The 72,089-nt window shown below is 41.8% G+C and overlaps 1 protein-coding gene across 1 annotated transcript; it reads left to right on the forward strand.

Moving 5' to 3' along the window:
• Positions 1–42,168: 42,168 nt before the first annotated feature.
• LOC127104279 (uncharacterized) lies at positions 42,169–43,314 on the forward strand. Its single transcript, XM_051041468.1, has one exon. The coding sequence runs from the start codon at positions 42,169–42,171 to the stop codon at positions 43,312–43,314; it is 1,146 nt and encodes a 381-aa protein (XP_050897425.1).
• Positions 43,315–72,089: the final 28,775 nt, after the last annotated feature.

A 72,089-nucleotide genomic window follows, 5' to 3' on the forward strand; every position in this document is an offset into this window, starting at 1 on the left:
TGTCTAGTCAAATGTTGACTTTGTGTGACACATGTTCCCATTTCATTTGTGAAATTCTCATACTTTATTAGATGGACATGAAATTTTACATGAGATAACTAGACATCCTCATCTTTTCCATGGCTTTGATCCCATTCATTTATCGTACACCATTCTTGACTTATGATTTTTCTAAGTTGATGCATGTTTGGTTGACTTCTTTGAGCATGTTCAAAATGGCTTTGACTTTCTGATTTTCATTGACTGCCTTCCACTTGTCCAAATGGGATGAAATTTTACATGCTTACCATGCTATGTGTTAGGATTGATCATGATTTATTTGGTGATTTTTGGAAGTGTTTGAGTTTGCTTTTAATTCAAGTCTTGCTGTTGACTTCTATGAGCTTCTGTTTGCTATACCTTGACCTAAATTGTTCATGAAATGATGATGATGATTGATATGAATGTGAAACCAATTGGGTTTGTTTCTTAAATGTTTGAACTTGACTTTGGTTGGATATCCTTTGCTGTTTTGACTTTCTCATCCATTTTTGACCCTAGGCTTGCCCTAGTGGTCCTGTTACTCACCTTTGAGCTTGTGTTTTCAGGTTGACCATCAAGTGGCCATTAAGACCAATTCTTTTTGATTGAGCTCACTCAAATATCATTGACTAACTTGTGTGTTTTGTAGGTGGCTTGGCTCACATGCCTTAAGCCTTGTGCCTTGCACATCCATGTGCCTCTAATTGACTGTTGGTGTCTGTTTCTGTTTATGTTGTTTGAAGTTGCATACTAACATCTGCTTGACTGTTTCAGGTACTTTAGTTGCTTTTAGTTCCTTGTGAACTTTTGCTTTGCTTTGCTTGTATAAGCAATTTGCATTGAGGTATGTCTCTTTGTCTTCATGTAGTCTGGAAGACCTGGCCTGTTACTTGGCCAGGCAACTGTCTGAAGTCCTCCTTAAGAGGCAATGTTTGTGATTGTTTAATTTTGTCCTCGCATAGAGTCAAAGACCTCCTAAGTGAAGAGGCAATTGGTGGAAGGTAGGGATATGCAATCTATCCCCCACTATTCAGTGTGTCATCTGCTTTGCTCACACCACTGTGTTGATGCATTGCAGATACCAACCCAAGATCTTGTACAATTGTACAGTTGAGTCAGTTTTAAATGTGTAGAAGGGTTCCTACTTTCTGAACCCACACATTCTTGTCTTAAGCTCTCCCAGGCCAGGGATAGGAGCTGTGAAGTCTCATCTTCACTCACCTTTCATCTGCTTCACCTTAGTCTCTCAATGGCAAGGTTAAGAGCACATTCACCCAGTTCCAGAGGTTTGTTTGTCGAGGTTGATATGACCCCTCGACTAAAACCTAACCCTTGTTTGAGCCACTTGCTTGTGTATAGTGTGTGCTATCTGTGCAAGTTAGGATTGTTTGACTTGCTTCCTGTGCAAGTTAGGATTGTTTGACTTGCTTCCTGTGCAAGTTAGGATTAGTTTAGACTTGCTTCCTGTGCAAGTTAGGTTTTGCTTGGCTTGCTTCCTGTGCAAGTTAAGTATGTGTGTGGTTTGCTTCCTGTGCAAGTCATAACTAGGATAGGTTGGCTCCCTGTGCCAGTTAGCTAGAAACCTTAACTTAGGGATGAATTTGCATGATAACATCTAGGCTCGAGTCGTAGTCTCCCTAGTTGTGTCTCCCTCTGTTATCTGGTTAGGCTAGTCCTTTATCCCTCCGTAGGGGAACTACATCGCCCTGATCTTCATACCAGATGAAGTATGTAGGCAGGAGATTGAGCTGATCTCTCCGGGCGCCCTTTTCTTTTTTGTGTGTGTTGTCTGACCTTTGCTAGGCTCGAGTCTGTGACTCCTTAGCATTTGTTGTCCGCCCTTTTTCTTTTTGAGTGTGTGCTTGACAGTTATAGGCTCGAGTCCCCGACTCCCTATCAACCTGTTGTGTTGTTGTGTGCTTGGAAGCCGATGTAAGTCCATCGAGTGGCATTTGGGTTCCAGTGTGCGTGTGTCTAGGTTTGGATGTCAATGTAAGTCCAGTGATTGGCATTTGGGCTCCACGTTTGCCTCTTTGCGTGTGTTTTGGTTCGGATGCTGATATAAGTCCAGTGATTGGCAGTCGGGCTCCACGTTTGCCTGTGTCTTGTTTTGTTTGTGTGCGTGTCAGCCGAGCTACGAATGCTCTGATTCTTCTCTCGTCCGAGAAGATACGTATGCATAGGATGCGATATCCTAGCGAGCATGTGTCGTTTCCCCAGTCCGAACTACTTCGACTCTGATGTCTATGCCTGATAGACTAAGTAGGCCCAGGATGCGACATCCTGCCGAGTCAGTTTCAGTCTGTTTTCTTGTGTCTCTTGCAGCCAGTGTGTGTGAGTTTGAGCAGTGTTTAGCAACCAATATTCCTTCCTTTTGTGCGTGGATCCCGTAGAGTACTACGGATGCGTAGGGGTGCTAATACCTTCCCTTCGCATAACCGACTCCCGAACCCATTCTCTTTGGTCGCGAGACCATGTTCTTTCCCAGGTTTACTCTGAGCGTTTCCTTTCCCTCTTTTGGGATAAATAACGCACGGTGGCGGCTCTGTTGTGTCTTGATTCCCGCCGGTTTTACGCGCGATGCGACAGTCACCAATTATCCGCCTTGGGTCGCGAACATTGTGCCGGTGCCGAAGAAAGATGGGAAGGTGAGGATGTGTGTGGACTACCAGGATTTGAACAGAGCTAGCCTGAAGGATGATTTCCTGTTACCTCACATTGACGTGTTGATAGACAATACAACTCAATTCTCGATGTTTTCCTTCATGGATGGCTTTTCTGGCTATAATCAAATCAAAATGTCGCCAGATGATATGGAGAAAACAACGTTCATCACACCGTGGGGCACTTTCTGCTATAAGGTGATGCCATTTGGTCTCAAGAATGCCGGTGCTACCTATCAGAGGGCTATGGTGACTTTGTTTCATGATATGATTCATCATGAAATCGAATGCTATGTTGATGACATGATAGCAAAGTCCCAAACAGAAGAGGGGCATTTGGTAGATCTGGCCAAGTTGTTTGACCGGTTGAGACAATTCAGGCTGAGGTTGAATCCGAATAAGTGCACTTTCGGAGTGCGGTCCGGTAAATTGCTGGGGTTTATTGTGAGCGAAAGAGGAATCGAGGTTGATCCTGCTAAAGTAAAAGCAATACAAGAAATGCCTGAACCGAGAACAGAAAAAGAGGTTCGTGGTTTCTTAGGTAGATTGAACTACATTTCACGGTTCATATCTCATCTAACAGCCACGTGTGAACCCATATTCAAGTTGTTGAGAAAAGATCAGACGGTCAGGTGGAATAATGATTGCCAAGCGGCATTTGAAAAGATAAAAGAATATTTGCAGGAGCCTCCGATTTTGATGCCTCCTGTGGAGGGACGAACGTTAATTCTGTACTTGACAGTACTCGAGGGGTCTATGGGGTGTGTATTGGGGCAGCATGACGAGTCTGGTCGAAAAGAGCATGCCATATACTACCTTAGCAAAAAGTTTACCGACTGTGAAACAAGATATTCACTACTCGAGAAAACTTGTTGTGCTTTGGCCTGGGATGCTCGCCGACTGAGACAGTATATGCTGGTTCATACCACTTTGTTGATTTCCAAGATGGATCCAATCAAGTATATTTTTGAGAAGCCAACATTGATCGGACGGGTTGCGAGATGGCAAATGATTTTGACTGAATATGATATTCAGTATACCTCTCAGAAAGCAATCAAGGGGAGTGTATTGTCTGATTACCTCGCCCAGCAACCCATTGAGGATTATCAACCGATGAAGTTTGAATTCCCTGATGAGGACATCATGTTTCTCAAATCGAAAGATTGTGAGGAACCGATCCCGGAGGAGGGGCCTGACCCTGAATTCGAATGGATTCTGATGTTTGATGGGGCCGTTAACGTGAATGGTATTGGAGTTGGTGCTGTTTTGGTTACGCCGAAAGGATCCCACATTCTTTTTGCTGCCCAGCTAACATTTGAGTGCACCAACAACGTGGCGGAATACGAAGCTTGCATCTTGGGGATTGAAGAGGCGATTGATTTGCGGATTAAAAACCTTGTTATATATGGAGATTCAGCTTTGGTCGTGAACCAGGTTAACGGGAAATGGTATACGCATCAATCTCATTTAATTCCATATCGGGATTATACGAGGAGATTGTTGACGTTTTTCACTAAGAGAATTCGTTGGCAGATGATTTGGCTACTCTGGCTGCCTTGATTAAGTTGTAGTGGTGGAATCAGTTCCCTAGCGTTGAGGTGGGACGTCTGGATAGACCGGCTTATGTGTTTGCTGTTGAGGCAACGCCTGATGATGAGAAGCCGTGGTATTTTGATATCAAACGCTATCTGGAAACCCAAGAGTATCCTGAGGGAGCATCCAAGAAGGACCGAAAGACTCTGAGGAGGTTGTCCATGGTGTTCTATCTGAGTAAGGATGGGGTTTTGTACAAGAGGAATTTCGAATGGGTTTTGCTCAGATGTGTCAATGATAAAGAAGCAAGCCAATTGATGAAAGAGGTTCACGGGGGATCGTTTGGTACCCATGCCAGTGGAAATGCAATGGTGAAGAAGCTGTTAAGAGCTGGGTATTATTGGATGACGATGGAGGCCCAATGTTTCAACTTCGTGTGAAAATGTCATAAATGCCAGATTTATGCTGACAAGGTGCACATGCCTCGTAATCCGTTGAGCTTAATGTCGTCTCCGTGGCCGTTTGCTATGTGGGGCATTGATATGATCGGAAAGATCGAGCCTACGGCTTCGAATGGGCACCGGTTCATATTAGTGGCTATCGATTACTTCACCAAGTGGGTGGAAACAGCCTCTTATGCGAATGTGACGAAGCAGGTCGTGGCCCGATTCCTCAAGAGAGACATCATTTGCAGATATGGGGTTCCCGAGAGAATCATTACTGATAATGATTCTAATCTCAATAACAAAATGATGGCAGAACTGTGCCGGGAATTCAAGATTGAGCATCACAATTCTTCTCCTTATCGTCCGAAGATGAATGGGGTGGTTGAGGCAGCTAACAAGAATATTAAGAAGATTGTGCAGAAGATGGTCGTAACCTATAAGGATTGGCACGAGATGTTGTCGTTTGCATTGCATGGGTATCGAACCTCGGTGCGTACATCTACTGGGGCAACGCCTTTCTCGCTCGTGTATGGGATGGAAGCCGTGCTACCAGTTGAAGTTCAGATTCCGTATTTACGGGTCCTGATGGACGTAAAATTGCAAGAGGCTGAATGGGTAAGGACTCGGTATGAGGAGTTAAGCCTGATTGAGGAAAAGAGGCTGGCCGCCATTTGTCATGGGCAGTTGTACCAACAGCGGATGAAACGCGCTTTTGACCGGAAGGTACGACCTCGTGTGTATCACGTAGGAGATCTGGTGTTGAAAAGGATCCTTCCTCCTCATAACGATCGTCAGGGCAAATGGACACCCAATTATGAAGGTCCATTTGTGGTCAAGAAGGTTTTCTCTAGCGGAGCCTTGCTGTTGACGGCCATGGATGGTGAGGATTTTCCATCCCCTGTGAATGCGGACGCAGTTAAAAAATACTTTGTATAAAAGACCCGCTGGACGAAAAGAATAAAAGAGTCCAGGCAAAAAAGGGCATCCCGGCGAACCGAAAAAAAAATTGAAAGGTTCGGGAAAAAATTAGGGATAAAAAGAAAAAACTGTACACCCGGCAAGTCGAAAACCCCACAAGGGCGGCTTGGGCAAAAAAGGGTATCCTGGTGGACTGAGAACCCGAAAGGGCGGTCCAGGCAAAAGAGGGATTGAAACGAACAACTGCGTCTACATGATCGTTTGTACTTTGGTTAAGACACCTGGAGGATCCCCGGCAGGGATCGGTCTGAAGCGTCTTGTTCAGAAGGCAGAAAGCAAGGAGAGTCTTGAGGACATATGGGGTGTAATCGAGTTGGAACTCGATGAGATCACGGTTTCTCATTGCCAGTAGGATAGATTTTTCCTTTTGTGCGCAATTACCTCTTTTCAGGAATTGCTTCCTTTTGTATTGCTCATTCACGATCCACCTTTTTCAATCAATAAAATGCATTTTCAGTCAAATAATTTTGTTTTTGTTTTCATTACCGCTTTGATTGCAAAAACATCAGTTTATTTTGATAAAGAATCTTTGCATTTTGAGAACATACGGGTCCCTTCCAATGCATGTTCGTAAGATTGAAAACTTGAAATCTTATTCAGAAGGTTGAGTGACTCAGGTGTTGAAACCTTGGCATGCCTGGGGCACGTTTTTATCTAACGATCTTTTTTGCAGGTGCTGTTAGATATTTTCCCTCACTTGCAGGTTGTGATGTGAAGATTTTGACAAAAGATTCCCGTGGAGTCCGATCAGGGACAATGAGTTGAGGATGGTGAAAAGACGATGAAAGACGTACGACAATCCTTGAGGATTAATCAAGAAGACTCTTCAAAGTCTGAAAAATGGAAAATTGACACTGTGGTTAGATGGTGAATACCCGAGTTCGACGAGTCGACAGGTGTTCCGTGCCAGATATTCCGTACCTCCCCAGCGGGTTCGAGATCGATATTTCCTCGGCAGTCAGACCTGAAGGTTGTTGTTTCCCCTGGCAGGGTAGCGGTTGTCATTTCCCAGCAAGTCGAAGATTGTTGTTTTCCCCGCAGAGTGCGTTGGTGGTTTCTTCCCTAGCGAGGTCCCCAAGCGGATCAAGTTTAGTGGAGGTCTTCCCTGGTGAGGGTTGTCCTTTCCCCAGCAGCAGTGCTATTCTCCAGCAGGGTGGAGGTTGGAATGTTGTCGAGTTCCTCAGCAGAGTGCCTCGAGCTCCCCAGAAGAGTCCCTTGAGGGGGATATTTTTTATGCATTCATCATGTAGATAAGCATAGCATATTGCATACCTAATTGCGTAGCATTTTCATGGTTATGGAGCATTACACTGAAAAAAATCATGCATCATCATTGCAAGCATAAGCTAGTCTCAAGCCGTGGTTACCGTTTGAGATTTGGTTTCGCCAATTGATGAAGATACTACTCAAGTCGTGGTTACCGTTTGAGAAGTGGTTTCGCTGGTTGGGAAATCGTCATGCATCAGCATTGCAAGCATCAGTTAAGTCTCGAGCCGTGGTTACCGTTTGAGATTTGGTTTCGCCGGATGTTGAAGATATTACTCTGAGGAGTTTAGCATCATGACGTTGGATCAACGCAACTCAAGCCGTGGTTACCGTTTGAGTTTGGTTTCGCCGGATGGTGAAGATGTTACTCTGAGGAGTTTAGCATCGTGTTGTTAAATCAAAAATATTCCCTAGTAGTGCGATACTGGAGGAGATTTCTGTCGTGCGAGATGGAAGTTAGAAGGTGTTACTCTAAGGAGTTTGGCATCATGATGTTGGAGCAACAATGTTCCCCAGTAGTGCGATATTGGAGGAAAATTTTCCATCGGGCGGAGATGGAAATGAAGATCAGAGAACGTTACGCGATCAGCGCGAAAATCGAAGAATGGAGAGAAGGAAGTGTCGCGGCATTTTCTAGAGAACGGGGTTCAAATGGAGATTGGAGTTGAAGATTATATCCGGGATGAGGTCCTCAGGATTGTCTTCTGATCATGTGTCCCCTTAGACTTTGGCGAGGCCAACAGAAGTCATTATGGGTATCTTCGGAGGAAGAAATGCACATGATTACCTTCCTGTTGAGGATGTGTACTCTCTGATATGTTGCCGTCGGAGTGGTGTTTTGGTGTTATTTCCGGCGTTGCTAGCGGAATTATCACAAGAAAATGGAGAACGGAGTTCAAATGGAGAGAAGGAAGTGTTGGGCATTTTCTGAAGAATGGGGTTCAAATGGAGAGAAGGAAGTGCTGGACATTTTCTGGAGAATGGGTTCAAATGGAGAAAGGGAGACACGGGGTGTTTTCTGTAGAACGGGGTTCACATTGACGATCGCGAGTTATTGTCAGGCGACTGGGGTTCGAATGGAGAGTGGGGTTCATTGTTTGGCAAACGGGAGTGATATGAAGTTGTGAAGGTTCAAATGCGGTGATCCGGGATCATCCGTGCGAAAGAATATTTGTTCGGGGTTCAAGAAAAGCAAAAAAAAAAAAAGAAGAGCAAAAAAAAAAATCAATCAAAAAGTTTCGGGGTTCAAGAAAAACAAGAAAAGAGAAGGAGGGCAAATTGTTCGTCTGTTCTTGGTATTCAATCACTCTTCACCCTGATCATATGAAAGTCGAGGCTGTTCATATCGACAGGTTCACAGTGGATTGAATAGGGGCAGCTGTAACACCTCAAAATTTGCCCTCCTCTCCTTGGGGCTAGCTTAGCATATTGCATTTCATATTTAGGGCATTAGGCATTGCATATTTCATATCATGTGGAAATAACAAGTCATCCTCTAAGGTCTTGTCAGAGATGGAGAAGTTGTATGGTTCAAGCCTGAGGGTCTTATTGAATTGATCACCAACCATCTGAGGGTTTGTGCTCAATTTGGGGTTTTCTTGGTTCTTCAAGGAGGTTGAGCATTATCTTGTTTGCAAGGTTATATCACTATCATCATGTTTATGTCATCCTCAAGGGCTTCATGATTCATGCTCAGGTTCCTCTGGATTAGGGTTTTGACCACTGGTCAACCCTAATCAATTGCATTCTTCCAGCCAGGGTTTTTCAAGGAGAAGAGGTATTCTATTGAGATGGAGATCACATGAGTCTTGTATTGAGCTTATATGAGCTAGGGCTTCATTTCCGAGCCATTTCCTCAAGTGGTGGAGGCTCAAGCTGATCAGAGCATTTCTAGATCATCTGTCAACCAGAAAGTCAACTGAAAGTCAACTGAGGGCTAAGAGGTGGAGAAATGGTTCGAGACACTTCATTCATGTCCAAAAGGGGCCTATTCATCATTACAAGCATATATCTTGAAGAATTTGAGGTCATGGCAAAAGTTTCCAAAAATGGAAAGTGACCTGTAATTTCAAGTTTCCAAAAATGGCAAGTTTTTGGATCAAGTTCAACTTGACTTTCCAACATCAAAGAAGCTTCAAATGAAAATTTGTCCAACATTAAAGTTGAAGATCTTTCTCTACCATTTCCAAAATGTCCTATTTCATGAATTTATGATGAATGGTTGAGGAGTTATGCTCAAATGATCACCAAGTGTGCTTGAAACTTCAAAATGCCATAACTTTTGTTTCAAAGCTCCAAATGAAGCCACTCTTTTTGCATATTGCTTCTTTTGACCTATGCTTTCCAAATCCATCATTGCATTTCATGAAATTTCATCATATGATCATTTTCCCATGCATGCTCATTTTGGAGGGAAAATGGGAAATTTGAATTTGGTGCATCATATGAACAAAATACCATTGCCATTGTGTTCATTGGAAGATTTTGAGTGAGTTTACACCCCCACATGTTACTGTTCACGTGTAGATTTGCCATGCACCTCACATTTTCCATTTTTGGTCATGCACCTTATTCTCACTAATTACAATTAACGATTGCTTAATTAATTTTTCAGAGTGATTAACATGGCATATAAATAGTAAATCATAACAGAATTTTCAGTTTACACAAGTTCTAGATCTAGATCTCATTTTCCCTCCAAATTTTTCTCTCAATCCAAATTCAAAAATTCTTCACATAACAGTTGAATTTTATTGCATATTCTTGTTCCTTGATCATCATTTGGTAGAGATCAAGCATTGATTTGAAGAAATTGGTGAAGAATCAAGCAAATCCATACATGAACATGAACATGGAGCTTTGAGTTTCAGCAAGATCCAAGCAAATTGAAGTATCAAATTGTGTTCTAGACTTCATAGCAAGGTTGAGGAAGGAGAACTGGAGCTGGAAGAAGCTTGAATCTACTGTTTTGGTCACTGCAAGTTCAGGTTGGTCCAATTTCGAATCTCTTAATTCTTCAAACCATTGCCATGTTTAGGTAGATCTCATCATGCTGAGAATTCTGATGGTTATAGAATTGAATTTGGTTGAGTATTGATTGAGATATCTTGAATTAAAGTTTGAATGTACAAAATGTTTTTGTTCGATTTGGTTGATGCATGAAGTTTTAGCTGTTTTTGATATGAGATTCATGTTCCTTATGGAAGTAGCTTTCGATCCGTATAATTTTCATGAAAATCTGGAAAATTTTTGGTTGGCATGCACTGTAGCGCCACCGTCTTCACGAAGAAGACGGTGGAAACCACCGCTTGCGCCACTGTTTGGTGAATCCTAGGGTTTGCTGTGTCATCCGCCATGCATGCATCTACGTGTGTCTTGTTGTCCATTTGTTTGGTTGTTGTTTCGTTGACCAATTCCACATGTACTTGGACTGATGATGTGGACGCCACTTCAATTAATGAAGTGATGCGTTTTGGTTCCATACTCCCTTCGATTCCTGGCCAATGCATTTTGGCATTTATTTGTTCTCATGCGCTTCTATTTTTTATGCACGCAGTTCGATTCCCACTGGTTCCATTATTTCAAATTAAATCAGCCTTTTCTATTTCCCTCCAACTTAACATGTGATTTCTTCATTTATTTCAAATATTTTCTCCAACTTCCAAAAATCATAATAAATTGAAATTTAATCCAAATCACTTCCAATTTTTTGCTACATGTTCATATGGACATATATTATTTTTTGGTTATGATTTAATGATTTTATCATTTCTGGATTTTAATTGTGTTGGCTTCTTTGGACATGTATGCAAATGTGACATGCTTCATTCATTCTATTGTGAAATGCTCATACATTGGCCAATTGATTTGAAATTTTATATGCTAATTCTCAACATGTTACATGATTTGTGAGACTTTGTTTGGCATTTTTAGCATTTTTCATCTCTTTTTTAGGCATGTGATGTTTGGTGTGACAATGTATGTCACACAATTTGATGTTGATCTTATTCATTTTCATATCCATGTCAATTGAGCTTTTCTGTTTCCAATTTTTTGCATGATGCTGTTGTTTGACATGTGGTATGCTCATAAAAAATTTCATGATTGTTTGAGTCATTTCTGTTTTAATATGGAATTTTGATTCTTGATGTTCAATTGTATGCTTTGAAATTGCCTTTGCCATTTTTTGCTCATGAGATGACTTTGTTTGATGCTTTTGACTTGGTCCTTTTTAGGACATGTTCTTACTTGAATAAATATGCTTCATGTTGAATATTGGTTGCTGTTTTGATTTTTTGCTTTGTCTTTGACCCTAGCCTTGGTGCTAGTGGTTTGTACTCATCTTTTGAGTTTTGCATTTCAGGTTCAAGCTTATAGTCCTAATGGTTGATGTTGATCTCATGCCTTGAGATGCAAATTCTTTGTCCACTAACCTTTGTTGTATGTAGGATCATTGGTAATGAACTCCCTTGAGTTGCATTTGATGGGCCTTGTGTATATATTGGTTGTAACACTGTTGTGTTTGTTGATTTGTCTGAATGTGAATATTGACTGGTTTGACTTTCTTACAGGTACGTTAGCCGCTTTAACTCATTGCTTGAGTTGCTTTGCTTGTGGTTGGCATACCACCTAGGTAAACATTCTTGTACTCCATGTAGTCTGGAAGCCCTATCGTTTATGTTTGGCAGGCGTTTGGCTGAAGTCCTCCTTAAGAGGCAATGACTGTGTTTGTTTATATTTGTGCCATGTACTTCAAGTCCTCCTAAGTGAAGAGGCAATTGGCAGATAGAAGGGGCTAGTAGCCAATCCCCTGCTAATCGTTTGAGTCGTTCATTATGCTCGCACTACGTGCTGAGGCTCTTGAACCTAACCCAATATCCCACGTTTTCATTGATTCAAGCTCACCCAGGCCAGGGTTAAGAGATATGAGGTCTTACCCTCATTACCTTTTCATCTTCTCACCCTGACGGTCAATGTTAGTGGTTAAGAGCCCTCAGACACCCCTTTCATTGTTGGCTTGTTTGTCGAGGTTTATATGACCCCTTGACTAAAGCCCAGCCTTGTATGAGCCGCTTGTTTGCATATAGTGTGTCATATCTGTGCTTGTGCTTGTTTACTTGCTGTTTAGGCTAGCTTGCTTCCTGTGCGAGTTAGGTTCTGTTTAGATACCTCAACATAGGACCATTGTGGATTGCGTGACAACTATTAGGCTCGAGTCAGTCTCCCTTTTAGTTTGTTATTCCCTGGTCTCTGGTTAGGAGAAAGTTTCTCCCTTGTTAAGGGGAACTACGTCGCCCTGATCCTCATACCAGATGAGGTACGTAGGCAGGAGATCGTGCGAGATCTCTTCGGGCACTTTCTTCTCTTTTTTGCTTGTGTTTGCTTGACAGCTTTCAGGTCCGAGTTCCCGACTCCCTTTTAGCTTGTTTCTTTTCAACCTTTTGTTTTTGGTGTGTGTTTGCTTGACAGCCAGCAGGCTCGAGTTCTAGACTCCCTGTTAGCTTGTTTGTCCCACCTTTGTGTTTCTTTTGACAACTCAGCGTCCGGTTAGCGTTTATTTGCTTGGAGTCGGATGTAAGACCAACCATTGGCATTCCGTTTCCTCGTTGTAGCACCTCAAATTTGCACCTAGCATTGTACATATCATTTCAAGTTAGGTCATAGCATAACATAATCCATTGCATAACATTTGCATTGTCCTCAGTTGCCTCAAGTGCAAGCAAGCAAGGTCAAACTGATCAGGAGATCAGTCAACTAATCAAGCAAAGGTGTTTTTCAAGGAGCAAAGGTCCTAGGGTTTGCCCTACAAGTTCACATGTCTTGGAGTATCATTTGAAATGTTCAAGTCAAGGGTTGAAGGCTCAGATGTCAGCAGCCAATGCACAGGCAAGCAGAAAACCCTAGACAATCAACAGTCAAATCATAGCAGTGGATGGTGGCCATTCTTGTGGAATTTGGGCACCATGGTCAATAATCAAGAGTTCATATGTCTTGGGACATCATTTGAAGTCAAAGTCTCAAGGAATCAGGGTTTGGAATTCATCAGAAGTGCTCAGTCAAGTCCAAAACTCTAGAAAGTCAAAGTTGGTCAACTGTGTTTGATTCTATGGTTTTGATGGATAGAAATGGTTTGAAGGAGTTTATTCATGTCCTAATAGGCCTCTTGTGTCATAGCAATCAACATCATGGAAGAATTTGAAGCAAATCAGAAGATTTCCCAAAATAGCAACTGAACCTGTAATTTCAACTGCCAAAAATGGAAACTTCTTGATCCTCAACTTGCATCATGATACAAGCTTCAAATGAATTTTTGTCCAACATGAAAGTTGAAGATCTTGTTCTCCCATTTTCAAAAAGTCCAAGAACTCTCAAATCCCATGTATGGTTGTCAAGATATGACCCAATCATTTTCATCAATTTGTGAACTTCAACTGAGCATATCTCCCAAACCATAAGGCCAAATTTGGTGGGGTTTTTTCCTACAAACCACATTTTTCATCCTCTTTCCAAAAATATAAACTTCATGACCTAAAACCTTGCCAATCAAAATGGCATTTTTGGACCTCTTTCATTTAAATTCAAAGTTTGACCAAACTTTGACTTTTTGAGTTTTTGACTTTTTCTTGATTTGGCCAATTGGGAAATGTTCCATGTTACATTTGTGACTTGTCTCAAACCTTAAATCATAACCATATCACCATTACACCACCATTTGGGATTAAAATGCAAAATTTGGAAATATGCAAATAACCCCATTTGAGCAAATCAAGTACAGCAGGTCTGCAGCACACAAAACAGCATTTGGCAGGGTCATTTACTGCCTGTCTTAAGGCCCAGCTCGACTAAGTTTACACCCTCCATCATTCACTTGTCCATAATTAGCAAAATGGCAAATGTCTCATTTTAAGCAAAACTAACTTAGCATATGATTAAGCAATAAAAAACAGAAGTATAAAAGGGCATTTCTCTGACATTTGAAAACCCTAGGGATTGCAGCCACAGGCAAAATACTCTCACCTTCACATCTTGCATTTTTGCACAAAGAGATTTTTCAGCACAAACCACCAAAGACCTTTGAACAATCTTCTTTATTCCTTCACTTGGACATGATTTGGAAGCATTTTTGGACTTCATTTCCTAACTGAAATCACAGTATCAAACTCTGTTCTTCCAAGATACCAGCCATGACAGTTTGTGATTTACTCGTGTCCAAGCATGCTTGAGCTTAAAAAGCTTCATCATCCATCAACATAAAGCATAAGGAAGGGCTGTATCAGGCTGCAACACCAAAACCAGCACTGCATCTCCAATTTCTCCAAATCCAAGTAAACTCTCCAATCCCTTATTTCCATAAATGATGATATGTGTATTGTAAATCTCATTATGCTGGTTGGATTTATGTTGCTTAATGTTGATTAATGACACTAGCATGAGTGGTAGGGATTCCTGGACACTTTGAAATTTCATGTTGAATGATGAACATACATGCTGCTGTTGCTGTTTAGCTATCTTAATATGCCCAGAACAATCTCATGATTTATGCTTATGTTGTTGTATGTTTGGTTGAATCATGTTGTTTGATGTTGTTGATGCTTGCTTGAAGACACCATAAACCCTACTGATAAACCCTGCTGATAAACCCTGTTACTTTTTTTTCAGAAATCCAGCTCATGTTGTTGTTTTGCTGTTTGCTATATGAGCATCATGAATGTGTGTTGCCATTTGGTTTCCATATTTTTGTTTGGTTTGACATTGATGAAGTTGAATGATGAGTGCCATAGCCATGAACAAATGTTGCATATGCCATGCTGTTGTAATGGTTTAATAGAAGCTGGTTTATTTGATGTTGTTTGCATGAACCTTGGCTGTTTGAAACCCGACATCTTTTCCAAAATTTTTCCATAATGATGTTTGTTTTGATGTTAGCCGATGCTGCTTAATGTTGATGTTCCATGGCCACATTTGTTTGTTGATGTTATTGCTTATGGTTTGATGATAAATGAATGCTGTTGCTGCTTAAATATAACCCTGTCCAAAAATTTGCCATGCTCGTGCTTATTAGTTGCTGAATGATATTACCTGAACCAATACCATGTTGATTGTGTGCTGATCGAATTTTGTTTGGATGTTGAAAATACTGAAACCATGCTGTTACTGCCCTGCTGCAGATTTGAAACATGTTGTATGCTGTTGTTTGGTTGCATTGTGAGCATTACCAATTGCCATGTCAGTTGTGTATTGTTGGAATTTCAATTGCCATGACCTCAATGTTGATTACATGAACCATGCTAGTTAAACCCTGCTGTTGTGACTGCTTGCTCAAATCTTATGTTATGATGTTGATGATATCATGCTGCTGTTTCCCAAAACCTTCCCTGTCCAGGATTTTCTCATAATCTGTTTTGTTTTGTTGTTAGTTAATGTGACATTATGATGTTGTTCAACTGTCATGTGGTTTGCCATGTTAGAACTTCGATTGACAATGCTTGATGAACACATGAATGCTATGCTGATTGTCCATGCTGTAGACTGAGGATGAATTTATGCTGTCGATTCAAACCTTTCCTGCCCAGAATTTCGAATGCCTTTGGTTTTTGCTTTTCTGCATGATATTGTAGGGATTACTGCTTGCTATGCCATGCTGTCTATATGCTGTTGTTTGTTCTGTTGGCTTGATGATGATGAATGTTATAGCTATGCTGCTAAACTTTAATACTTTCCAGTTAAAACAGGAGCTGTTCACATGCCCGTGTGCTGTTTGTTGTTGTTGTGTTTGTTGCGTGATATCATTATTTTCATTATCATGCTGCTGATGCATTCCATTTGGATTTTGGTTGATGTTAATGGTTGCCTAAAATTGAACATGCCTGCTGTTAGAAACCTTAGGGGTTTGTTGTATGAAAAAAACCAAAACATGAAGCCCCATTGGCCGTGTACTGTTCCATTGGGAACTGGCCAATCACAACATTTCGTTGTGTAGGCCAAAACTGTGTCGTTTTGAGTAAGTGAGTCCCAAATTACGCTTATGCCATTCCTTTGACTTATGTTTGACCATATGCCATGCCTTGTATTCATACTTCATTCAATATTTCACCCAACTTCAATAATTAATTTCCAATTCATTTTTCATCCAAAAATTATGATTCTTTTTCCATGGTGTTCACAATTGAGTCTAGTATTTAAATGTGAATTTTAATTATTTTTCCATTGGTTGGTTTTTTAATTGGTAATTATTTTCTCAACATATGTGCATAAATGATACATCTCACCATTTCAATTGTGAAATATTCATGTTATATCCAATGCCTTTGAGATTTTTTGTGTTGAAAATAGACTCCTTGACCTTCATTTCCATATAGACTTTGTGCATTTATCATTGGTGGATTGAGAGTTATGAATTTTCTGAAGTTATGTGTTGCATTTGGTGCTATACCATGATCATGTATTTTCCCAATTTTTGTTCACATGCTTCCTCTTATCCAAATCACTTGAAATTTTGCATGAACCATCCTCCACATGTCTAGTTTGTGTATGAATTTTCTTGGAATTAATCATGCTGTTTTCCATTTGATTGAGAATTTTCTTCTATATGTGGTCATTTGTTGACTTTTTGTGCTATGCCTTGCCAAATCTTTTGTGAAATTCTCACATCTTATTGTATGACCATGAAATTCCATATGTGATAACTAGATATCTCAAGCTTTGCATTGGTGTTAATTTCATTCATTTCTCTTCTGTTTTCAATTTGATATGATTTTTTGAAGTTGACCCATGCTTGTTGACTTTCATTGTGCTTACTTAAAATTGGTTTGACTTCATGATTTTACTTGCCTGCCTTCCTCTCATCCAAATGCCATGAAATTTTACATGTATACCATGTTAGATGTTAGGATTGAGTGTGATTTATTTCATAATTTTTGAGAATGTTTGAGTAGACTTTTGAATGAAGTCTTTGCTGTTGACTTTTGTATGCTTCTCTTGCCATGCTTTGCATCCTTTTGCATATGAAATGACCATGATGCATGATATAATTATGAATCCAATTGAGAATGCTTCTTGAATGTTTAAACTTGGTTTGGGTTGACTTTTTTCCTTGCTGCCTTGACTTTTTCTTTCATCTTTGACCCTAGGCTAGTCCTAGTGGTCTTCTAAGCTTATGTTGAGTTCATCTGTTTCAGGTTAAGCACAATGCTTCAAAGATCACTCAAACTTGTTTGAATTTGATTTGTTTATCCCATGCTAACCTTTGTTTTGCAGATGGTTTAACTCATAACTTGAGTCTTATGCTTTGCTCAGTTGACCCCCTGTGTTGACTGTTTGCCATTTCTTTTGATTTAAACTTTTGACTTGTTTACTAATAAGTTTGACTTTTTCAGGTACTTTAGTTGCTTAAGTTCTCTGAACTTGCTTGCTTTGCTATTTTAGCATTTGCTTTTGAGGTATAAACCTTTCTTTCTTCATGTAGTCTGGAGACCCGGTCTGTTATTTGACCGGGCAAACTGTCTGAAGTCCTCCTTAAGAGGCAATGCCTGTGTTTGTTTAAAATTGTCCCAAGCAGGAAAAGTCCTCATTTGAGGCAATTGGTGGAAGGTAGGGATAAGCAATCTATCCCCCACTATTCAGTGTGTCCTCTCTCTGCTCCCATTACATGGTTGAAGCATCGAGATAAAAACCCAAGATCTATCGAGTCAATAATGGGGAAAGAGTTCCATCTTTCTGAACTCCCCCACTTTCTATTATTTGATGCTCTCCCTGATTAGGGATAGAAGCAATGAGGCACACCCCCCATCTCCTTTCATCTGCTTCACCTTAGCCTCTCAATGGCAAGGTTAAGAGCAACACTTACCCCATTCCAGTTGGCCCTAGTGCCTAACCTTTGATGTTTGAGCCCCCTTGTTGGTGTGTTTATTCTTATGCTGTATGTGTTTGTGATTGCCTTGTTTGCTTCCTTAGGCTTTAGTTTGTGCTTGCCCTTGTGCAATAGCTTTGTGCTTGACTTGCTTCCTGTGCAAGTCAAGTCTGTGTGGCTTAACCCTTGTGTGAGCCATGTTTAGGGTTGTTTGGCCGAACTACGGCAACTCTGATTCTCACGTTCAGGTGAGATACGTAGGCACGAGACGCGATGTCTTGCCGAGTTTGACTAACAGCTAATCCTTGCTTGCTTTCGCCCTCGTTGCGATCCTTTCTCTCGCCCTCGTTGCGATCCTTTCTCTCGCCCTCGTTGCGATCGAGCCTTTTTTCCCTGCCGGCCGAACTACGGCAACTCTGATTCTCACGTTCAGGTGAGATACGTAGGCACGAGACGCGATGTCTTGCCGAGTTTGACTAACAACTAACACTAATTCTCTTCTCTCACCCCTGTTGTGATTGAGATCTCCCCTTTCTCTTGCCCTAGTTGCAATCGAGACTTTGCTTTTTCCTGTGTCTGTTCAGGATAGGTTGGCCCTTGTGCCATTTAGCTAGAAACCTTAACTTAGGGTTGATTTTGCATGACAACATCTAGGCTCGAGTCGTAGTCTCCCTAGTGTTGTGTCTCCCTCTGTTATCTGGTTAGGCTAGTTTCTTTTTCCCTGCGTAGGGGAACTACATCGCCCTGATCTTCACACCAGATGAAGTATGTAGGCAGGAGATTGAGCTGATCTCTCCGGGCGCCCTTTTTCTTTTTGTGTGTGTTGTTTGACCTTTGCTAGGCTCGAGTCCCCGTACTCCTTAGCATTTGCTGTCTGTTTGTTTGTGTTTGACAGTTGTAGGCTGAGTCCCAGACTCCCTATCTGTCTGTTGTGTGCGTTTAGGTTCGGATGTCAATGTAAGTCCAGTGATTGGCATTTGGGCTCCATGTTTGCCTCTTTGTGTGTGTTTTAGGTTCGGATGCTGATGTAAGTCCAACGATTGGCATTCAGGCTCCACGTTTGCCTTTGCCTGTGTTTGTTTGTGTGCGTGTCAGCCGAGCTACGAATGCTCTGATTCTTCTCCCGTCCGAGAAGATACGTATGCATAGGATGCGATATCCTAGCGAGCATGTGTCGTCTCCCCAGTCCGAACTACTTCGACTCTGATGTCTATGCTTGATAGACTAAGTAGGCCCAGGATGCGATATCCTGCCGAGTCAGTTTCAGTCAGTCTCTCTCGTTTCTTTCAGCCAGTGTGTGTGTGTTTGAGCAGTGTTCAGCAACCCATTTTCCTTCCTTTTGTGTGTGGATCCCGTAGAGTACTACGGATGCGTAGGGTGCCTAACACCTTCCCTTCGCATAACCGACTCCCGAACCCATTCTCTTTGGTCGCGAGACCATGTTCTTTCCTAGGTTTACTTCGAGCGTTTCCTTTCCCTCTTTTGGGATAAATAACGCACGGTGGCGGCTCTGTTGTTCTTTCTTTTCCCGCCGGTTTTTCGCGCGATGCGACAGCTGGCGACTCTGCTGGGGAAATAGAGAAGTTGACCTATGCTGGTCCATCTTCCCTAAGCGAGTCTCTCCTAGCGCTCTCTAGGTTAGGGTTTTGGTTGCTTTTTGCTGTGTTTATTTATTGCATTCATTATTTACTGTTTGCATTCATTGTCTATTGTTTGCATTTATGTTTGTAATTATGTTTGCATTCATTCATATTCATCTGCTGGTTGCCTGTTTGTTGGGATGGGATATTTTGTGAGAAATAAGCCCACTACCCAGGCTTGAGTGCACACATAGGTGTTAGAGTGGATAGTCATGAGGCTTGCGTGGCATGTTGCTACGTTAAGTCGTTCATGAGACCCACATTCCAGACGAGGTTTCTGTTGGATATATTTTGTCCTATGGATGTTCCATAACGACAAATATTCCTTTAGAAATCGTCGACTCTGGTGACCATTTCCCGAGAACCCAGTCGAGGCCTCTCCTCCGAGATGTGATTATGTTAGCTCTGGTGGGCGCATTCTCGCTGCTCAATCCGAGGACCCCGAGACTGGGAACTTGCTATAGGATATCCTGTTGAGGGGAGTCAGCAGAGGTCTTTCGTCCCGTAATAATACCAAACCTTCAGTGGTAAACGTATTATTCTCGACTGAAGGGCTGAAACTGACAAACTTCTGTTCTTAGAACCTACAAGTGAGGGGCGGGCTAAATTCAGGAAACCTTAACTTCCAACCAACCCGGTTTTCTGGAGCATAGTTGTGGTCTTGTATTTTATTCTTCAGTGGGTTTTTCTTCAGACAGTGCAACCCGGCAGATGTTTAAGCAGATCCAGCGGTCCTGGTTTCCATATCATTGCATTGCATCACATCATTTTGCATTCATATCATCTAACACATGTTTATCCATTTCTAGGGGTTTACATCTTCTTCTTGATTCCGGTCGGGGTTTCCTGGTTCTCCTGAGATGGATATTGGCAGAAAGAGACATGTCGCTTACAAGTTTCCAGTGGTTTGTTTGGAGCCTATTCAACAGCTGATGAAGTCAATGGATCACGTTTCTCTAGAAGGATTCCGGAAGGATTATGGTTTGATTCTAAGCTTCGTCACAGTTCTCTCCAAAGATCAACACGATGCTCTCTTTACACTGCTGCAGTTCTATGACCCTCCATTGAGGTGTTTCACATTCCCGGATTATATTTTGGTCCCTACTTTGGAGGAGATTTCCAGTTTTCTCAGAGTTCCTATTAAGTCACAATTGTTATTCTACAGATCTGAGCTTCTACCCGATCTCAGCGTGGTTGCTTCGGCCACATATTTGGGGAAATCGGTCTTGAAGGATAATATATGTCAGAAGGGAGGAGTCAGTGGCTTTCATTTGAGTTTCTTGTTGGGAGAGGCAAAGAAGAAGCTTGAAGATGGTGACCAGAGGGGTTTCAATGCTGTGTTGGCTCTCTGTGTGTATGGGATTGTCCTGTTCCCTAATGTTGCAAAATTTGTGGACATAGACGCAATACGCCTCTTCGTGTTGGGAAATCCAGTGCCGACCTTGTTGGGAGATTTCTTTCATTCGGTGCACCACAGGAATGAGAATAGAAAAGGAGGATTGGTGAATTGTTGTGCGCCTTTGTTTTATAAGTGGTTTAGTTCTCACCTGCCCAAATCAGGAGCGTTCGTTGATGTCGAGGACTCGTTGAGTTGGTCGAAGAGATTGATGGGGTTGAGAGCTAAAGATATTTCTTGGTGGTCTGACCGGAGCTTGCTTCGGGCGGATATTATTCACAGTTGTGGGAGCTTCCCAAATGTACCGTTGGTGGGAAGAAGAGGAGGAATCAACTATAACCCTTCTCTGGCAGTCAGGCAGTTTGGGTATGCTTTAAGGACTCCGCCTTTGGAAATGAATGTGGAAGAATCTCTGTTTTTCCATTCTGCGCCTGATTTGACTGTATCTCGTAAAGCAGCTGAGGCTTGGCTCAAGATGATCAAGCGAGGAGGAGTTGTACTTGGAAAAGGAGATTGTAGGACTTATCCTCTGTATGAAGAGTGGCTTCAAGGAAGAGTTAAAGAGTTTGGTCTGCCGTTTCCTATGGAAGAACCTTTGTATCCGCCGAATCCTGCACAGTCAACAGTGGTGAGCCGGGAGGAATATGACAGATTGAAGAAAGCCATGGAGAAGCTTCAATTCGAAAACTCGGAGCTAAACGTGAAATTGCAAGACTATATGCATCAATTCCATGAGGCAGAATATCAGAAGGCGGAAGCTGTCAGACTGCGAGAGGAAGCAGAGGGAAAATTAGCTGTGGAGGTGGACTTCTTCAGGAAGACGGACAAGGCCTTGGGATCATCCAGCTCCGAGTTGAGGCGAGTCAAACAACAATTAATGGATGCTCAGGGTAAATTAGCCGGGTGGCAAGAACGATGGGATGCATTTTCAATTTCCCGGAAGGCAAAGGAGGAGGAGATGGTGACCGAACTGACTGGTCAGATGGAGAAGTTGAAGACTTTGTTGAAAGAGAAGAACCATGAGCTTTTGTGTGCCCGTTCTACCAATGGTTACATCACCGATCAACTCAATGAGGCTCGGGGACAGATTGAAGAACTTAAGGAGTTGGCAGGTTTGAAGAAATCCAGACTTGTGGAGGTATTCGGAGAGGATGATGAGAATTACTACAGAGAGCACATCAACAAGATGGATGAAGTCATTTACCAGAGGAATCTGCTTATCCGGCGTTTGACAGAATCCCCAGGTCATCCCGACACGTTAGCATTACTGGAAGAAGTGAGGAGCAGTCCTCATGGTTTGTACACGGGAAGCTGAGTCCTGTTTTTTGCTTTTTACTTAATTGCTTTGTTGTTATACAGTGACGATCCACAGGCTTGTTGTGGAGGTCATCTTTTGATGTACTATTGGCTAAGACCTTTCTTTTTAAATTTATCTGTATGAAGACCTTTTCTTTATTGTATCTTAATCTCTGAATTTTATCTATGGCTCGATTTTCTCGTGAGACTGGAATCAAGGATGTAGAATACTCTTTTGAAGTGATAAACATGTCATTGCATTAACATTTCATTTTTGCATATTCTCGCATTACAGGTGTTCTCAGGCCATCTTCTTACCTTGATTCCTGTGTCCAGACAGGATAGCTGACCAAAGGCCGCACCGCTACTCAACAAGGCTCAACCATCAACGCAACATGGATCAGGTTCAGGCCGAGTTGGCAGAAATGAGGGCAAGCATGGCCCAGTTCATTCATATGATGCAAGGGGTTGCACAAGGCCAGGAAGAACTCCGAGCAATGGTCCAGAGGCAAGAAGCTACATTGCCACCGCCCAACCAGCCTCTGCAAGAAGGAAATCCAGTTCCTGAGGTCCCTGCCGTTGCTATTCCCGTCAACGACTATGCTGTAGGTGAAGAATTGAGGGGTATCCGAGTCAACGGTCAACCGATTGCTCCAGATGCTGTTAGTCCCAGAGTCATCCATGCTCCGGTCCGTAACAGGATTCCAATTGTTGACAGACAAGAGGATTTGTTTACTATGCTCAGTGAAGACGACAACATGTTGGGTAGAAATGATGCGAGAGATCGCAAAGTAGAGGCCCTAGCTGAGAAGATCCGGGCAATGGAATGTCAAAACTCCCTCGGTTTTGACGTTACAAACATGGGTTTAGTTGAAGGACTTAGAATCCCGCATAAATTCAAGGCGCCGTCATTCGACAAATACAACGGTACCTCTTGCCCTCGCACCCATGTGCAGGCGTACTATAGAAAGATATCCGCATATACAGCCGATGAGAAGATGTGGATGTATTTCTTCCAGGATAGTCTATCTGGGGCATCCTTGGATTGGTACATGGAATTGAAGCGGGATTCAATTCGGTGCTGGAGAGACCTGGGTGAGGCTTTCCTCAGGCAGTACAAGCACAATATGGACATGGCTCCAACCAGAACTCAGTTACAGAGCTTATGTCAGAAAAACAACGAAAGTTTCAAAGAGTACGCCCAGAGATGGCGCGAACTAGCTGCTAGAGTTCAACCCCCTATGCTGGAAAGGGAGTTGACTGACATGTTCATCAGTACTCTGCAAGGTGTTTACATGGACCGGATGGGAAGTTGCCCATTCGGAAGCTTTTCTGACGTCGTTATCTGCGGCGAAAGAACTGAGAGCCTGATCAAGGCTGGGAGGATCCATGATGCTGGTTCCTCATCTTCTTCGAAGAAACCCTTCTCTGGGGCACCTCGCCGTAGAGAAGGAGAAACCAATGCTGTACAGCACAGAGGGAGTGCTTACAGAGCCAACAACAGGGACCAGTATCGTCCAATAGCTGCAGTGACCATTCCTGCACCACAACCACGTCCACAACAACAACAAAGAGTTCAACAACAACCACAACAACCGCAACGACCTCAACAACAGCAGCAACAGCAGCAACGTCCTTTTCAGCAGAGACAGAGGTTGAATCCTGATAGAAGATTTGATCCTTTGCCTATGTCGTACGCAGAGCTACTACCCGAACTACTCCGGTTAGGGTTTGTAGAGTTGCGTACGATGGCAACTCCTACCGTACTGCCACCCGGTTACGATGCAAATGTAAGATGTGACTTTCACTCTGGGGCACCAGGCCACCATACTGAAAGATGTCGGGCGTTTCAGCACAAGGTTCAGGATCTGATTGATTCCAAGACAATCAACTTCTCTCCGGTTCCGAATGTGGTAAACAATCCTATGCCACAACATGGAGGGCATAGGGTTAATAACATTGAAGATGGGGAAGCTGGAGATTTGGTTGTCAGTGTGGAAGATGTTCAGACGTCTCTGTTGGTCGTCAAGGGCCGATTGCTGAAGGGGGGTGTTGACCCAGGTTGTTCAGAAGTTTGTTTGGGCTGTTCAGAGGCCATGAATGGTTGTGACCAGTTGAAGGCTGGTATTCAGAGGTTAATAGATGAGGGCTGTTTGCAGTTCAGCCGGGCTACCAGAGATAATGGGGCAGTGTCTACTGTCACCATTTTTTATAAGCCGGCTGAAGGAAGAGGACGTGGGGCTGTCAGTACACCCACCACCAGCAATACTCCGGTTACCATTTCTGCTCCGGTAACCATCAGAGCACCTGCTACTATTGTTGCGCCTGGCAGAAGGCAGAATGAAAATAGTAGGGCTGTGCCCTGGAGTTATGACAACGCCTATCGCCGGGATAGGAGGGCTGGTAATCAGACAAGGCCAATTGTTCAAACACCAGTTACGATCAGTGCTCCTGTGAGGATCCCTGCTGTTACAAGTCCTGTGGTGGACAATGTTGGAGGACAGGGAGGTTTCACAAGGAGTGGACGACTGTTTGCTCCTCAGCCTGTGAGAGATGCTGCTGCTGAGTCATCTGCAAGGGCTAAGGGCAAGCAAACAATGGTTGATGAAGAACCGGCTCAGAAGGAGGCTGAGGGTTCTTTCCAGAAAGATGTCGAGGAGTTTATGAAGATCATTAAGAAGAGTGACTACAAGATTGTTGATCAACTCAACCAGACTCCGTCGAAGATCTCGATACTCTCTTTGCTGATGTGTTCTGAGGCACATCGGGACGCCTTGCTGAAAATGTTGAATATGGCATATGTCCCGCAAGAGATATCAGTCAACCAGCTAGAGGGTGTTCTAGCAAATGTGAGTACCAGGCACGGTGTAGGTTTCACTGACCTAGACTTGACACCTGAGGGTCGTAATCACAACAAAGCCTTGCACATCACTATGGAGTGCAAAGGTGTAGTATTATCACATGTGCTAGTGGACACCGGGTCGTCCCTGAATGTCCTTCCGAAGCAAATATTGAAGAAAATCGACGTTGAGGGAGTCGTGCTCACTCCCAGTGACCTGATCGTGCGTGCATTCGACGGATCCAAACGATCTGTGTTTGGTGAAGTCACTTTGCCGGTGAAGATAGGTCCAGAAGTCTTCGACATCGTGTTCTATGTGATGGACATTCAGCCTGCTTACAGCTGTTTGTTGGGGCGTCCTTGGATTCACGCCGCTGGAGCAGTCTCGTCAACTCTCCATCAGAAACTCAAGTATGTCTGGAACGGTCAGATCGTGACCGTCTGTGGTGAAGAGGAGATTCTGGTGAGTCATCTCTCCTCATTCAAATATGTTGAGGTGGATGGCGAGATCCACGAAACCCTGTGCCAGGCATTCGAGACTGTGGCATTAGAAGGTGTAGCTTGTGCAGAGCAGAGGAAGCCAGGTGCTTCAATATCATCGTACAAGCAAGCCAAAGAGGTTGTTGACTCCGGTAAGGCTGAAGGCTGGGGCAAGATGGTTGACTTGCCTGTAAAAGAAGACAAATTCGGCATTGGGTACGAGCCTCTCGCAGCAGAGCAGCATGTACAAGCAGGTCCGAGCACCTTCACCAGCGCTGGGCTGATGAACCATGGAGACGTCTTTGCTACTGATGGTGAAGATAGTGGTTGTGATTTGGATGTCTGGGTCCGCCCTTGTGCACCAGGCGAGGTCATCACCAATTGGACGACAAAAGATGTAGTCCAAGTTACTCTACTGACAGAGTAATTTTCTTTTGTTTTTATCATTTTGCATGAAAACCCTACGTTCTGCCCAAGGCATAGTGGTTCATTGTAGGGCCACATCATGTTCAATGTTTATAAATAAAGGACGTTTTTTCAATCAAATTTTGAGATCTTTGTCTTTCTATTTTCGGTTTTCCACTTTTTCAAAAAATAAAATGGCAATGTTTTTGTTTTTTGTGACTTTATTGAAATCTTTTTCTAAAAAAAACAAAACATTAAACATGCAGAAGTGATCTTTTGGCACCCACTGTGAACGACTCTGTTATGGCTCAGTATGATTTCAACAATCCCATCTACCAAGCTGAAGAGGAGAGTGAGGAAGACTGTGAACTCCCTGCAGAATTGGTCAGACTACTGAAGCAAGAGGAAAGGGTCATCCAACCTCACCAGGAAGAGTTGGAAGTCGTCAATCTGGGTACTGAGGACGCCAGAAAAGAGATCAAGATTGGGGCTGCTTTAGAAGACTCTGTCAAGAGGAGGCTAATCGAGATGCTGAGAGAATATGTGGAAATATTCGCCTGGTCATACCAAGATATGCCGGGTCTGGATACAGACATCGTGGTGCATCGGTTACCTCTCCGAGAAGAGTGTCCGTCGGTCAAGCAGAAGCTTCGCAGAACTAGTCCTGATATGGCTGTCAAGATCAAAGAAGAGGTTCAAAAGCAGTGGGACGCAGGTTTCCTGGCTGTTACCAGTTACCCACCGTGGGTTGCCAACATCGTTCCAGTGCCAAAGAAGGATGGCAAAGTCAGAATGTGTGTCGATTACCGGGATCTGAACAGGGCGAGTCCGAAAGATGATTTCCCATTACCTCACATCGATGTATTGGTGGATAATACGGCTCAGTCCTCGGTATTCTCTTTCATGGACGGTTTCTCAGGCTACAACCAGATCAAGATGGCGCCAGAGGACATGGAAAAGACGACATTCATTACACCTTGGGGCACGTTCTGCTATAAGGTTATGCCATTTGGGCTGAAGAATGCCGGTGCTACCTATCAGAGGGCAATGACGACTCTCTTTCATGACATGATGCACAACGAAATCGAAGTGTACGTGGATGATATGATTGCGAAGTCGCAGACGGAAGAGGAGCACCTGGTAAATCTGCAGAAGTTGTTTGACAGACTGGTCAAGTTCAAACTGAGGCTGAATCCGAACAAGTGTACGTTTGGGGTAAGATCTGGGAAGCTCTTAGGCTTCATTGTCAGTGAGAAAGGGATTGAGGTAGATCCAGCTAAAGTCAAAGCTATTCAAGAGATGCCTGAACCGAAGACGGAAAAGCAAGTCCGTGGGTTTTTAGGGAGATTGAACTACATTGCAAGGTTCATATCTCATCTAACTGCTACATGTGAACCAATTTTCAAACTACTCAGAAAGAATCAGGCGATCAAATGGAATGATGACTGTCAGGAAGCTTTTGACAAAATCAAAGAATACTTGCAAAACCCTCCAATCCTTATCCCTCCAGTTCCAGGGAGACCACTGATCATGTACCTATCAGTCACCGAGACTTCGATGGGGTGTGTATTGGGTCAGCATGACGAGTCTGGTCGAAAAGAGCATGCCATATACTACCTAAGCAAAAAGTTTACCGACTGTGAAACAAGATATTCACTGCTCGAGAAAACTTGCTGTGCTTTGGCCTGGGCTGCTCGCCGACTAAGGCAGTATATGTTGAACCATACCACTCTGTTGATTTCTAGGATGGATCCTGTGAAATACATCTTTGAGAAGCCAGCTCTCACCGGACGTGTTGCCCGTTGGCAAATGATCTTAACAGAGTACGACATTCAGTACACGTCGCAGAAGGCCATCAAAGGTAGTATTCTGTCAGACTATCTTGCCGAACAACCGATCGACGATTATCAGCCTATGATGTTTGAATTCCCTGATGAAGACATCATGTATCTAAAGATGAAAGACTGTGAAGAGCCGCTTGTTGAGGAAGGACCTGATCCTGATGACAAGTGGACATTGATGTTTGATGGGGCTGTGAATATGAACGGTAATGGTGTCGGGGCAGTGTTGATCAATCCCAAAGGTGCTCATATACCTTTCTCTGCCAGATTGACATTCGACGTCACCAACAATGAAGCTGAGTACGAGGCTTGTATCATGGGAATAGAAGAAGCCATTGATCTGAGGATCAAAACACTTGATATATTTGGAGATTCAGCTCTAGTGATCAATCAGGTCAATGGAGATTGGAATACAAACCAGCCACATCTGATTCCGTATAGAGACTACACCAGAAGAATACTGACGTTCTTCAAGAAGGTGAAGTTGTATCACGTCCCCCGAGACGAAAATCAGATGGCTGATGCCTTGGCTACTTTATCCTCTATGATAAAGGTTCAGTGGTGGAATCATGTGCCACATGTTGCTGTGAATCGACTCGAGAGGCCTGCATATGTGTTTGCAGCCGAGTCTGTTAATGCTATTGATGATAAGCCGTGGTATTATGACATCAAGAACTTCCTCAAGACTCAAGAGTATCCTGAGGGTGCGTCGAAGAATGATAAGAAGACCCTGAGAAGGCTGGCTGGAAGCTTTTATCTGAATCAGGATGATGTGCTATACAAGAGAAACTTTGACATGGTCTTGCTCAGATGCGTGGATAGACACGAAGCAGACATGTTAATGCAAGAAGTGCACGAGGGTTCGTTTGGTACCCACGCCGGTGGTCATGCAATGTCGAAGAAATTGCTGAGAGCCGGATATTATTGGATGACTATGGAATCCGATTGCTTCAAATATGCTCGGAAATGCCATAAGTGTCAAATCTATGCCGACAAAGTGCATGTACCACCAAGCCCGTTGAATGTCATGAACTCGCCTTGGCCGTTCGCCATGTGGGGCATTGACATGATCGGGAGGATAGAGCCAACTGCTTCTAATGGACATCGTTTCATCCTGGTTGCGATCGATTACTTCACCAAGTGGGTGGAAGCAGCTTCTTATGCCAACGTCACCAAACAAGTGGTTGCCCGGTTCATCAAGAAAGAAATCATCTGTCGTTATGGAGTTCCCGAGAGAATCATCACTGACAATGGTTCGAATCTCAATAACAAAATGATGAAAGACTTATGCAGAGATTTCAAGATTGAACATCACAATTCTTCTCCCTACAGACCAAAGATGAACGGTGCTGTAGAGGCGGCTAACAAAAACATCAAGAAGATTGTGCAGAAAATGGTCGTTACGTACAAAGATTGGCATGAGATGTTGCCTTTCGCTTTGCATGGGTACCGTACCTCAGTACGTACGTCGACCGGGGCAACCCCCTACTCCCTTGTGTATGGTATGGAAGCAGTCCTACCAGTTGAGGTGGAGATCCCTTCTCTGAGGGTATTATTGGATGTCAAGCTGGACGAAGCCGAATGGATTCGTACAAGGTTTAACGAGTTAAGCCTGATTGAAGAAAGACGTTTAGCAGCTGTTTGCCATGGGCAGTTATATCAGAGGAGGATGAAGCGAGCCTTTGATCAGAAAGTGCGTCCTCGGACATTTCAAACTGGCGATCTAGTTTTGAAGAGGATCCTTCCTCCCGGTGCAGATAACAGGGGCAAGTGGACTCCTAACTATGAAGGTCCATATGTTGTGAAGAAGGTCTTCTCCGGTGGAGCCTTGATGCTTACAACTATGGACGGTGAAGATTTTCCTTCCCCTGTCAACTCAGACGTAGTCAAAAAATACTTCGCGTAAATTGACCCGCTGGACAAAAAGAACAAAATAGTCCAGGCAAAAATGGGCATCCCGGCGAACCAAAAAACAGAAAGAAAAGGTTCGGGCAAAAGTTAGGGATAAAAATGGAAAAATTGTACACCCGGTAAGTCGAAAACCCGCAAGGGCGGCTTAGGCAAAAATGGGTATCCCGGTGGATTGAAAACCCGAAAGGGCGATCCAGGCAAAAGAGGGATTAAAAGCGAAGACTACAGTCTGAGTCATCTGTACCTCGTCATGCTTCGTCAGCTAACATCTCGACAGATGCGATCGGTCCAGTCATTCTTCTCAGAAAGCAAGGAATTGGGAGGAAACTGATGATCTACGAATTATAACAGAGTTGGGAAACAGTGGATGCCGTGTTCACATTGCCATTAGGATAGTTTATTTTCCTTTTGTGCGCAATTACCTCTTTCTAGGAATTGCTTCCCAATGTACTCGCCTTTTCAGGCGCACTTCCAATCAATAAAAGTCGTTATTCAGATAAATTGCTCTTTTGTTTTTATTTTTATTGTTTTGTTTACAAAAACGTCCGATTTTTGATAAACATTGCATATAAAAACATGAAGGCTATACAATGACGTGCACAAAGATTAAAACATTTGAAAATCATTTTTGAATGTCGAGGACACTTGAGCGTATCTTGTCCATATACCCCCTGGGGCATCTGTTGTTCTGATTTGCGGGTCGTCACCTGTGAATATTTTCCCCAGTAAGGTCGTCGCCTGTGAGCATTCTCCAGCAGTGCTTTCCCCAGACAGAATCATTATCCTGATCTATGTTTTGTTTAAGTCTTCCCCAGCGAAGCAGTTACCTCTCCAGCAGAGTTTATCCTACCAGAGGATTGGGTGAGTTATCGTGGCAGATCGATATCCGCATCCCCAGCTGAGTTGTTTTTACTCGTGAATTATGTGGGTCGTCCCCAGCGAAGTAACAAGTTATTCCCCAAAGCAGAGTTTATTGTATCTGAGGTTTGTGTGGGCCTTATCCCCAGAGAGTCTCTTAGTTTATCTCCCCCAGCGGAATAGTGATTTCCTCAGCAGAGCGGTTATTTCCCCAAGCGGAAGTTTTTGTGGATTCGTTGGACTCTCTTCGGCAGACTACCTGTATTTCTCCCTAGCAGAGTTGATTCATTTCTCCCCAGCAAGTTGCCTTGTCTCCCCCAGTGGATTTATACTGTCGGCTCCCCAGCAGTCGTGTTGCTCCCCCAGCAGATCTATCTTGAAGATTCCTCAGCACAGTCGTCCTGTGTATCTCTCCCCGCAGAATTCTCATCATATTGCATTGCATATAGTAATCATTGCATCCTCAAAACTGCGTAGCATTTCCATTCCATATGGAGCATTACGCCATAGAAAAATTCAAACATATGCATTCATGTGTTCGAAACCACATCAGACCGTATCCCCGGCAGAGGCAGGATCATATTTTCTTCAACATCAGCACCAAGTCTGCTACGGTTGCTTCGACAGCATTCAGATTTGTTTATCCCCACAGAGGTTTATTTCCTCACCCGATGGTGACAGATGGTTTGTTTCTCCCCAGTGAGATCCTCCAGCAAGTGATCAACCTTGCCTCAACATATCCCAGATTTGTTCTTGTGATACCAGTAAGTGTCATGTCAACACCCGCGTGTGTCTTCTTTGTTTGGGTGTCGGTAAACGCCATTGTTTCGGTGTCGGTAAACATCGAGTTCCGCCCAGTCATCGGTAAATGTCTGGTCATTTTTTTGGTGTCGGTAAACGCCATTGTTTCGGTGTCGGTAAACATCGAGTATTTCTGTCAGTCATCGGTAAATGTCTGATAATCCCCAACAGAAATCCCCAGTAGAGTCATCGGTAAATGTCTTGTCTGGTTTTCAGTTGCAAATATCTGTTTGTCTTTCCCCAATAAATTTCTCATCCCAGTCATCGGTAAATGTCTGGTCTTTCTTTTTGATGTCGGTAAACATCATCTTTCGATGTCGGTAAACATCGTGTTCCGCCCAGTCATCGGTAAATGTCTGGTCATTTCTTTGTTCCCTTGTTAATAAAATCAGGATCCCCAGAAGTCGTCGGTAAACGTCTTGTCTGGTATCACCACAAAGATTTTGTTCCTCCCCAAGCGGAGATGCCATCGGTAAATGGCCCGGTTTTCTTTCGATATCGGTAAATATCGAGTCCCCAGTGAGGTTGCCATCGGTAAATGGCCCAGTTTTTCTTCGATATCGGTAAATATCGGATTCCCAGTTGCAGCAGCCATCGGTAAATGGCCTTGATATCGGTAAATATCAAGTTTGCTTTGAAGCCACCATCGGTAAATGGTCTCGCTTCCTTTCAACATCATTTGTCTCCCAGCAGCCATCGGTAAATGGTCTTGCTGAAGTTGATATCGGTAAATATCAAGTTCTTAACCATCGGTAAATGGTTCTGTTTTTCTCAAGTTGTTCTCCCAGCAGCCATCGGTAAATGGTCTTGCTGAAGTTGATATCGGTAAATATCAAGTTTTAACCATCGGTAAATGGTTCTGTTTTTCTTAAGTTGTTTTCCCAGCAGCCATCGGTAAATGGTCGTGCTGAAGTTGATATCGGTAAATATCAAGATCCCAGTTCTAACCATCGGTAAATGGTTTTGTTTTTTCAGAAGATTGTTTTCCCCCAGCCGCCATCCGTAAATGGTCGTGCTGAAGTTGATATCGGTAAATATCGAGGTTCTAGTTCTTCAACCATCGGTAAATGGTTTTGCTTTTCCTGAAGCTGTCATGCAGTTTGTCATCGGTAAATGACGTGGTTTTCTTTGTTTTATATCCAGTCGGTGCAAATTTCTACGGTTCTTTGGTATTCAATCCCTGTTTACCCTGAAAGCCTGACAGCCGTTGCTATCATCCGTTCGGGTTCCCAGCTGATTGAATAGGGGCAGCTGTAGCACCTCAAATTTGCACCTAGCATTGTACATATCATTTCAAGTTAGGTCATAGCATAACATAATCCATTGCATAACATTTGCATTGTCCTCAGTTGCCTCAAGTGCAAGCAAGCAAGGTCAAACTGATCAGGAGATCAGTCAACTAATCAAGCAAAGGTGTTTTTCAAGGAGCAAAGGTCCTAGGGTTTTCCCTACAAGTTCACATGTCTTGGAGTATCATTTGAAATGTTCAAGTCAAGGGTTGAAGGCTCAGATGTCAGCAGCCAATGCACAGGCAAGCAGAAAACCCTAGACAATCAACAGTCAAATCATAGCAGTGGATGGTGGCCATTCTTGTGGAATTTGGGCACCATGGTCAATAATCAAGAGTTCATATGTCTTGGGACATCATTTGAAGTCAAAGTCTCAAGGAATCAGGGTTTGGAATTCATCAGAAGTGCTCAGTCAAGTCCAAAACTCTAGAAAGTCAAAGTTGGTCAACTGTGTTTGATTCTATGGTTTTGATGGATAGAAATGGTTTGAAGGAGTTTATTCATGTCCTAATAGGCCTCTTGTGTCATAGCAATCAACATCATGGAAGAATTTGAAGCAAATCAGAAGATTTCCCAAAATAGCAACTGAACCTGTAATTTCAACTGCCAAAAATGGAAACTTCTTGATCCTCAACTTGCATCATGATACAAGCTTCAAATGAATTTTTGTCCAACATGAAAGTTGAAGATCTTGTTCTCCCATTTTCAAAAAGTCCAAGAACTCTCAAATCCCATGTATGGTTGTCAAGATATGACCCAATCATTTTCATCAATTTGTGAACTTCAACTGAGCATATCTCCCAAACCATAAGGCCAAATTTGGTGGGGTTTTTTCCTACAAACCACATTTTTCATCCTCTTTCCAAAAATATAAACTTCATGACCTAAAACCTTGCCAATCAAAATGGCATTTTTGGACCTCTTTCATTTAAATTCAAAGTTTGACCAAACTTTGACTTTTTGAGTTTTTGACTTTTTCTTGATTTGGCCAATTGGGAAATGTTCCATGTTACATTTGTGACTTGTCTCAAACCTTAAATCATAACCATATCACCATTACACCACCATTTGGGATTAAAATGCAAAATTTGGAAATATGCAAATAACCCCATTTGAGCAAATCAAGTACAGCAGGTCTGCAGCACACAAAACAGCATTTGGCAGGGTCATTTACTGCCTGTCTTAAGGCCCAGCTCGACTAAGTTTACACCCTCCATCATTCACTTGTCCATAATTAGCAAAATGGCAAATGTCTCATTTTAAGCAAAACTAACTTAGCATATGATTAAGCAATAAAAAACAGAAGTATAAAAGGGCATTTCTCTGACATTTGAAAACCCTAGGGATTGCAGCCACAGGCAAAATACTCTCACCTTCACATCTTGCATTTTTGCACAAAGAGATTTTTCAGCACAAACCACCAAAGACCTTTGAACAATCTTCTTTATTCCTTCACTTGGACATGATTTGGAAGCATTTTTGGACTTCATTTCCTAACTGAAATCACAGTATCAAACTCTGTTCTTCCAAGATACCAGCCATGACAGTTTGTGATTTACTCGTGTCCAAGCATGCTTGAGCTTAAAAAGCTTCATCATCCATCAACATAAAGCATAAGGAAGGGCTGTATCAGGCTGCAACACCAAAACCAGCACTGCATCTCCAATTTCTCCAAATCCAAGTAAACTCTCCAATCCCTTATTTCCATAAATGATGATATGTGTATTGTAAATCTCATTATGCTGGTTGGATTTATGTTGCTTAATGTTGATTAATGACACTAGCATGAGTGGTAGGGATTCCTGGACACTTTGAAATTTCATGTTGAATGATGAACATACATGCTGCTGTTGCTGTTTAGCTATCTTAATATGCCCAGAACAATCTCATGATTTATGCTTATGTTGTTGTATGTTTGGTTGAATCATGTTGTTTGATGTTGTTGATGCTTGCTTGAAGACACCATAAACCCTACTGATAAACCCTGCTGATAAACCCTGTTACTTTTTTTTCAGAAATCCAGCTCATGTTGTTGTTTTGCTGTTTGCTATATGAGCATCATGAATGTGTGTTGCCATTTGGTTTCCATATTTTTGTTTGGTTTGACATTGATGAAGTTGAATGATGAGTGCCATAGCCATGAACAAATGTTGCATATGCCATGCTGTTGTAATGGTTTAATAGAAGCTGGTTTATTTGATGTTGTTTGCATGAACCTTGGCTGTTTGAAACCCGACATCTTTTCCAAAAATTTTCCATAATGATGTTTGTTTTGATGTTAGCCGATGTTGCTTAATGTTGATGTTCCATGGCCACATTTGTTTGTTGATGTTATTGCTTATGGTTTGATGATAAATGAATGCTGTTGCTGCTTAAATATAACCCTGTCCAAAAATTTGCCATGCTCGTGCTTATTAGTTGCTGAATGATATTACCTGAACCAATACCATGTTGATTGTGTGCTGATCGAATTTTGTTTGGATGTTGAAAATACTGAAACCATGCTGTTACTGCCCTGCTGCAGATTTGAAACATGTTGTATGCTGTTGTTTGGTTGCATTGTGAGCATTACCAATTGCCATGTCAGTTGTGTATTGTTGGAATTTCAATTGTCATGACCTCAATGTTGATTACATGAACCATGCTAGTTAAACCCTGCTGTTGTGACTGCTTGCTCAAATCTTATGTTATGATGTTGATGATATCATGCTGCTGTTTCCCAAAACCTTCCCTGTCCAGGATTTTCTCATAATCTGTTTTGTTTTGTTGTTAGTTAATGTGACATTATGATGTTGTTCAACTGTCATGTGGTTTGCCATGTTAGAACTTCGATTGACAATGCTTGATGAACACATGAATGCTATGCTGATTGTCCATGCTGTAGACTGAGGATGAATTTATGCTGTCGATTCAAACCTTTCCTGCCCAGAATTTCGAATGCCTTTGGTTTTTGCTTTTCTGCATGATATTGTAGGGATTACTGCTTGCTATGCCATGCTGTCTATATGCTGTTGTTTGTTCTGTTGGCTTGATGATGATGAATGTTATAGCTATGCTGCTAAACTTTAATACTTTCCAGTTAAAACAGGAGCTGTTCACATGCCCGTGTGCTGTTTGTTGTTGTTGTGTTTGTTGCGTGATATCATTATTTTCATTATCATGCTGCTGATGCATTCCATTTGGATTTTGGTTGATGTTAATGGTTGCCTAAAATTGAACATGCCTGCTGTTAGAAACCTTAGGGGTTTGTTGTATGAAAAAAACCAAAACATGAAGCCCCATTGGCCGTGTACTGTTCCATTGGGAACTGGCCAATCACAACATTTCGTTGTGTAGGCCAAAACTGTGTCGTTTTGAGTAAGTGAGTCCCAAATTACGCTTATGCCATTCCTTTGACTTATGTTTGACCATATGCCATGCCTTGTATTCATACTTCATTCAATATTTCACCCAACTTCAATAATTAATTTCCAATTCATTTTTCATCCAAAAATTATGATTCTTTTTCCATGGTGTTCACAATTGAGTCTAGTATTTAAATGTGAATTTTAATTATTTTTCCATTGGTTGGTTTTTTAATTGGTAATTATTTTCTCAACATATGTGCATAAATGATACATCTCACCATTTCAATTGTGAAATATTCATGTTATATCCAATGCCTTTGAGATTTTTTGTGTTGAAAATAGACTCCTTGACCTTCATTTCCATATAGACTTTGTGCATTTATCATTGGTGGATTGAGAGTTATGAATTTTCTGAAGTTATGTGTTGCATTTGGTGCTATACCATGATCATGTATTTTCCCAATTTTTGTTCACATGCTTCCTCTTATCCAAATCACTTGAAATTTTGCATGAACCATCCTCCACATGTCTAGTTTGTGTATGAATTTTCTTGGAATTAATCATGCTGTTTTCCATTTGATTGAGAATTTTCTTCTATATGTGGTCATTTGTTGACTTTTTGTGCTATGCCTTGCCAAATCTTTTGTGAAATTCTCACATCTTATTGTATGACCATGAAATTCCATATGTGATAACTAGATATCTCAAGCTTTGCATTGGTGTTAATTTCATTCATTTCTCTTCTGTTTTCAATTTGATATGATTTTTTGAAGTTGACCCATGCTTGTTGACTTTCATTGTGCTTACTTAAAATTGGTTTGACTTCATGATTTTACTTGCCTGCCTTCCTCTCATCCAAATGCCATGAAATTTTACATGTATACCATGTTAGATGTTAGGATTGAGTGTGATTTATTTCATAATTTTTGAGAATGTTTGAGTAGACTTTTGAATGAAGTCTTTGCTGTTGACTTTTGTATGCTTCTCTTGCCATGCTTTGCATCCTTTTGCATATGAAATGACCATGATGCATGATATAATTATGAATCCAATTGAGAATGCTTCTTGAATGTTTAAACTTGGTTTGGGTTGACTTTTTTCCTTGCTGCCTTGACTTTTTCTTTCATCTTTGACCCTAGGCTAGTCCTAGTGGTCTTCTAAGCTTATGTTGAGTTCATCTGTTTCAGGTTAAGCACAATGCTTCAAAGATCACTCAAACTTGTTTGAATTTGATTTGTTTATCCCATGCTAACCTTTGTTTTGCAGATGGTTTAACTCATAACTTGAGTCTTATGCTTTGCTCAGTTGACCCCCTGTGTTGACTGTTTGCCATTTCTTTTGATTTAAACTTTTGACTTGTTTACTAATAAGTTTGACTTTTTCAGGTACTTTAGTTGCTTAAGTTCTCTGAACTTGCTTGCTTTGCTATTTTAGCATTTGCTTTTGAGGTATAAACCTTTCTTTCTTCATGTAGTCTGGAGACCCGGTCTGTTATTTGACCGGGCAAACTGTCTGAAGTCCTCCTTAAGAGGCAATGCCTGTGTTTGTTTAAAATTGTCCCAAGCAGGAAAAGTCCTCATTTGAGGCAATTGGTGGAAGGTAGGGATAAGCAATCTATCCCCCACTATTCAGTGTGTCCTCTCTCTGCTCCCATTACATGGTTGAAGCATCGAGATAAAAACCCAAGATCTATCGAGTCAATAATGGGGAAAGAGTTCCATCTTTCTGAACTCCCCCACTTTCTATTATTTGATGCTCTCCCTGATTAGGGATAGAAGCAATGAGGCACACCCCCCATCTCCTTTCATCTGCTTCACCTTAGCCTCTCAATGGCAAGGTTAAGAGCAACACTTACCCCATTCCAGTTGGCCCTAGTGCCTAACCTTTGATGTTTGAGCCCCCTTGTTGGTGTGTTTATTCTTATGCTGTATGTGTTTGTGATTGCCTTGTTTGCTTCCTTAGGCTTTAGTTTGTGCTTGCCCTTGTGCAATAGCTTTGTGCTTGACTTGCTTCCTGTGCAAGTCAAGTCTGTGTGGCTTAACCCTTGTGTGAGCCATGTTTAGGGTTGTTTGGCCGAACTACGGCAACTCTGATTCTCACGTTCAGGTGAGATACGTAGGCACGAGACGCGATGTCTTGCCGAGTTTGACTAACAGCTAATCCTTGCTTGCTTTCGCCCTCGTTGCGATCCTTTCTCTCGCCCTCGTTGCGATCCTTTCTCTCGCCCTCGTTGCGATCGAGCCTTTTTTCCCTGCCGGCCGAACTACGGCAACTCTGATTCTCACGTTCAGGTGAGATACGTAGGCACGAGACGCGATGTCTTGCCGAGTTTGACTAACAACTAACACTAATTCTCTTCTCTCACCCCTGTTGTGATTGAGATCTCCCCTTTCTCTTGCCCTAGTTGCAATCGAGACTTTGCTTTTTCCTGTGTCTGTTCAGGATAGGTTGGCCCTTGTGCCATTTAGCTAGAAACCTTAACTTAGGGTTGATTTTGCATGACAACATCTAGGCTCGAGTCGTAGTCTCCCTAGTGTTGTGTCTCCCTCTGTTATCTGGTTAGGCTAGTTTCTTTTTCCCTGCGTAGGGGAACTACATCGCCCTGATCTTCACACCAGATGAAGTATGTAGGCAGGAGATTGAGCTGATCTCTCCGGGCGCCCTTTTTCTTTTTGTGTGTGTTGTTTGACCTTTGCTAGGCTCGAGTCCCCGTACTCCTTAGCATTTGCTGTCTGTTTGTTTGTGTTTGACAGTTGTAGGCTGAGTCCCAGACTCCCTATCTGTCTGTTGTGTGCGTTTAGGTTCGGATGTCAATGTAAGTCCAGTGATTGGCATTTGGGCTCCATGTTTGCCTCTTTGTGTGTGTTTTAGGTTCGGATGCTGATGTAAGTCCAACGATTGGCATTCAGGCTCCACGTTTGCCTTTGCCTGTGTTTGTTTGTGTGCGTGTCAGCCGAGCTACGAATGCTCTGATTCTTCTCCCGTCCGAGAAGATACGTATGCATAGGATGCGATATCCTAGCGAGCATGTGTCGTCTCCCCAGTCCGAACTACTTCGACTCTGATGTCTATGCTTGATAGACTAAGTAGGCCCAGGATGCGATATCCTGCCGAGTCAGTTTCAGTCAGTCTCTCTCGTTTCTTTCAGCCAGTGTGTGTGTGTTTGAGCAGTGTTCAGCAACCCATTTTCCTTCCTTTTGTGCGTGGATCCCGTAGAGTACTACGGATGCGTAGGGTGCCTAACACCTTCCCTTCGCATAACCGACTCCCGAACCCATTCTCTTTGGTCGCGAGACCATGTTCTTTCCTAGGTTTACTTCGAGCGTTTCCTTTCCCTCTTTTGGGATAAATAACGCACGGTGGCGGCTCTGTTGTTCTTTCTTTTCCCGCCGGTTTTTCGCGCGATGCGACACTCGTTTGTGTGTGTTTGGAGTCAGACATAAGCCCAACCATTGGCAGTCTGTTTCCCAGTTTGCTCTTGTTCGGAGTTGGACGTAAGACCAGCTATTGGCAGTCTGTTTCCGTTTGTGTTTTACGTTTGACGTCTCAGCGTCTCCTTTCAGTATTTTGTTTCGGCGTGCGTTAGCCGAACTACGAGTGTTCTGATTCTTTCTCTGGATAGGGAAAGATACGTAGGCATAGGATGCGATATTCTATCGAGTACATTTCCCATTTCCCCGAACTACGTCGACTCTGATGTTTGTTTCTGACAAACTACGTAGGCCCAGGATGCGATATCCTGCCGAGTCCTCTTTCTCCGTTCTCCTCCTGCCTGTTTTATTACTCCAGTGTGTGTGCATTCTTTGAGCAGTTTTTATCAGCAACCTTATTCTATTCTTTTTTAGCATGGATCCCGTCGAGTACGACGGACGTGAGGGGTGCTAATACCTTCCCCTTGCGTAACCGACTCCCGATCCTTGCATCTCTGGTTGTAAGACCATTCCTTTCCCTTTTTCAGGTTTACTTCGAGCGTTTCCTTTCCCTCCTTTGGGATAAATAACGCACGGTGGCGGCTCTGTGTCTTTTCCCGCCGGTTGTTTTTTCGCGGATGCGACACTTAGGCATTAGGAACACACACCATTTCGCAACCAATAATCAAACCCTTGATCCAACGTCAAGCGGTCTCTTTTTCAAATCAAATTCAATAAATAAACCCTTTATCCAACGTCAAGCGGTCTTTTCCAAATCAAATCCAAAAACACAATAAATGGCGATTAGGATCGTACGTCACGAGCCTTAAGCAATAAAGAAGGGATGAGACTGGAGCTTTCCTACACTCATTCTGAATGCTTCGAACACAAGACGTTTGACTTGACCGTTTGAGGTATTCACCTTTATCCATAGTCTTTAGTGCAATCCGAAATCAATAACACTTTATTAAAAAAATAAAAAACAACTCAACACATTCAAACCTTTTGTTTGAGCCTTAGGGCGACACCATCGAAAATCCTTCTTCAAGGTAAATAAAATCAACAAAACAAACAGACAATTTTAAAACCCACGAACTACGAAGGCTCTGATTTCTCACTTCAACAAGTGGGCATACGTAGGCACGAGGATCCATTCCTTGGCGAGCACACTAATTTAAAATCTACCTCCACTCCGCAAACCTTTGGCAAGCAAACATTCGATAAATAATACACATGTAAGCACAAACATCCTAGATGGTTCCCATGGAGTACCATGAATGTGAGGGGTGCTAATACCTTCCTCTTGCATAACCGACTTCTGAACCTGTTCGTGGTTGCGACGACCATACTTTGGGGTTTTCTCGATATTTTCCCTTTCCTTTGGAATATATAAAAACCGATGGCGACTCTGTATTTTTCGCGTAGCGACAGCTGGCGACTCTGCTAGGGAGACCTCCCTAAGCAAGTCAAGCCTAATCTAGGTTGCTTCCTCGCATGTGTGTATGCTTATCCTTTTGATATTGTTTTATTTATCGCCTTTTGCTTTAAATTTTGTAATATATTATATAATTCCATGGTTCTATGGTATCGATGGATACAAATCTGATTGGAAGTAGCCTTATGGGAAAGACTCTCTACCCGAGTCTAGAGTGTAAACTTGAGATATGAGAGGTTGAGTAGTATGGGCCACTGAGAAGCTTTTCTCGTAAGGGTCGATACGAGAACCTCGCTTAGAGTAGATTCTCTTGCAGACGTTGACGACCGTCAAGCTTTTGGCGTAAGCGATCAATGTATTCATTAGGATCCATGACTCTAAGGACCTTTGTAGAACATTAAACCTATGGCCCATTAAGGTTGATGGTCGCATAGTGCGGGTCCCCGAGAAGCTTTTCTCGCGTGGGTCGGCACGAAGATCTCACTCAAAGTAGATCTTCTTGATGGAGTTGACGACCGACAAGCTTTTGCCGTAAGCGGCAAACAGTTAAGGAGGTCTGTGACTTTGAGACCCTTGTCTAAAACCTGATGTCGATGGTCGCGTAGTGCGGGCCCCTAAGAAGCTTTTCTTGTGTGGGTCGGTACGAAGATCTCACCCAGAAGAGGCTCATTTGAGGGAGTTGACGACCGACAAACTTTTCCCGTACGCGGCAAAAAGCCAAATGAATCGATGACTCTGGGGTCCCTATCTAACCCTAGACTGTGACTGGTGAGATCCTCATTCTGAGTAAGTAATCAGAGCTATCCTCCATCCGTATCTCGAACCCGTGATACCATGCCAACTTGTGTTGTCGACTTGTGGGAACCATGCTTGTGTATCATTTATTCACTCAGTCATGCATTCATGCATAAAAAAAATACAATATTCATGCATCATTCTACATATCATCAAACAAAAGCCAGAAAACTTACCATTTGGCCCTTCTACCCAGAATCATCCACAGTCAAGCTGACTTCCCGACATTCATACTACACGCACAACAATAAAAGATTGCTCATGGATCAATTGGAGCAGAATCAAGCTGCTATGAGGGAAGATATGACCACTGTGAAGGCTCAGATGGGTCAGCTTGTTGAAGCCCTACAAGCTCTGGCTAGGGGACAAGAGGAAATGCGACAGGCTAATCTGAGAGCCTCTACTTCCAACCCTGTTGTTGTGACTATACCGGTGAATCCAACAGGAGGAGCTGGTACGCCTGCTGTAGCTCATCCACCTCCTGAAAGAGGTCCGGTGTATCAAAATGCTAATCAGACATTCAATATCCCCGCCAATGGGAGATTCCAACCTGAGAATGATGAATAACAGGACACTTTCTTCACTACAAAGGCTGACTCAGTTTATGAAGCTTTTGGTCCTTCTTCTGCTGACATCGAAAGGAGATTTCAAATGATGGAGGAGAGATTCATGGCGATGCAAGGTCCCGATACCTTTGGGTTAGATGTTGGCAACATGTGCCTAGTGCCAGACGTGAAAATTCCTCCTAAGTTCAAAGTCCCGAGCTTTGAAAAGTATCAGGGGGTCACTTGTCCAAAGACCCACATCCGAGCTTTCTGCAGAAAGATGACCGCTCATTCTAGTGACGAGAAACTCTTAATGCACTTTTTCCAGGACATTCTCAGTGGAGCTTCTCTAGAATGGTATATGCAGCTCGAGCGCACGCATATACGAACCTGGAGGGAACTTGCTGAAGCCTTCTTGAAGCATTATCAGTATAACTCAGACATGGCTCCCAATCGGACTCAGCTCCAAAGCCTCTCTCAGAAACCAGATGAATCATTCAAAGAGTATGCTCAGCGATGGAGGGACTTGGCTGCCAGGGTTCAACCCCCTCTTCTTGAAAGAGAGCTGATAAACATGTTCGTGGATACCCTTGAAGGGCCTTATTTTGAAAAAATTATTGGGAGTACCACCTCAGGATTCTTAGACTTGGTCATTGCTGGTGAGCGAATTGAGAATTGCTTGAAGATCAACAAGATATCAGACACAACAGTTGCAGCTAGTGGAGCAAAGAAGCCTCATTTCAGATTCTCAAAGAAGAAGGAAGGAGAGACCAATGCTATCGCTCAAGGGGGAGATAGAGGTTACCAAATTCCATACTATCCGGTGGCAGCTGTAACACCTAACCCGTATCCGCATCCAGCATATGTCATTCCAATTGGTCCTCCAACGATGCAATATCAGCAACCCTATGCTCCTCAGCAACCTGTTGCTCCGCAACAACAGAACTACTATCAGCAGGGTAGACAAGGACCAAGGAGGCCTCCTAGAAGGTTTGATCCAATTCTCATGCCGTATGGACTTCTGCTAGCTCACTTGCTCAAGGATTCGCATGTCCAGCTGAGAGAAGCTAAGGCTCCTCCTGTACCTCTTCCTCCCGGGTATGACATGAACGTTAGGTGCGAGTATCACTCTGGGATGCGGGGGCACTCGATCGAGAATTGTAATATCTTCAAGCACAAAGTACAAGACTTGATTGACTCAAAAGCAATATCGTTCAAGCCAGTTGTTCCAAACAACCCCGTGCAGATAAGTACATCTGCAGCGCCTTAGTCAGAGCAGTGGTAGATTTGAAGGATCGGTATCGGTGGAACTGTCTCGTCAGCTATTTCTAGAACCAAGACCCCAAGCAATGGGAGAATAAAGCGGATCAATCCAGCAATCTTTGGTTCAATCATTCATGTGTGATTTTCTTGATTGTCATTTGTAACATTCATTTGTAATAAACTCGTTTGTTTTTTAATAATAATGACATTGAAATGAATATGCATGTTTTGAATAAACCCATTCGTGTCCACTCATACTTTATCTTATCAATATTCAAATGTTGGTTTTAATAGGAGGATGATGAAATTAAAAACACAAAACAAATTCACTGCTCGTACGCTTTTGAATAAAATCATGCTGATGATGTAAGACATTGTTTCAAATCCCAAACACCGGAGATATAAGGAAGATAATCCCTAGTCAACCCCTTCGAGCCGAGGAGTAGGAGTTTCTTTCTTAAAAATAAAACCCTTAATCTCAAACCGGGGCAGGGTAGTCGTTAGTCAGTTTGACCAAGCGTTCAAATTTCAAAAAAGGAGTGTCCTATCTGAGGATCAACCATATCTTATCCCTCATAAGAGGTCGAAAACCACCAAATTCCAAATGGTTGTCCCTCACCAACAGAGGCATGGGGCGGTCACAACCCATTCAAATTAATGGACAGATGTCACACGATTTGTTTCAGCAAAAAGAAACAAAGAAAAAAAACAAAAACAAAAGAGAAAGAAAGCCCACTAAGTCGAAAACTCGAAAACGAGTGACTTAGGAAAAAATTAGGACATCCCTGTGGATTGTAAATCTAAACCGATCCAGCAAAAGTAGGAAAATCGAAAAATCTGCATAAGAGGAATCAAAAGAAAATCCTCAGCAAGAACAAATTCGTGTGGCCACAAACCAAACAAAAGGTGCATGACCGCCACACCAAAAACCTCTTGGGTTCATTAACTTTCACTCCCAAGTCCCTTTTGGAAGAAGAGCGTTTGTTTCAAACTAGTTGAATGTAGGATTGGCGAACATCACGAAGAGCGGGTGGGTTAGGATATGTTCGAGCCTTATATCCTTTCTTTTTAAAAACCGTGAACTAGGCCACGTTACAACCCTTAAAAGACCTAATTGAAGCAAAGGTTTATTTCGAAGGCGTACTATAGTCAAAACGGTCATGTTAAAACTGACTCCTCATCAAGTTGCTCATTTTATATGTTGATATTGATATGACATTCGTTATCAATGATGCATTCATTAAATGTCAGAATTTCAGTGAGCATGTTTGGATTTCAAAACTGAATAAAAATGACATTGCATTATCATTTCCAAAAATAAACTTGTCTTACTCGTGAGTAAGCACCTGACATCAAGAGATCTGCCACAATGAAAGAACTTGATGGTCCCAAACGCCTGAGACCTCCGTTAAGCAGGGGCAAGCCACTTCTCTTGATTACATCAATCAGAATGTCTGAAGACTCTGTCATGAAGAAAGACAAACAACTTCGAGATCCCGTCGATTCGAGGCAGTCACGTCGAGAAATCTCTACAAGATTCAGTCAATCTGAAGTAGTCAAGGCGAGATTCAATCAATCTCTCTAAAGACCAGTGAATCAGGGACATTCCCTCAAAAATCAGCTAACTAGAGGCAAAGTTACTTCAAGGCTCGTACTGGGGTAGGCCACCCCAAGAGCACAAGAAGTCAATCTCTATGAAATGGTTAATCAGAGGAATGTGGTTCCCAGACACTGGGGCAGATCCGATGGTGACAATCCACGATGAAGTTGCTTTTTAACCTACGATTAGGGTAATCCTTGCAGATACCCAACAACTTGGGGCAAGACGATCCAAAGAGATGAAGGTTCTCTCATTGCCTGCGAATGCATTTCAGATCTAGCTTGGGGCATTCGCAGGTCTATGTCAGACCCATCCTCCAGCAATGTCAAGAAGTCAGATGTTGGGAAGTCATGCGAGACGGAACCCACCCTCCATAAATCATAAGCCTTGCAATCCAAGCAAAAAACTTCCTCAGCATTCATTGCATCATATCCAAGATTGGGGCATTCATAGACCCTCATATCATTGCATCAACCTGTCATGCATACTTCATATCATTTCATTTGTACATATCATCTAGCATATCACAAATCTCTCTAACAAGGAAGAATCAAGCCGAAAGCTCTCTTGACACTATTTAACTGCCCATTTTCGTTGGCATCTTTCCATAATCCACCCCGTTGGCATTACACAATAGAAAACGAATGACCTTTTTTACCCTTGTAAAGCTCCTAGTCGGCAACCCCGACAGGATTGTTCAAAGTCTTTCCTTTTTCGCTTACCTGCCGTAAGCTTGTTGCCTCCTTCATGGAGATGATTTCAATGAGATAACTCTCCTTTGGTGAGTTATTTCATTCTTGGTGCACGAAATCACGTCTCCCCCCTCGTTGCCTTTTGCACGAGAAGGGTTGTCTCTGTCAAGACTTTGCCTTTTGATTTGTTTCAAAATACCCAATGTAGGTTTGGTGAGTCCCGGGAAGGGTAGCCATGTTTCGAAAACTTCATCCCCGTCGGTGTGCCTATGGGACCCCCTGAGATTTTCGTATCTACAACAAAGTGCCCAATTGACATAGCCAACCAAAGCCCAGACCTTGTTTGGCAAACATCTTGCAAAGTCCAATTCTCATTGGCAAGACCCCACCTCTCAAATTTGAAAGACCAATCAAGCAGTAATCGTCAGTGTCTATCACTTTTTTTTCAATACCCGTCATTATTGATCTCCCTTCGCTCGTTAGTGTCTATCACTTTTTTCGATACCCGTCGGTGTTGATATCTCTTCCCCAACCACAGAGTTGTAGATAATCACCCTTCACTCAGTTTTAGATTTCATTACCTCTAACCCTAGAGTTGAGAGACTATCCTATACCCAATCTCAGAGTTGATGTCAGTACCCACTCCAACTTCAGAGTTGTTGCTTCTTCCTTCTTTCCAGCCTCAGAGTTGTTGTCTATTTCTCTTATTCCCAACCTCATGGTAGTTGTTTATCCTTTTCATATCCGACCTCGGAGTTGTATGTTTCCTTTTTCCAACCGCAGTGTTGCCAACCAAAGTGTTGTCGTCCCTTTTTCCAACCGCAGTGTTGTCGCCCCTCTTTCCAACCTCCGTGTTGCCGTCCCCTTTTCCAACCGCAGTATTGTAGTTCCTTTTCCAACCGCAGTGTTGTAGTCCCTTTTCCAACCACAGTGTTGTCGTCCCTTTTTCCAACCGCAGTGTTGCCAACCACAGTGTTGTCATCCCTTTTTCCAACCACAGTGTTGTCGTGCCCTTTTCCAACCGCAGTGTTGTAGTCCCTTTTCCAACCGCAGTGTTGTAGTCCATTTTCCAACCATAGTGTTGTCGTCCCTTTTTCCAACCGCAGTGTTGCCAACCACAGTGTTGTCGTCCCTTTTTCCAACCGCAGTGTTGTCGCCCCTCTTTCCAACCGCCGTGTTGTCGTCCCCTTTTCCAACTGCGGTGTTGTAGCCCCTTTTCCAACCACAGTGTTGTCGTCCCTTTTTTTCCAACCGCAGTGTTGTCGTTCCTTTTCCAACCTCAGTGTTGTCGCCCTTTTCAACCTCAGAGTTGTCATTGCTTATCGTATTACCCCAATCTCAGAGTTGTATGTTGCCTTTCTTTATCCCAACCTCAGAGTTGTTGTTCCTTTTCCAACCTCAGAGTTGTTGTCAGAGTTGTTGTTTATCGTTTATTCTCCCAATCTCAGAGTTGAGCATCTGCTTGTTTCCAACCTCGAAGTTGACGTTTATCATTTTTCGCTCCCCGCCTCAGAGTTGGGCAGTTACATTTTTTCAACTTCGGAGTCGATGTATCTCTTTCAATCCTCAGAGCTTAGGACCTACTTTTTTTCCAACCTTAGGGTTGACAATTACCTTTTTTCGACCTCAAAGTTGAGTACCTACCTTTTACACTTCAGAGTGAATGTGTCGTGTTACCCCTAACCTCAGAGTTGTATGTCTTCTTATTCCCCGACCTAAGAGCTGAATAGTTATCTTTCTTTAGCCTCAGAGTTGAACGATTGTCTTTTTCCAACCTTAGAGTTGACGACTACCTTTTATCCCCAGCCCCAGAGTGGAATGGCTACCTTTTTCCCAACTTTCGAGTCGTTGTATCATTTTCTCATTCTCCAACCTCGGTGTTGATAACTGCAAACCCAACCTCCGAGTTGACGCCTACCTTTGTTCCCGACCTTAGAGTCGATGTTCAACTGCAAACCCAACCTCCGAGTTGACGCCCACTACCTTTGTTCCCGACCTTAGGGTCGATGTCCTACTATACCCAACCACAAAGTTGATGCCTACCCTTTATCCAGTCTCTGAGTCGATGTTGATCGCAACTTATTTCCAACCGCAGAGTTGAGAATGTCCAGTTTGTACCCCAGTCGCAGTATTGAGGTTAGGATGTTTTAATCCCCAGCGACAAATGTTGCTTTTGCTGCTGTCCCCAACCTCAGAGTTGTCGATTAACAATTTACCTTCCATTCGCCTACTGTCGTCCTCAGTGAGGTTATCTGCCATCCCGAATCCTAGGATTTATTTGGCGAACCATTTGATGATTAAAAAAAATTAATAATCACCGTTTATCCTCCAGCGGAAAATTCTTTCTCAGTGCCTACCAAAGCTTGTTAGTAGAGGTAAAATGAAAAAATAATCAATCATACTGCATTAGCATACTGCATATGTCATGCATATCTAACCGCTCATAAACCCATCTACCACATAACATCCCGATTCCCAGCAGCTGCCCTGCACAAAGATATGTTTGTTCACCATATATCCCAATGAAGAAGTTTCTTGTGACCTGTCTTCACATTTCTTTCCATTTGTTCTGTGCGGGCAAATTTTCCGATATTCTAGTATTTAATCCTCTCCTACCTTGATTGTCTGAAATCCATTGTTATCCGTACATTCAGGTTCGAGAAGATTAAATAGGGGCAGCTGTCATACCCCAAAATTTGCCATGCCCTTCACATTGATCATATAGGACACTAACCCTAAACATTTGCATATCATTTTCATCCATACATTTCATTTGAATAAGCATGGTTCAACAAGAGGCGACGCGTGACTTGAATTCGTGTGTCTCTGATGCATGAGTGGTTTGATTTTTCATTCATTCAACCATGGTTCAATCCAATTACAAGTAGTGTTAGTTGGATTCATTAGTTCATTGCATGTTATCATTACAGTCAGCATTATGTCATAATATCTTTTCGAGTTGATTTTAGCTTCAAATTAATTTTTACTTCAAATTAATCTTTGAAGTTTAAATTGAGTTCTTGAGGTTGAATTTGATCTTGAAATTTTAATTTTAATTTTTAATGTAAAATTGATTGGTGAAGTTAGAATTGATCTGTGAGTCTTGATTTAATTTTAGAAGTTATTACGTCATTTTAAAATCAAGATTTTGATTTTGATTTTAATATTAGAATCTTAATCATTTTTAGAATTTCCTTCTTGGGCCATTATTTCTAATTTGGGAGGCCTTTTTGTTAAGCCCGTTTAATCTTTTTTCTAAATCCAATTCTAACCAAAAATCCATATTTCCCATTATCTAAATCATATCCATACTCATGTACATAGCCACATGTAAAATCCAATCCACATTCATAACCCATTTTTTTATCCATTTAAAAAACCATTATCCAAATTAATCCATTCATCATATCCATCATCCAATTACCACAACGCCCATTCCATTATCCATTTTTCCATGTACATAGTCAAATAATAAAGAATAAGACCAATGGAAAAAGCTGCATAAGTTGTAAATAGAAAACAACATAGCAGTAAAACACAACATGAAAGACGAGATTGCCGAATGAAACACAGAAACGCAACAGTTAATCAAAACGCATAAGCCAAATCATCCAATTCCAAATGAGAATTCTATATAAAGGCTCACGAGCTAACCGTTTAGGGGGCTTCTTTTCTTCCCTCTTCTTCTTCTCTCAATTCCCTCTCAAAAACTTTCAAATCCTCTCTCCCGGATTTCACATTCTTTTCCAACTCCTTCGCCTTCTTCAACCTCCACCGAACCAATCTCTAACAAAAACTTTCCTCCACGTTCTTCTTCATCACTCTCACACGCAGAGAGCATAACCAACATTGTCGCACCACCGCCACGATCCAACTCACGGGGAACTCCACCATCATCCTGGACCACAACACGTAGCAATCATCCATGCTCAATCTCAACAAGGCGAATTCCATCAAATCAACAACAAGCACTGCAACAAAAACGAAACAGAAGAAAATTCGAAGAAAAGGAAAAGTGAAGTTGGAGGAGGAGAAGTTCTCGCTTACTTGGGAATAGTCTTGTGAATTCTTGAATCTTCTTCCTCGCATCTTCAACCAAGGATCATCTTCGTGGATTCTTCCTTTGTCCCTCAAAGCTCCATAGCTAAAGGTAGCACCGTTCGCCACCGTTGCGAGGTCGCCGCGCCATTCAACTTCAACGTAGCTGATAATCCAAGGAGAGTGAGGCGTCAAAATGAATGACGCACTAGAACCAGGATTCAGAGGAGATAGAAGAAGGTAAAAGAAGACACCACTTAAAGTATACTTGAGACCACCGTTCGCCGCCGCCGTCTCCATCGGCAGCTCATATGGTATGCCTTCCATACTCCGTTATTTCATGTCGAATTGCTTGTAATCATGTAGAGTATCGATTCAGGAACCAAAACCATCTCGTTTAGGGTTTAGACGTTTCGATTCCGTTGTTTAACTGTTGAATGGTTAGTTTAGGTTATTTCAATCTCCGACTTGATTTGGCTTCATGAGTTGGGGTCGGGATGAGTGATGAATGTGTTTGTTTGTCTTGGTTTAAGGCGTTTGGGTTGGCATGTTGGATTCCAAGATTGGATATACACACCGCCACCGGAGGCGACTCCGATTCGGTGGGATAGGCTCTCCGGAAGAACCTTTTTTGGGAAGGATAGAGGAGGGAGAGCTTGAGACGAGTAGGCTGGTGTGTGTGGTTGTTCAAAGCATTGCCGCCGTACGCGACGAAGTCCGACGCGGCGGAGTAGGAAACCCCCGAGTTGCATTTCGAACATGTAAAGTGATGAGCGCGTGCTTCCTTCGCTCTTTTCATGTTTTGAGTTTGGGCCTTAAGCCCATGGATTTCACTCCACGCCACATGTTGATCTGCACACCGCGAATGGGCCTTAGTGAGCCCAATGTAATTCCAATCCAGGTCTGCATGGCTTGCATAGTCCACTTCACTAGTTCACCCCCCTCCTGTGTGGGCTTGGGAATTGATTTTAGGCCCATTTCTGTTTGTTAATTAATTGGATATTAGAACTTTAATTTGGTCAATTCGATTTTATCTTGTCAATTAGATTAATCGTGTGATAGCTAGAATAATAATGTTTCTAATTGTTGTTTGTTAATCCGGATAGTGATTTTTAATCATAGAATTGATTTAATAATTGATAGTTTACTGGTAGGATTACTCTTGATAATTGTTGTAATTCTAGAATTAATTTTGATTCATTTCTAGAAATATTTTGTTGATATTTTAGGATTTTATTTTGTTAATATTTTAGAATTTGTTAATTGTTTTAATTGTAGAAGTTTATTTGATAATTGTTTTGAATTATAGAATTTTCATTTAATGTTGATTTTAGAATTGATTTATATTTTAGAGTTGATAGTTGGATAATGGTTTTCTTGAATATTCTCTTTGATCTAATTTCTAACAATTAACTTCTAACATTTAAATTCTACAATTAACAAATAACTTTTACTTTTCGCATTTTAATTTCCGCTCCTAACATTTTATTTTTTTGTCATTTACCTTATGCACTTTTATTTTTATTTTTATATTCTTTTTGCTATATCATTGTATCATTCTCGCTTCATCTAAAAATGACTAAAAATGACTAAAAATGGATAAGACTTTAAAAATAAAAAAGATAATAATTTCCCAAGCATTGAGAGAACTTTGGACAATGGACTTAGAGACTCATTAGGACCCTTGCAAAAGGCCTCAGACAGTCATTCAACCATAACATGGAAGGAGCATTCAAGACTCAAGAAAACTTATAATCTTTTACTCGCTTTCTAGTTTAGGACACAATTGCACACACACGGCTTTCTCTTGGGCTACCTGACAATGAGACCTTTTATTTCCTGCACTCCCTTGTACTTTACATGTACCCCCTCCCCATTTCGATGTACGCATTTACTCGCTTTCTTTTATTGCTTTATAATTACTCCTTAGGTATTAGGAACGCACACCATTTCGCAACCAATAATCAAACCCTTGATCGAACGTCAAGCGGTCTCTTTTTCAAATCAAATTCAATAAACAAACCCTTGATCCAACGTCAAGCGGTCTTTTCCAAATCAAATCCAAAAACACAATAAATGGCGATTAGGATCGTACGTCACGAGCCTTAAGCGATAAAGAAGGGATGAGACTGGAGCTTTCCTACACTCATTCTGAATGCTTCGAACACAAGACGTTTAACTTGACCGTTTGAGGTATTCACCTTTATCCATAGTCTTTAGTGCAATCCGAAATCAATAACACTTTATCAAAAACATAAAAAACAACTCAACACATTCAAACCTTTTGTTTGAGCCTTAGGGAGACACCATCGAAAATCCTTCTTCAAGGTAAATAAAATCAACAAAACAAACAGACAATTTTAAAACTCACGAACTACGAAGGCTCTGATTTCTCACTTCAACAAGTGGGCATACGTAGGCACGAGGATCCATTCCTTGGCGAGCACACTAATTTAAAATCTACCTCCACTCCGCAAACCTTTGGCAAGCAAACATTCGATAAACAATACACACGTAAGTGCAAACATCCTAGATGGTTCCCATGGAGTACCATGGATGTGAGGGGTGCTAATACCTTCCCCTTGCATAACCGACTTTCGAACCTGTTCGTGGTTGCGACGACCATACTTTGGGGTTTTCTCGATATTTTCCCTTTCCTTTGGAATAAATAAAAACCGATGGCGACTCTGTATTTTTCGCGTAGCGACAAATACACATATTAATTCTTCCGATAACGACTTAGAATAGAAGAGTGTCGATCTAGAATCGCTTTTGCTTGCCATAGTAAATATTTTAAAAATACATTTTTAATCAAAATTTTATTTGGGATCTATGCACCCCCTCACTCCCTAGATCATTTCCCTCATCTAACAAGTAGTATGACGAGCACCGGTGTATCTTGTGCTTCAAAATGACTTATTAGATTATGGAACCCAAACCTAAAGGGGGTATAATAGAGAACATGTTTTCAAGGCAAAAACTATGGTTATTGGAAGGATTGTATGTGTGTCCATATAAATTCTATTAATATAAATATTTGGAATGTCATCCAAAATGGTCCTTTTGAAATTACTATGACCAATGCAGATGGTGTTGTTGTACCTAAATCGAAAGCACAATGGAACAGGGATGATGATAAAAGTGATTATGTGATTGGAAAGGAAGGAATATTCTAATATCCATTTCAGGAGTTGATGAATATTACCGTGTTTCTCATTGTACAACCGCTAAACCTATGTGGGACTCATTACAAGTTAACCATGTGGGCACAAATGAAGTTAAACAAGCTAGAATCAATACTTTGAACCAAGAGTTTGAACTCTTTTAAATGAAGCATGGTGAAACCATTGCCTATATGAAAAAGAGGTTCACTTATCTTGTAAATTGTTTGAATGCACTTCGTAAGCCGGTTTCTAATGAAATTGCTACTAACAAAATTTTAAGATGACTTAATAGGTAATTGCAACTTAAGGTCACCGCAATCAAGGAATCCAACAACCTCTTGAAATTAGATATTACTAATTTGTTTGGAAAGCTTGAAGAAGATAAGTAAGAGCTCATTTGTTTGGAGAAGCATGGGAAGAAGATTAAGAAGGAAAAGAACAAGGAAAATGATGTAGATAAGAAGTCAATTGCTCTAGTGGCTTCTAGTTCTAAGTACTTTACTATAGAGCAAGATGATAGTGGAACAAGTGACGATGAGTGTTTGGATGATTTAGAAATGGGGTTGTTTGTTAAAAGGCGCCATAATTACATTAAGAGAAATTGAGTGAAGCATCCTGACAAGAATATCATCAACTATAGAAGACAATCAAATACCTTAAGTCAAGATGAGAATAAGAAGGAAAAACCTAAAGGTTCATACTATAATTGTGGAAAATCCGGTCATTACAAGTCAGATTGTCCATTACTTAATAAGGATAAAGGAAAGGGCCAATAAAAGAAGTCCAGCCAGCCTATACGAGCATACACCGCATGGGAAAGTGATAGTGAATCCTCAAATGAGGTAGCTCAAGTGAAAGTGATGAAATGGTAAATCTTTGTCTCATGGGCAATCACAAGAAAAAGAATGTAAGTTATTCCAAGTATGAACCTATTGATAAAATGTCTTATTCTGAGTTACAAATTGCTTTTGAAAATCTACATGGTGAAGCCATAAAAGCTTTTAAAAGGTTGGATTAAAAAATAATATTTTCATACTTAGAATCCAAAGTTTTAGAAATGGAAAAACAAATGAAAGCTCTTCAGGAAACCATGTTAGAGGCTACAAAAGTTAAAATTGAGGATGAGAAGTCTTCTTGGTTTGGTTATGAAACTTGTCACATTTGGCAAAAAAAAAGGTTATTACTCTAAAAACCAAATTGACAAAGGTTTTAGAACCAAAAGTTACATTCGTTATTGATTCAACAAAATTTTAAAGATCTTTAAATGTATCAATCAAAAAGTACAAATTTGTTATAAGGTAATCAAATAGTGAAAGTCACTCTCATCATCACTTAACTTGTCAGTATTATTGTAAAAAAGGTCATACCATTGCCAAATGCAAGTTTAGGAGATATTTGATTTGGATTCCTAAAGGTGTATTTAGATGGTTTCCCTAGTGAAACAATGTTTCCACTCATTCTAAAAAGACCCAATGAAAAATGGGTACCTATCACTCTTGTTTGATCTTGTAGGTTAAATGTCTTGGTTCCATGGAGAGAATGTGGTTTCTCGACAGTGGATGCTCAAGGCATATGACGAGTGACATTTCCATGTTCCGTAATTTCTCACCAAAGAAGAAGGGCTATGTGACCTACCTAGACAATAATAAGGGTGCTATACTTGGTAAAGTTCGAAGGTGAGAAAAATACATAAGATGGGGGGTTGAATTATATATGTAGTATATTTTACGCTTCTGTTTAGAATCTGAACAAGTTCAGAGTCTGATATCAGAATGTTAATGGCAGTGAAATAATAATAAAATTCAGAAGAAATAAACAAATCAACACATAGATTTTATCATGGTTCCTCTCCTTAACTGAGAGTAGTCTAGTCCCTTTGTCGAACAAGAGATTTTCACTATAATCAAATAGATTTCAAAATTTCTCAATTAAATCACAAAGAGACATTAACTGCTCAATCAATCCATAAAGAGACTTATGCTCAAGAAATCCTACAAGAGACTTCTTCTCAATCACACGAGAAAGAGACTTCACTACTCAAGCACATAGGTGTCGCATTACGCGAAAAAACCGGCGGGAAAACAAAACAACAGAGCCGCCACCGTGCGTTATTTATCCCAAAAGAGGGAAAGGAAATGCTCGAAGTAAACCTGGAAAAGACATGGTCTCGTGACCAAAGAGAGATGGGATCGGGAGTCGGTTATGCGAAGGGAAGGTATTAGCACCCCTACGCATCCGTCGTACTCGACGGGATCCACGCTCAGAAAGAAAGGATAAGGTTGCTAAACGCTGCTCAAACACCATACAAGGCTGGAAGGAAACACAGAAAGACAAGAGAAACTAACTCGGCAGGATATCGCATCCTGGGCCTACGTAGTCTGTCAGGCACAGACATCAGAGTCGACGTAGTTCGGGACAGGGGAAACGTGCTCGCTAGGATGTCGCATCCTATGCATACGTATCTTCTCTGACCGGAGAAGAATCAGAGCACTCGTAGCTCGGCTAACGCACGCCAAACAAAACAACACAGGAAACCGACTGCCAATCGCTGGACTTATGTCAGACTCCAACACAAAAGAGGCAAACATGGAAACCGAATGCCAATCACTGGACTTACATCAGACTCCAAACCAACAAACACACACAGGAAACCAACTGCCAATCGCTGGACTTATGTCAGACTCCAAACGCACACAAAGGGGTTGAAAAAGAAAAAGGGCGCCCGGAGAGATCAACTCATCTCCTGCCTACGTACCTCATCTGGTATGAGGATCAGGGTGACGTAGTTCCCCTAAACAGGGAAAGAACTTCTAACCTAACCAGAGACAAATGGAGATACCAACTACTAGGGAGACTACGACTCGAGCCTAGAAGTTGTCATGCATACGATCCCTATGTTAAGGTTTCTATGTAACTTGCACAGGAAGCAAGCTATCCTAAACAACACAGGCAAATACATACAAGTACAAAAAGCAAGCGCACACACTATATGCACACAATTGGGCTCATACAAGGTTAGGCTGTAAAAACAAGCCAACTGGAATGGGGTGTGGTTAGCTCTTAACCCTAACATTGAGAGTTAGGGTGAAGCAGATGAAACGGGAAGTGAGGGTAAGACCTCACAGCTCTTATCTCTGGCCTGGGAGAGCTTCAGACAAATGAAAGTGCGGGAGTTCAGAATGTAGGAACTCTTATCCACAAATGACTGACACAACATGATCTTGGGTTATTATCCACAATGCATCAACACAATGGTGTGAGCAAGGTGAATGACACAACTGAATAGCAGGGGATGGATTGCACATCCCTTTTATCTGCCAATTGCCTCTTAAGAGGTCTTTACCTGCTTGGCACAAAAGTAAACCTTCACAAGCATTGCCTCTTAAGGAGGGCTTCAGACAGGTGCCTGCCCACATAACAGGACAGGTCTTCCAGACTACATGAAGTCAGAGGAGTTATACCTCAGTGGTTAAGCAACCAAGCAAAGAAAATAAAGTTCAAAAGAACTCAAAGCAACTTAGGTACCTGTGAAAAATCTAAACTAATCAGTTCAACTGTACAGACAAACAATCAACAAGCAATAACAAACAGACAGACAATGTTCACAATGTGCAAGCCACAAGGCAAACTCAAATGAGCTAGCATCAACCTACAAAACACACAAGTGTTAGTAATCAAGAGCAAACATCAATGCTCAAATGAGGAAGCATCATCAACTATGGACTTGGATGTTTAAACCTGAAATCAAAGCCCACATGTAAGCCACAAACCACTAGGTCAAAGCCTAGGGTCAAAGGAGGGTAAAAATCCAAAACAGAACATGAAATTTAACATGAATCATCTTCATTCAATCAAGAACAAATCTCAAAAATTCCCACATAAAAATCATTAATCATATTCATTTCATGAGCAAAACATGGCAAGGCATGCAAATGGTGATCACATTGAGACATCAGAAGGAACAAATGCACATCAAATCAAAAATGACTCAAAAAATCTTGTCAAAATTCATGGGTAAACAGGACATATAACATGATCATCACACAAATAATTAGAGGCATTGGACATCATTAGGCATGGCAATCACATAGCATAAAACAGACAACCAAATGTGTGACACAAATTGTCACACCAAGTTAGCATGAGCATTAAACGTAATGGGAGCATGGGAAAAATCTCAAACCAAAGCCAAAATGTCACTCAACATTTCTAGAATCCAGACACAAAATTTCAGAACAAGGCAAGGTCAAACATACATATGCATTCAATCACCCTAGAGAAAAGTATTTTTTTCAGCCAAGCACAACTTGCAATTCAATGATCATAAAAAAGTAGACAAGGTAAGGAACACAATGCAAAAAATTGGAGATCAATTGGAGCATTTTTCATTTTTATATGATTTTTGGAAGTTTATGAAAAATTTGAAAATGAAATGGAGCCAAACATGGAAATAGGAGGGAAAAGGTAGAAAAATGCAAGGCGCTTGAAATATGTCTCCCAGCCAGGATCGAACCTGGTCACTATTTGAAAATCCTAGCGCGCGCCAATCAAAACGACACAGTTTTGACCTGAAGCCCTAAACACACGCGCTGCATGGCATTTCGTAGCTAAAATGAATTTTCGTAGCTAATTCCTGGCAGTTTCGTAGCTAAACTGGAAACAGCATGAGTTCATGTATGGAAGATGAAGATCATGAAGATCTTCATACAATTTTTTCCAGATTTCAAAAAATGTTCCAGAAATTAATGAAACCTATACCAATCAACTCATCCTTCCACATACATCAAGGATCCAACAATAATTCATGCAAAAACTACATAATCAAGCCAAATCGAAGAGAATAAGAAAGTGCATCCAAACTTTAATTGAACATAACTTTGTCCCTAGGTCACCAAATTGCACGATTCAAAGCTCAAATTCATCAGGATCAAAAGATCTACAACAACATAGCAATGGATTTTGAAAAGAAGAGAATCGAATTGTGACCTTTTGAAGTACAGAAGCTGGAATCGTGCTCCACACAGCTTCGCAATGCCTCATAGTTCCTCCACAATGCTTATTGAAGTGATTAATGATGAACTTGAAGCTCAACTGCGCCTGAATCCAGCAGATTTTGGAATCACCATGGAACCTTCAAGCTATGAATCTGAACAAAAGTGCCACGATTTGTCTTGAATTCACGTTCAAATCTTCTCAAAAATGCTTCAGCATCATGAATCAATCAAAAGAAATGCTTCTTGTGTGAAGAATTGCAAGAAAAATTCGAGAGAAAAGTTTTGGTGATTTTGTGATTCTAGATCTGAAACTTTGCTCATGACCAAAAACAGTTATGATTATCCATTTATACTTCTTACTAATCATGTTTAAAACCAGCTTAAGCCAAATGCGAATGTGATTAGTCACTTATGTGGTGTAAGTGCAAAATTAGGTTTTCACCTCACATGCATGCTGTAAGACCCCAATTTTTCCCCTAAGATCCCTCATGGCATTATATCATATCATATCATTGCCTCAAGGATCATTGTGCACCTTGCTTTCCCTCCCTGTGGGTGGGTTACCCTTTTTGAGAGTGATTCTTGATCACCAAGCATGTTTTGCATATGTATATCATTGCTTTTCTTTTTATCACTAACCAAAAGTACAAAAATATGTCATCTAACCTTTGTCTTGCAGATGAAGCAACCACAAGTCAAAGCAGTCAAAGGCAGTCATTGAGTAATAGATGGTGGCCATTCTTGAGAATTTGGACTCCATGACCATTATCAAGAGTTCATATGAGTTATGATATCATTTTGAATCAAAATCCCAAGTGGTAGAGGCTTGATTTCATCTGAACATTGCCAGGTCATCTGAAGACCTAGAAAAGTCAACTGCCAAGTCAACTGTGGATTTGGAGGTGGGAAGTGATTAGAAATACCTCATTCATGTTCAAACAAGTCTCATTTTACATTTCAAACATCAACATTGAAGAAAATAAAGTCAGGTCAAAACTTTCCAAAAATAGAAAGTGACCTATAATTCAAAATTGCCAAAAATGGAAAGGTTTTAACCTAACTTCAACTTCAAATTACATCATCAATAAAGCTTCGAATGAAATTTTGTTGAACATGAAAGTTGTAGATCTTTCTCTCCCATTTCCAAAAAGTCCAAGATCATAAATTTCTCATGTGTGGTTAAGGAGATATGATCAAAACTTGACAAAGTGTACTTGAAGATTCAAATGGACATAACTTCTCAACCAAAGCTCCAATTCAAGTGGTTCTTTTTGCTAAATTCTCATTTTGACCTATAGTTTCCAAATCATGCATCATATTACACAAATTGTCATCACATAATCATTTGCATTTCACTTGATTTTTGGAGGGAAATTATAGAATTTAAAATTGGTGCATTGTTTGAACATTCTATCATTGCCAATAGCTCCAAAATGTTTTTTTGAGTGAAATTGAACACAAACTCGTGCACTGTTCACCATGCATTTTCATGCATAGGGTGAAAATCCATTTTGCACTTACACTCCTTATTTTGCTAATTCACTTACCATTTGCTTAAACATGATTAGGAGCATGATTAGTAGGAGGTATATAACAGAAACCCTAACTGTTTTTCACTAACAACAATCACAATTTTCAGATCTAGAAAATTTCTCAAACTTTTTCTCTCAATTTTTTCTGGAAATTTCTTCAAACACAAACCATTTCCATTACTTGATCCTGGTTCCTGAAGTATCATTGAGTGGATTTGCACGTGGAATCAAGAGATTTGGTGCAGTTTTGAAGCATGCTCGAAGCTTGGAAGCATTAATGGTGGATTCAAATTCTGGTGAAATCAAGAGCAATTGAACCTCAATTCTTCCTCCAATCATCCATACAAGTGTTATAGAAGAAGTTTGGAGCATTGCAAGGCTTGAATCAACACGAATTCCAAAGCTGCTCTTCAAGAGGTTCCAAATCGATCCTCTTATTTCTCAAATTCATTATGCTATTATTGTAGATCTTGTGATGCTGGTTAATCTGAGCTTTAAATCACGAAATTCCATGCCAAATTGACTGAGATAGGTTAGCTTGAAGTTTGATGCATGATTCTTAATGTCTTCGATCCATGCTTGTTTCTTTGTTTTATGTTAAAATGATTATGGATTGTGAATGTGCATTGCATGAGGAATTGATTGGTATGCTCAATGTTGATTTCTGGAACTTTTGAGATTTTCTGGAAAAATTGGATGAAGATCTTCATGATCTTCATCGTGTGTTCATGCATCTCCAGATTTCATGTGGAATTTCCTGCGGAACGCATACGGTTTGCTGCGAATTTTGTTGCGTGTTCATGTGCTTACCTGCGGATTTCATTTTCCAGTACCGTGCATGTGTTAACTTAGGGTTTGTACGTGATTCGTCCACCTCACTGCCACGCCTTGTCCACATTTCGTTTTGGTTGGCCTGTAGCGCTTTGACCTGGCCACATGTGCATTGACCGGCCAGGTCAATTAATGAAACGCTGCGTTTCATTTGTAGAGGCGCCAATTTTTGTATGTTGCTTCTGTTCGATCCTCCGTGCCAGCATTTCTTCATATGCTTCATATTATTTTTCTATTTTCCTCATGTATTCATGTGCCATGCTTTACATCATTTTTTTATTTTTACTCCATCTTCCAAAATTCATATATAATTGAAAAATGATCCTAAAAATATGTGTTTTTTTGCATTGCATTCCTTATTCTCTCTAGTATTTTATGATCATTTTTCCATAAATTGTGCTTGGCTGGAAAATAATTTGTGCTAGGGTTTGTGAACTTGTATGCATTTTGTACCTTGCCTTGCCATATCATTTGTGAAATGCTGGTTGTTAATCCAATGAATATGAAAATTTGCATGATGAAACTAGACTCTTTGCTTGACATTTTGGTGTTGATTTGGCATTTTTTCCACTTGTCATTTCTGTTTTATGATCAGGTGAATGTAGGTGTGACAATTTGTGTCACACCTTTGCTTGTTCATCTTATGTGATGTGTTTGCCTTGCCTAATGATCTCCTATTGTCCTGATTTTTTTGTGTGATGCATATTAAAGATGTTGTGAATGAGCATGAATTTTGTTGGAATTATTTGATTGATTTCTGATTTTATTGAGATTTTTCATTCTGGTTGGTCACATTTGAGCTTTAAAATTGCCTTGAACTTCAATTGATCATGAAATGCTTTTGGTATATGATATTGATGTGAGACCTTTTGGATTGTTTCAAGATGTGTTTGAAGTTGATTCATGTTAATTTTCAGCTTCTGTTTTGAATTTTTTCTCCATCTTTGACCCTAGGCTTTGACCTAGTGGTTTGCCTCTCATGTTTGAGCTTTGATTTCAGGTTGAACATCCAAGTTAGATGGTTAATGATGCTCCATCATTTGAGCATTTGATGTTTACCTTTGACTACTAACATTGTGTGTTTTGTAGGGCTGTTAACTCATTTGAGCTTGACTTGTGGCTTATGCCTTTGCTTATTGGGTTTGACTGTTGATATTGATGTTGTTTGATTGTCTGAGCTGTATACTGATTTGTTTGATGTTTCCACAGGTACATAAGTTGCTTAAGTTCATTTTGAACTTGATTTTGCTTGGTTGCTTAACCACTTAGGTATAACCTCTCATCTTCATGTAGTCTGGAAGACCTGTCCTTTTATGTGGGCAGGCACCTGTGTGAAGTCCTCCTTAAGAGGCAATGCTTGTGTTTGTTTATCTTTGTGCCAAGCAGGAAAAGTCCTCTTATGAGGCAATTGGCAGATAAAAGAGATGTGTAATCCATCTCCTACTATTCAGTGTGTCATCCCTTTGCTCACATAACATGTTGATGCATTGTGGATATTAACCCAAGATCTATAGAGTCATTCATTTGTGGAGAAGAGTTCCTACTTTCTGAACTCCCACACCTTCTATTGTTTAAAGCTCTCCCAGGCCAGGGATAAGAGCCATGAGGCACACCCCTCATCTCCATTTCATCTGCTTCATCCTAACTCTCAATGTTAGGGTTAAGAGCACAACATTACCCCATTCCAGTTGACTGTAAAGTCTAACCTTGTTTGAGCCTAATTGCTTGTGTATAGTGTGTGCTAATTGACTTGTTTGTCTGATTGATTGCTTCATCTTTGCATGATTGCTTATGTGTGCCTTTGTGCATTTATCATCATTAATTGTACATCATTGCATGATCATTGTTCATATCTTTGTGACATCTTTGTTTGTCTATTGAGGATTCAATTGTAAGTCCATTTATTGGCCATTGTTCCTATGATTTGGAAGGAGTTGGGACTAAGACCATTTATTGGCATCCTATTTCCTAGGAGTCGAGTGTAAGACCATTTATTGGCAACTTGTTTCCTTTTTGCTTATTGAATTTGTTTGTTTGTTGTATGTGAGGAGTCAATTGTAAGTCCATTTATTGGCAATTGTATCCCATGATCATCCTGTGGAGATTGGAATAAGTCCATTTATTGGCATCTGGTATCCTTGTTTGTTTTGTTCTTTGGAGATTGGTATAAGTCCAGTTGATTGGCATCCGGTATCCATCTTTTGTTTTCTGTTTAGGAGATTAGTGTAAGTCCATTGATTGGCATCTGATATCCATGTTTTGTTTTGCTTTGGGAGATTGGAATAAGCCCATTGATTGGCATCTGGTATCCATGTTTGTTTTAGGAGATTGGTATAAATCCATTGATTGGTATCCGGTATCCACCTTTGTTTGTGAGATTGGTGTAAGTCCATTGATTGGCATCCGGTATCCATTTGTTTGTTTATTTGTTATTGCTCATTGCCTATTCCAAAGGAATCACTTGGATCATCTACATATGATCTCAAGGGGTGAACATCTAAGAAGTTTTACACTCCCTCACCCTCCATCCTTTTGTTTCTTAAACCTCCCTTTGCATGTTAAACCAAATTTGAAAAGTATTGTGCAAACATTTTCATTCTTTTCAAATTAGAAACCTAGGCCTTAAGCCTTTGACTTTTCAAACTTCATTTTCATAATACTTCTTTGAATTGAATTCTAATCATACTTTGACCCTCTTTTGTGAATAAATCCTAATAGGTTAACTTCACTCATTCAATTGTTTTGTGGCTTTGTCCATTCTTGATAAGTTTTCATACATTAGCCATAGGTTTGATTTATCCTAGTTGGTTGATGTTAATCTCACCTTTTTGTCCTTAGTGATTGAATTGTAAGACTTCCTTGCTTATTATAGGGTTAACCCCTCACTAGCAAGTTGAAGCTTTTCTCATATGGTGGACTTGTTGTTTGTATAAGGTTGAGTTTTCTCCCGTGGATAACGAAAGACCTTAGGGCTCTTGTTTAAAATGAACCCACTCATATTTTTGGAAATCTTTTAGCCGAACTACGGCATTTTGATCCTTTATCTTCCATGGAAAGGTACGTAGGCAACGGGTTCATCCGTTCAAACACAAAAAATAATAACCTGTATATTCTTTTCTCATCCCTTCATTCGTGTTTGCACAATAAATATTTTCATAACAAATAACATTTTCATTCAACAAGTGTGAAAAGGGCTCCCTAGGAGTACCTAGGACGTTTTGGGTGCCTAACACCTTCCCATTGCGTAATTTACCCCTTACCCAGATTCTCTGATCTTTCATTAGTTTTCTATGTGTAAAACTTCTTAGGCTTTTGTTCGCTTTTTAGCCATTCCTTTGGACAAATAAAAGTGCGGTGGCGACTCGATTCCTTGTATGCTTTGCTTTTGGTTTAATCAATAGACCATAAAGCGACGAATACACCGCTACACATGCCATGCACGTGAACAGTACAAGTTCAACGCCCAAATCCATTAAAAATTAGTTCATGCAAGCTTTGGGATTGGTTTCAAAAGCCCATGATCATTCAAACTAGTTTTATGAAATTTCCCTCAAAAATCATCATGAGTGAACCAATGATCATGCAATGAGATTTCATGCCATGTAATGATATGCTTGGAAAATACATGTTATAAGGATCAAAATGCAATAAGAACCACTCATTTTGGAGTTTTGGTTTGAAAGTTATGCTCATTTGAACTTTTGAACACACTTTCCCATGATTGGACCATATCTCCTCAGCCACATATGAGAAATCCATGATCTTGGACTTTTTGGAAATGGGAGAGAAAGATCTTCAACTTTCATGTTGGACAAAATTTCATTTGAAGCTTTATTGATGATATATTCTTGAGTTGAAGTTGGTCCAAAATCTTTCCATTTTTGGAAAGTTCAAATTACAGGTCACCTGCTATTTTTGGAAAGTCTTGATCTGACTTCAAATTCTTCAATGTTGATGTTTGAAATGTCAAATGAGACTTATTTGAACATGAATGAGGTATCTCTAACCACTTCCCACCTCCAAATCCACAGTTGACTGTGCAGTTGACTTTTGTTGACTTTTGTGGGCCTCAGATGATTTGCACATGGACTGATGAGCTCTGAGCCTTCAACACTTGGCCAAATTGGTTCAAAATGATCCTTGGGTCATGTAAGCTCAATGTATCAACCCTAGGGCTTTGATCTCATGGAAAAATGCACTGGTTGCCTTGCACAGTTGAATCTCCTGACCAGTCTTGCTTGATGCAATGTAATGGGCTATGCAATGACAATGCAATGTTAATGTGATGTTAATGTCCTAAAAATGAAATGTATATACAAATGGGAGGTGCAAATTTGAGGTGCTACAGCTGCCCCTATTTAATCAATTGGGAACCTGAACGGATGAGAGCAATGACTGTCAGACCTTCAAGGTAAACAGGGATTGAATACCAAAGAACCGTAGAAATTTGCACTCTGCGGGAGATGATACAAAGAAAAGCCAAGCCATTTATCGATGGCGGCTACATAATAACACTTCAGGAAAGCGAAACCATTTACCGATGGCTAAATACTGGCTATTTGATATTTACCGATATCAACTTCAGCGAGACCATTTACCGATGGCTGCTGGGAGACAACATCCAAAAGAAGCAGGACCATTTACCGATGGTGGCTTCAACTGGGAATTTGATATAAGAAGGAAGCAAGACCACTTACCGATGGTGGCTTCAACACAACTTGATATTTACCGATATCAACTTCAGCAAGACCATTTACCGATGGCTGCTCCAACTGGGGATTCGATATTTACCGATATCGAAGAAAGCGAGGCCATTTACCGATGGCGGCTAAACTGGGCATTCGATATTTACCGATATCGAAGAAAGACGAGGCCATTTACCGATGGCATCTCCACCTGGGGAGGAAAAAGATATTTGCAACGAGGACCAGACAAGACGTTTACCGACGACTCTACTGGGGATCTCTGGCTGGGGAACGACCAGACATTTACCGATGACTGGGAAAAAGACTCGATGTTTACCGACATTGAAAGATGATGTTTACCGACATCAAACAAGGACGACCAGACATTTACCGATGACTGGGAAAAAAAATACAAACAGACGTCAACAGACGAATGGGAAAAATTCAACGTTTATCGAAACCAACGGAGAGGTGACCAGACATCAACGGATGAACTGGGGAAGGATACAACTATACGTCAACGGACGAATAGGAAAAACTCAACGTTTATCGAAACCAACGGAGAGGTGACCAGACATCAACGGATGAACTGGGGAAGCTCGACTAGACGTCAACGGACGAATAGGAAAAACTCAGCGTTTATCGACACCAACGGAGAGGTGACCAGACATCAACAGATGAATGGGAAAGGATACAACCAGACGTCAACAGACGAATGGGAAAAACTCAACATTTATCGAAACCAACGGAGAGATGACCAGACATCAACGGATGAACTAGGGAAGCTCGACTAGACGTCAACGGACGAATAGGAAAAACTCAACGTTTATCGACACCAACAGAGAGGTGAACACCTCACTGGGGAAAGAACAAGATGTTACGAACATCGGAAGATGATGTTTACCGACATGAAAAAGAGACAACCAGACATTTACCGATGACTGGAGTGAGATTTGATGTTTACCGACACCGAAACAATGGTGTTTAACGACACCAAGGAAAGAACACACGCGGGTGCTGACATGACACTTACCGGTATCGCAAGAATGACATATTCAATACCACAGGGCAAGGCTGAACACTTGCTGGGGATCTCACTATGGAGAATCAAGCTTTCCTTTCACGGACGAGTGAAGAAATAAACCTCTCTGGGGAATTATCAATCCTGAATGTTGTCAGGAGCAACTGTAGCAAATGTGCCGTACAGATGTTGAGATATGATCCGCCTCTGCCGGGGATATGGTCTGATTAGGTTTAACACATGAATGCATATGTTTGAATTTTTCTATGGCGTAATGCTCCATATTGAATGGAAATGCTACGCGATTTGAGGATGCAATGATTACTACATGCAAGATGCAAGAATGATGAAAACTCCTGCTAGGGAGCAAACGGATTGCTCTGCTGAGCACACAAACTGATAGATTCTCCAACACTGTGGGGAGACGCTGTCTGAGGAAAATGCTCTGCGGGGAAAAAGCACCAACTTCTCACTCATGCTGGGGAATAGCATTGCTGCTTGGGGAAAGAAAAGATCCCACCGGGGACAACCTTCACCAAATCCAATCCACTCGGGGACTCCGCTAGGGAAACAACCAATGGCGACTTTCTGCTGAGGAATAGCTGCCAATCCACAGGGAGGATAAACTCCACTGGGGAATATTTTCACCGGACCTGATCCACTAGGGGAACTTGGTGGGGAGAACCATCAACACAAACCTCTGCCGAGGAGATCTGCTAGGGGAACAAAATTACAACCCTAGTGGGCAAAAGCATAACCCTGTTGGGGAAATAATAGACCAGACCACTGGGGATAGACATCCACAACCCTGCCGGGGAAAAGCGTTCACGACCACGCTGGGGATAGCAGTACTTCGAACCAGACTGCTGGGGAATGAAATACTCCACTGGCACCTCCGCTGGGAATACAACATCCTTCCAACTCGGTAGGGATTAACAATCTTCACACTAGCTGGGGATACACCCACTTCCAGGCCTGCTGGGGAGTTAAAAACCTCAGACCTGCCGGGGATAGAATAACCTTTGATCTTGCTACTGAGGGACACACTATCCACAGACGCCTCTGCAGGGGAAAATAGTCTTGATAGCTTTCAGACTTGCTTGGGGGAAACAACCACTTCCAAGCGTGCTGGGGAAACATCCTCCGTTCTGCTGAGGAATTCCCGATCTCACACTACTGGACAGTGCTGACAACTTCTCTGAACCAACCATGGCTTATCTGCTTCAGCCAGGAACCAAAGATAATAACCAGCAAAACAACACGACAAACATGCCCCAGGGGATTGCATGGATAAGATACACCCAAGTGTACTCAACATTCAAAATGATTTTCAAATGTTTTATCTTTCTGCACGTTATTGTCTAGCCTTCATGTTTTTATATGCAATGTTTATCAAAAATTCAGACGTTTTTGCAAACAAAACAGTAAAATAAAAAACAAAAGAGCAATTTATCTGAATAACGACTTTTTATTGATTGAAAATGGGCCTGAAAAGGCGAATACATCGGGAAGCAATTCCTAGAAAGAGGTAATTGCGCACAAAAGGAGAAATCTATCCTAATGGCAATGTGAACACGGCATCCACTATTTCCCAATTCTGTTATGACTCACTGATCATCAAATTCTCCCCAAATTCCTTGCTTTCCGAGAAGAATGACTGGACCGATCCTATCCTTCGAGACGGTAGCCAATGAAGCGCGATGAAGTACATATAACTCAGACTGTAGTCTTCGCTCTAACCCCTCTTTTGCCTGGATCGCCCTTTCGGGTTTTCAATCCACCGGGATACCCATTTTTGCCTAAGCCTCCCTTGCGGGTTTTCGACTTACCGGGTGTACATATTCTTTTTATTCTTTATCCCTAACTTTTGCCCGAACCTTTTTTTTGTTTTTTTTGTGTTCGCCGGGATGCCCTTTTTTGCCTGGACTCTTTTATTCTTTTTGTCCAGCGGGTCAATTTATGTGAAGTATTTTTTTACTACATCTGAGTTGATAGGGGACGGGAAATCTTCACCATCCATAGTTGTAAGCATCAAGGCTCCACCGGAGAAAACCTTCTTAACAACGTATGGACCTTCGTAATTAGGAGTCCACTTGCCCCTGTTATCTGTACCGGGAGGAAGGATCCTCTTCAAAACTAGATCACCATTCTGATAACTTCGAGGACGCACTTTCTGATCAAAGGCTCTCTTCATCCTTCTCTGATACAACTGCCCATGGCACACAGCTGCTAACCGCCTCTCTTCGATAAGGCTCAACTCGTTAAACCTTGTTCGAATCCACTCAGCTTCATCAAGCTTGACATCCAACAAGACCCTCAGAGAAGGAATCTCCACTTCAACAGGTAGGACTGCCTCCATACCGTACACAAGGGAGTACGGGGTTGCCCCGGTCGACGTACATACTGAGGTACGGTACCCATGCAAAGCAAAAGGCAGCATCTCATGCCAATCCTTGTACGTCACGACCATATATGTCCAGAGTTTTGATCCTCAGATCGATGGCTTCTTCTATACCCATGATACAAGCCTCATACTCAGCCTCGTTGTTGGTCACGTCAAAAGTCAATCTAGCAGAGAAAGGTATATGAGCACCTTTAGGGTTGATAAGCACAGCCCCAACACCGTTGCCATTCACATTCACAGCCCCATCAAACATCAGTGTCCACTTGTCATCAGGATCCGGTACTTCCTCGACAAGAGGCTCTTCACAATCTTTCATCTTCAGATACCTGATGTCTTCATTAGGGAATTCAAACATCATCGGCTGATAATCATCAATCGGTTGCTCGACGAGGTAGTCTGATAGAATACTACCTTTGATGGCCTTTTGCGACGTGTACTGGATATCATACTCTGTTAAGATCATCTGCCAACGGGAAACACGTCCGGTGAGAGTCGGCTTCTCAAAGATGTATTTCACTGGATCCATCTTAGAAATCAACAAGGTAGTATGGTTCAACATATACTGCCTCAGTCGGCGAGCAGCCCAGGCCAAAGCACATCAAATTTTCTCAAGCTGTGAATATTTGATTTCACAGTCGGTAAACTTTTTGCTAAGGTAGTATATGGCATGCTCTTTTCGACCAGACTCGTCATGCTGTCCCAATACACACCCCATCGAATTCTCAGTCACTGACAGGTACATTATCAGAGGTCTCCCAGGAACTGGAGGTATAAGGATTGGAGGTTTCTGTAAATACTCTTTTATCTTATCAAAAGCATTCTGACAATCATCATTCCACCTGATCGCTTGATTCTTCCTTAGCAATTTGAATATCGGTTCACACGTGGCAGTTAGGTGAGATACAAACCGTGCAATGTAATTCAATCTCCCTAAAAACCCACGAACCTGCTTTTCAGTTTTTGGTTCAGGCATCTCTTGTATAGCTTTTACTTTTGCTGGATCAACCTCAATCCCCTTCTCACTGACAATGAAGCCCAACAGCTTCCCGGATCTCACTCCAAACGTACACTTGTTTGGATTCAGCCTCAGTTTGAACTTTCTCAGCCTGTCAAACAACTTCTGCAAATTTACCAGATGCTCTCTTCTGTCTGCGACTTCGCAATCATATCATCCACGTACACTTCAATCTCTGTGTGCATCATGTCATGAAAGAGAGTCGTCATAGCCCTCTGATAGGTAGCACCGGCATTCTTCAGCCCAAATGGCATCACCTTATAGCAGAACGTGCCCCAAGGTGTAATGAATGTCGTCTTTTCCATGTCCTCTGGCGCCATCTTAATCTGATTATATCCAGAGAAACCGTCCATGAAAGAGAAAACCGAGGATTGAGCCATGTTATCAACCAATACATCGATGTGAGGTAATGGGAAATCGTCTTTCGGACTCGCTCTATTCAAATCCCGGTAATCGACACACATTCTGACTTTGCCGTCCTTCTTCGGCACGGGAACGGTGTTGGCCACCCACGGGGGATGAGTAGTAACTGACAGGAAACCCGCGTCCAACTGCTTTTGAACCTCTTCCTTGATCTTGACAGCCATATCAGGACTAGTTCTGCGAAGCTTCTGCTTGACTGAAGGACAATCTTCTCTGAGAGGTAGCCTATGCACCACAATATCGGTATCCAACCCAATCATATCTTGATACGACCAGGAGAATATCTCCACATATTCTCTCAGCATTTCAATCAACCTTCTCTTGACGTCTTCTTTCAAAGCAGCCCCGATCTTAATCTCTTTTCTGGCGTCCTCATTACCCAGGTTGATAATCTCCAACTCCTCCTGATGAGGTTGGATGACCCTTTCCTCTTGCTTCAATAATCTGACCAGTTCTTTAGGGAGTTCACAGTCTTCCTCACTCTCCTCTTCAGCTTGGTTGATGGGATTATTGAAATCATATTGAGCCATAACAGAACTGTTTATAATGGAGTCCGTAAGATCGATTCTGCATGTTTAATGCTTTGTTTTAGAAAAAGAGTTCAAGAAAGTCACAAAAAACAAAAACATTGCCATTTTTATTTTTTGAAAGTGAAAAAAACAAAAACAGAAAGACAGGGATCACAAAATTGTTTGCAAAACGTCCTTTATTAATGATATCATTGAAAAATATGATGAGGCCCTACAATGAACCACTATGCCTTGGGCAGAACGTAGGGTTTTGTGCAAAATGAAAAACAAAAGAAAATTACTCTGTTTGAAGAGTAACTTGGACCACTTCTTTTTCTGTCCAATTGTTGATCGACTCTCCTGGTGCACACGGGCGAACCCAGTTGTCCAGGTCACAATCACTGTCACAGTCTTCACCACCGGTTGCAAAGACGTCACCGTGATTCATCAGCCCAGCGCTGGTAAAGGTACTCGGCCCTTTCTGCTCAATTTGCTCCGCCTGTAGAGGTTGATAACCAATACCGAATTTGTCTTCTTTGACGGGCAGGTCCACCATCTTGCCCCAGCCTTCTGACTCTCCAGAGTTGACAACCTCCACCGCCTGCTTGTACGATGCAATTGAGGCACTTGGCTTCTTCTGCTCAGCAAAAGCCACCCTCTCAAGAGCAACAGTCTCGAATGCCTGGCATAAAGTTTCATGGATCTCGCCATCCACCTCCACATACTTGAAAGAGGATAGGTGACTCACCAGAATGTCTTCTTCACCGCACACAGTCACAATCTGACCGTTCCAAACATACTTCAGCTTCTGATGGAGAGTTGACGAAACTGCCCCAGTCGCGTGTATCCAAGGACGCCCCAATAAACAACTATATGCTGGCTGAATATCCATCACATAGAAGATAATATCAAACACCTCCGGGCCAATCTTCACTGGCAACGTGACTTCACCAAAAACAGACCGTTTGGATCCATCAAAGGCACGAACAATCAGATCGCTCGGAGTGAGGACAACCCCTTCAACATCTAGCTTAGTCAGAACCTTCTTAGGCAACACGTTCAAAGACGAGCCAGTATCCACCAACACATGTGACAATACTGCGCCTTTGCACTCCATAGTAATATGCAGGGCTTTATTATGGTTGCGACCTTCAGGCGTCAGGTCCAAATCTGTGAACCCCAAACCATGCCTGGTACTGACATTAGCAATCACACCCTCCAACTGGTTGACAGAGATCTCTTGAGGCACGTAAGCCAGATTCAGCATTTTCAACAAGGCGTTACGGTGTGCCTCAGAGCATAGCAGCAACGAGAGTATAGAGATCTTGGACGGAGTTTGATTCAGCTGATCTATAATCTTGTAGTCACTCTTCTTTATAATCTTCATGAACTCCTCCACGTCTTTCTCAAACGACCCCTCAAGCGCTTCTTTCTATATAGGTTCTTCCTCAACCGCAGCCTGTTTAGCCTTAGCTTTGGCGAGAGCCTCAACATTGTTGTCTCTCAACGGTTGGGGAGCAAACAGACGACCGCTTCTTGTGAAACCTCTTGGTCCCCCAACATTGTCCACAACTGGACCAACAGTCACATGAGTTTTACCCGGCAAACCAATTGTTACAGGAGTTTGATTAACTGGCCTGATCTGACTCTCAACCCTTCAGTTATTACGGTAAGCGTTGTCATACTTCCACGACACAGCCCTACTGTTTTCAACAGCCCTTCTACCAGACACAGCAATAGTAGTGGGAGCACTGACGGTTACTGGAGCAGATACGGTAACAGGAGTACCAACGGTTGTAGGTGTACTGACAGTCCTCTGGCCACGTCCCTCAGACAGTTTGAAATAAATGGTGACAGTTGACACCATCCCATGA

The sequence above is a fragment of the Lathyrus oleraceus genome, chromosome 7, assembly GCF_024323335.1.
Source record: "Lathyrus oleraceus cultivar Zhongwan6 chromosome 7, CAAS_Psat_ZW6_1.0, whole genome shotgun sequence".
Lineage (NCBI taxonomy): Eukaryota > Viridiplantae > Streptophyta > Magnoliopsida > Fabales > Fabaceae > Lathyrus > Lathyrus oleraceus.

Bases quoted from the DNA above. Each gene is read 5' to 3' on its own strand.
- LOC127104279 (XM_051041468.1), top strand. From the start codon at position 42,169: ATGGCGATGCAAGGTCCCGATACCTTTGGGTTAGATGTTGGCAACATG.